A 72,089-nucleotide genomic window follows, 5' to 3' on the forward strand; every position below is an offset into this window, starting at 1 on the left:
AGTATCTTAAAAGGCTTCTGGGGGAAATAATGAAAAAATATGGTGGAAAAAAAATTGATAAGTTACATATTCTTTAGGATTTTCTATCAACACAATCAAATCTGTAAATAATGACACTTTTTTCTTTCAAATCACTGCACCTTTTTTTCTTGCCTTACTGAATTAGTAAGAATCTCAATTACAATATTAAATAGAAAGCCTGATAGCAAGTATCTTTGTCTCATTCCTAGATGCCAATGGAAAGTTTTCACCATTAAGAAGGCTGATTTCTCTAGGAATTTTATACATACCTTTTTTTTTTTTTTAAGATTTTATTTGTTTGACAGAGAGAGACACAGCGAGAGAGGGAACACAAGCAGGGGGAGTGGGAGAGGGAGAAGCAGGCTCACCGCTGAGCAGGGAGCCCGATGCAGGGCTCAATCCCAGAACTCTGGGATCATGACCTGAGCCGAAGGCAGACGCTTAACGACTGAGCCACCCAGGCGCCCCTTATACATACCTTTCTTTATGTGACTGAGGAAGTTCCCATTTTTTGGTCTTTGCTGAAAGGATAAATTCTATGAAATGTCTTTTCTCCATCTATTCATGTGAAAATATATGATGATTCTACTTCACATTAGACACATTAACATAATGTGCTAAATTACACTGATTTTCAAATGTTAAACCTACTTGCACTCTGACAATATTCCGAATTTAGTCATGATATATTATCCTTTTCATATATTGCAGGATTTAATTTATTATTATTTTGTTTTGTATATTTGTTTTCATTAGTGAGAATGACGTATAAATTTCCTTTCTCTTGAATCTCCTTACAAAGTTTCAGTATCCATGTTTGCTTCACTTCTTAAATAGTGTGTTCTAGCATTTATCAATTCTCTTGAGGCTTTGTATGAGTGGGTTTTTTCCCTTAAATCATTGGTAGAATGAAGTCATGTGAGTCTGAACTACTAGAAAGGCCTATAATAATGGATTCAATTTCATTACTAGGTATAGGACTCTTCACATGGCCTGTTATCCCCCAGCAAAGTTGATTTATTGTATATTACTAGGAATTTGTTTCATATAAATTTTCAAATGTATTGGTATAAGCTGTGTATGAAATCCTTTCATTATCTTTTTAATGTATGCAGGATTCAGAGTGACCCAATTTTCATTCCTAGCTTGTTTTCTTTCTCTCTCTCTGTTCATCTGATGAAAATGGAAAAGTGTGGCATGTTTATATAAGAAAATATAAATGTAGCATTTTGACACAAAAATGAATAATAAATGATGTGGGAAGCAAAGGCAAAAGAAAAAAAATTTTTTTTACTGCCACTGACAAGACCTTGAAACAGGTAGAGTGATCTACCTCTAGGTGCTCAGCTGCCTCGATGTTGACACTTTGCTAAGGGCAAAAGTCAATCTTAGTCCAACGCCCCAGGATCCAGTAAATCTTATTTAACATATAAAAATTTCTTTGGAAACTTCCTTTATCTCTACCCCCCAAGATATATGTTGGCATCATCCCTCAAGCATATGGCTCACTGACATACATCTGAAGGGTCTCATGACTAAGGTTTTATTAGACAATAACAAATGACCTTTTCCTAATAATAGCCAGCCTCCTCAAGGTTCTGGAAACCTTGCTTCCAAAATTCCTTAGAGACTTATGCTATCCCTACCCCCCTCCCAACTTGAAAGTACACAATCAGTCGGGGCGCCTGGGTGGCTCAGTTGGTTGAGTGGCTGCCTTCGGCTCAGGTCATGGTCCTGGAGTCCCAGGATCGAGTCCCGCATCGGGCTCCCTGCTCAGCAGGGAGTCTGCTTCTCCCTCTGACCCTATCCCCTCTCATGTGCTCTCTCTCTCTCAAATAAATAAAATCTTAAAAAAAAAAAGTATACAATCAGTCACTCTTCATAACCCCAGTGCAGCTCTTTCTGCCCATGGGTCCCTATCCTTTAATAAAACCACCTTTTTACACTGAAGATATCTCAAGAATTCTTTCTTGGCCATCAGCTCCAAACCCCAACATTTCGTACATCAATAAATAACCTAGAACTACATGCAACAACATGCAATTGGTGAATCACACAAACAATGTTGGGCAAGAGAAGTCAGGCACAAGAATATATACTGTGTAATTCCATTGATATAAATTAAAAGATTGCCGGGGCACCTGGGTGGCTCAGTGTGTTAAGCGTCTGCCTTCGGCTCGGGTTGTGATCCCAGGGTCCTGGGATCAAGCCCTGCATCGGGCTCCTTGCTTCGCAGGAAGCCTGTTTCTTCCTCTCCTACTCACCCTGCTTGTGTTCCTGCTCTCGCTATCTCTCTCTCTGTCAAATAAATAAATAAAATAAAATAAAAAAATAAAATAAAAAGATTGCCAAATCAATCTTTGCTGTTAGAAATTTGGATAGTGATCATTCTTGGAGAATGAGAAAGAAAACAGAAGAGAGCATGAAGACATACTTTGGGATGCTGGTAATGTTCTGTTTCTTGATCTGGATACTAGTTAAATAAATGGATGTGTTCAGTTTCTGAAAAATCCATCCAGCGGTTCTTAGGCTATATGTGCTCTTAGGTATGTATATTACACTCAAAGAAGTTACTATTACAAAATCAGAAGGGCTTCTGCTTTTTTGCTCCAAAATGGAAAAAGCTTGTAAGCGATCACTACTGTCCTCACAGCAAGAAAAAAAGCTAATAAGCAAACTGAAAATTAGTAATTCTTTTTATTGCCCTCAGAGAATTGAGGTTACAGGGCAAACAAATGGTCTGAGAACTGGAGAAAGAATCACAGATAACCTGAAGGAGAAGCTGCTAGAGGCAGGGACTGGTAGGAATTGATGAACTGCTGGAAACAGAGTGTGGACCAGCTTGAGAGTTAAAAACTCCTACAGGCCCCCACTTTCTTGAGTTTGACCTCTAAGCACATCACCACTTTCTCAGAATGAAGATCAGAAGAAAGTCTCCTCATGCTTCTAGCAGGGGGAGGGGAAAATAACCATTTTGAAATATTTTATTTTTATTTTTTAATTTTTTTTTCATTGAAATATTTTAGATAGTCTGTTGTCCACCTGCCCTCAAGGGAAACTAATTTACCAGAGAATAACCAATGTGGAGGAAGGGAAATACCCAGCCCCCTCTAGCCCTCCTGTGTCACCTAAGTGGTTTAGGGAGGAAAGGACCTGAGAAGAACTTGTGCAGGTCACAGGTCAGGGTCTCAGGCAAAGTGAGAGACTAGGACCAAAAATTCTTCCCCACCCCTACACTTCCTCTATATCAACAGGATTCTTGTATAAAAACAGGGTTAGAGCTGAAAAAAGAAAAATCCGCGATCATATCAATTGATCAGAAAATTATTTAACAAGGGGCGCCTGGGTGGCTCAGATGGTTGGGCGTCTCCTTCGGCTCAGGTCATGATCCCGGGCCGCATTGGGCTCCCTGCTACGCGGGAGGCCTGCTTCTCCTTCACCCTCTGCCTCTCTCCCTGCTCGTGCTCTATCTCTGTGTCTCAAGTGAATAAATAAAATCTTAAAAAAAAAAAAAGAAAATTATTTAATAAAATTCAACAGTCTTTCATCATAAAAACATTAAACAACAAAATCCTTGCTAGTTATTTTGTGGATATCGACAGAATGATACTAAAGTTTGTATGGAGAGGCAAAAGACGAGAATACCCAATACAATATTGAAGAAGAACTAAATCGGGGGTCTGACACATAATTATCCAGTCAAATCTTAATATTTATATAACATTTCTCTCTTTGGTTATGCTTGGAAAAGCTATTCCTAAACCAATATTACCAAACATATACAAGATTATCACCAGATCACTTTTACATTTAATGACTCAGTCAGCGTTGCATATATCCTAATGTAAAGTATTAAATTACTTCATTCCTACTCACCATTACTAAATGTAGCTAACACGGTGTATTGAGAAAACCAGTCCATTCTCGGCAGTACCAAAAGTTACTTTCCTGTATGTTATCACCAGGCTGCAGCTACCTTAGGGAACACTGCGCCAGAGTCCCCGCCATGGCCCAGGGGCCGCACCAGTGACCCTACCTTGCGGCTCTGCACCCACACGCCTGAGGCTTCGGCAGCCGCCAGTTCCGGGCTGCCCTTCCCTGCCTTCTAGCCTGATCTGGACCACCAGGACGCGCGCACCGCGCCCTCTCCTGTTTCCCCTCCACCGTTACAAGTCCTCCCGTGCCGCACTCAGAGCGACGACTCCCGGGGTGCCCGCGCAGGGACGTCCCGGCGGCCAACTCGCGCTCTAGCGAGACTTCTGGGATTTGGGCTACTTTTCCCACAAGCCACCGCGGCGACGGACATTCAGGTTCGAACTACATTTCCCAGAGGGCAGCGGTCACAGCGGATCTTTGGCTTCCCTTCCATTTTCGCGCGGTTCTCGTGCTGCGCACGGTGAGTTGAACTCATCTCAGGATGTAAACGGCACGGGGTGCGGACAGGCTGGACTCGGGGCATCCAAGTTAATCCGGGGTTGGGGAGGAAGTCTTTAAAGCGTGGAAGCCGGTAGTAGGGGCGGCCAGTTGTTACCGTGATCTCAGGCCTGCGGTTCAAGCACCATAGAGGAGGGTGGTGTGTGTCTATAGGGACAGGTGGGGAGGGCGGTGGCGCGCGCGGCGAGATGTGCCTCCGTTACAGTGGGTACGCTTGTGGAGTGAGAGTGAGACAGGTGTGTAGCTGTGCGCGTGTGATGTGCATTTGGTTGCGTGTCTTTTACCTGGATGGCGATTGTTGTGGCTCTATTGTGTCATTGTCCCATGGCTCTAGGTTCCCTGCTGCTTCCTTCGTCTTCTCTCCTCTCAGCTACCTGTGGCTGCCACCGAGGAACGGTCGTAAGAAGGAAGTTCGAGGTTGGGAACGCCTTGGAAATTCTTTGCTTGGGAGCTCTAAGGGGCAGCCACGTGTCTCAGAACCACGGCGTTCTCAGAGATCTGACCGCAGGAACTTGCTGTAAACCTTACACAGATTACACGCTGTCCCACTTCCATCTGTTTGTGTGTGTGTGAGCAGGGCAGGGGTGGACGTAGAGAATGTTGTACAACGAAGTCATTCTGTGCTCCAAGAAAAACCTGGCGTCCTATCGCTCCCTACCTGGTCCTGCCATTCCCCCAAAGAAGGACCCTGATGAGGAGGAAAGAATTGTTATATCCAAAAAAAAATCAGTGTTTGGGCTAGTTTTTCTTTCATAAAATTCCTGGTTTTAGGGCATGCTTTCCTTTGTCAGAAATGTCCTAATCGTGATCTGGTTTCTTCCCAGTGGATGTTGGGTACTACTGAGGTAAACCTCGTTAACATTTTCATGTTAATTGGGTTATCATTCACATCCTCCTGTGTATTCTCTTATTGTAGACCAAAAAGATTCAGAGTTTTTGGTCTAGAATCAAGGACAATTTTCCTGTTTTTGATGATGTGAAAAATTAATGTTCAGGGTTATGGAAATGTTTAAGGATTAACCCATATGGTTGAATATTATGCAGCTGCTAAGATTATGTTTATACAGGGGCATCTGGGTGGCTCAGTCGGTTAAGCGCCCCACTCTTGGTTTTGGCTCATTATCTGGAGGGTGGTAAGATGGAGCCCCTAGTACAGCTCCCGGCTCAGGGGGGAGTCTGCTTGGGATTCTCTTCTTCTCCCTCTGTTCCTCCCCCATTCATGCACATGCTCTTTCTCTCTAAAATAAATCTTTAAAAAAAAAGATTATGTTTATAGAGTTAGACTTAAGAAGAAAATGTATACTCTATAATGTTAAGCAATATTCATATTTATCAACAGTAATACCCTGGAAAATTTTTAATTAAATATGAATCCCACTTAAGAAGGTATTACTGTGAGAAGTTTTCCAAGGAGTGCATCATAAATATTTTAATTGTTTATTGAGGAAGGGTAGTGGTGTAGCTGCATTTATCAAGCATCTATTGTCTATCAAACACTCTTCTACCTTTATTACATTCTATGATGCAGTCTGCAAGTGCCACTTACCTGTATTGTGTTCCTTTTCAGTAGAATCTTGGTAATCAAAGTGTTGGGGAGATATAAATTTATACATAAATTCCTTACCATCACAGTGCTTTCTTAGGTCAGCATAATTTGACAGTAAGGTGACAGTGGTGGCTACTGTCAGAATAACATCACTCCCTTGTAAAATCACAAGTCGCATTATCTGAATCTCCCTAGTGGCCTCTGATGCATTTATTCCCATTCAGTGTTCACCTTACTTACTAAAAAAAACATAAAAGTAGCAATCATGTCATTTGAGTCTTTTTATCAACCCAAATACTAAGATTGCATGATTAGGCATATCAAGCACTAAGTAAGAGTCTGATTGTTTTATCCCAAATTCTACTCCTAGGAATTTATATTAAATACACAAAAATATAACAGTAGGTAATAGGTTAATTAATTCAGTTCTACTATATGATGGCATATATACCATTATTAATCGTGATGATACTGGTCCAGGCTAATAAATATACATAATGTAGGAATGGCATCCTGTTGAATTTTTTTTTTTTAAGATTTTTATTTATTTATTCATGAGAGACAGAGAGAGAGAGAGAAGCAGAGGGAGAAGCAGGCTCCCAAAGAGCAGGGAGCCCGATGTGGGACTCGATCCCAGGACTCTGGGATCATGACCTGAGCCGAAGGCAGATGCTTAACCATCTGAGCCACCCAGGCGCCCCTGTTGAATTTTTTTTTTTTTAACGCCCAGCGTGGAGCCTGTTGTGGGGCTTCATCTCACAACCCTGAGATTGTGACCTGAGCTGAAATCAAGAGTCAGACACTTAGCCAACTGAGCCACCCAGGTGCCCCAACATTTTAATCATTTTTAAGTATACAGTTAACTAGCATTAAGGATATTCACATTGTTCTGCAACCATCACCACCAATCATCTTCAGAATTTCTTCATCTTCCCCAACTGAAACTCTACCCATTAAACACTTCCCATCCCCCTTCTACCCTCCACCCCAGTCCCTGGCATCCACTTTCTGTCTCTATGAATTTGATTATTCTAAGAATCTCATATAAGAGGAATCATACAGGGGCGCCTGGGTGGCTCAGTTGGTTAAGCGACTGCCTTCGGCTCAGGTCATGATCCTGGAGTCCCGGGATCGAGTCCCGCATCGGGCTCCCCGCTCAGCGGGGAGTCCGCTTCTCCCCCAACCCTCCCCCCTCTCATGTACTCTCCCTCTCCCTCATTCTCACTCTCTCAAATAAATAAATAAATCTTAAAAAAAAAAAAGAGGAATCATACAATATTTGTCCTTTTGTGACTAGGTTATTTCACTTAGCATGATGTCTTCAAGATTCATCCACGTTGTAACTTGTATAAAATAACCCTGATTTTTATGGCTGCATAATATTCCCTTGTGTGCATATACCACATTTTCTTTATCAGCTTATGGACATTTGGGTTTCTTGCACTTTTTGGCTGTTATAAATACAAACACTTGTGTAAAAGTTGTTTTGGATTTTTTTTTTTTTTGGTGAATGTGTATTTTCTATTCTTGGGGTATATACCTAAGGGTGGAGTTGCTGGATCACATGGTAACTCCTACATTACCTGTTTTATTCTCATGATGTTGATGTAAGTGAAACTAATAGAATAATTCAGCAGCTTTCCCGGAGGATATGACTAACAGCGTGGGAAATAGCTCTGTGAAGAAAACTCAACATCAATATATGTTAAGACTATTCTCAGGGACTTTACCCATTTTTTAGGCAGTAATCCAGCAGTGAGCATACATAAAAATCAGAGAGTGTTGTATTACTGGTAGCTGAAGAAAACAAAAACCATTTAGCAAAACAATCCAAATTTAATGTACTTCTCCAAGACCAAGTAAATACTGTTTAAAAAAATGAACTTTGCACGTTTTGGAAAACAACTTCCACTTAAAACATAGCAAAGGTTCATATGCATATATATTTTAATTTTAGACATGGCCATTGAATCAGTAACTTCATATACTGAAATTCTCATCAAGATCAAAAGAAAAATATGTGCCATATATACAAGGGAATATTATTCAGCCATTCAAAAGAAGATTTTGCTATTTGCAACAACATGGGTGGACATTACCCTAAATGAAATGTTAGAGAAAGACAAGTAGCAATACTGTATGATCACACTTACATGAGGAATCTAATACTCCACCCCCTCAAAAAAAAAAAAAACAAAAAACAACTCAGATACAGAGAAAAGATTGGTGGTTGCCAGAGGTGGGGGGAGTGAAATGCATGAAGGTGGGCAAAAATTTCAAACTTTCAGTTCTAAATGAGTCATGGGTATGTAATGCCCAGCATGGTGACTATAGTTAATAATACTGTTGTAATCATAATACTTTATTGTGTATTTGAAAGTTGCTAAGAAAGTAGGGGCTTCTCATCACAAGAAAAAAATGTATGTATGATGATGGATATTAACTAGACTTAACTGTAGTGATCATTTTGCAATATATACAAATACCGAATCATGCTATATACCTGAAACTAATATAATGTTGTATGTCAATTATATCTCAAAGAAATATGTAAGTTTTAGGGTCAAGTCTAATGCAACAATATATTATCTCTAAAAACTGGTTATTGAGGCATGACCTTCTTGAGGTTGCTTTAGGTATTTTCCATCAGCTTTGCTTTCTAAGTTCCTTGATCCCTGGTGAAATTTTGAGATTTTATGACTCAGATTGCATAACAATATTCTGGAACACACACACACACACACACACACACACACACATACACACACTTTGGCTAAGATTAGCCATGTGAGCTTCACCTTTCTTTATTCATCAGTACAATGAAATGCCTATGTCAAAGGAAATCTTCTCTTCAAATGTCTATGTCATTGAAACAGCAAAGAAACCTGTCTCTTGTGTGTAGGCAATTATTACTTTCCAAGAAAAAAATCAAGAGAAAAAGAAAAGCACTGTATGAGTGTATAGCTTTCTGGACTTTTTTGTCTACTGGAGCCTGATGATTTGTCAGCCTTTCAATATTGAGATATACATATATTTTACAAATAGTATAGTGTAACTGTGATTTCATAATCTGATTTTTCTGACAGTATTTCTGGAGTATTTTCCATGTCTTCATTATTTTCCCTTCACATTTTGTATGTAACGTATTTCGTGATATATTCAGCAGTCAGTTTTTCTGGAATCAGAATGTTGAACCCTGCCTGACCAATTTTATGGCTTTTTTAACCTGTACACCCTTTCTTCTTTTTTATTTAATTTTTTAAACGATTTATCATTTGAGAGAGAGAGAGTACGGGGAGGGGCAGGGGGAGAAGGAGACCAGCAAGACTCCCCACTGAGCAGGGAGCTGGCTGCGAGGCTCCATCCCAGGACCCTGAGCTGACACCCAACTGACTGAGCCACGCAGGTGCCCCTAACCTGTACACCCTTTCTAACCTGTTCATCCTCACTGATCCCAAAGCCAGGAAGTAAGGTGTGGTTTGGATGGTGCAGGTCATTTTCAATCCTGAAAGCTGTGAATGAAGGGAGGAGAATGTGTTCAGGGCAGGACTGAGCAGCCCAGTCTCAGGTGCCGAACAGCTTCCCCAAATTGGAGGACTGGCCAGAGAGCTGTCTGATGAAGTATCTGCATTTCCTGGGGATTAGGGGAAGAGTTTCAATTTATCTAAAATCCTTTTGTAATTGGGTGTGTTTGTATGTTAGGAGGTATTAAGTAAAATGGAATGGAGAAACAAAACATTTAATTTCTTACGTAGTAACACTAAAGCATGCTTGCTCTCACAGGGTCTCTTTTTCCTTCCCAGTTCTGGATTCTCTTGTTTTTCTCTAGTAGAGAAACCCCAAGGAAGACTGATCAGTTTTTGCAGATATCAAACCATGACATATGTAAGTTGATGTTCCCTTCTTGTTGAAATAAATGTTTTCATTACATTTCATTTCATTCTTGTGATATAAATGTTTTCATTAATTATCCTGGACACTTACTACCGGGAAACACTCCAATCAATTATTGGTTCCCTATACTAGTGAACAATCGTTGCAGATAACCTCATGTTCTCCTTCTGTGACCAGTCTCTTCCAACCTGTGTTTATGTATATATTGGCTAGAATATGCATTATCTCTTATGTGCCCAACTTATTTTAAGAGCAGTGATGGAAGAATGAAAAAATAAAGTCCTGTAAAGAAATGATTTGAGCTTCCCATGTCAGGATTATAGCTGATGAATTAGAGATGAGGATCCCATTTGCCAAACATGGAAAGATTCTGACATTCTCATAGACATGAGTTTTCTAGGTACAGGTGATAAAGCCTGGTAATAAATGGTCTCTGTCTTAATGTAGATTGAGATTAATGCTTTGTGAGGCTTTTAAAATTGAATAGACATGTGATTTAGAACTTGCAAATATATGGATCATGGGTTTTAGTAAGGAATTTCTTTTTTTTAATATAATACTTTTTTTTTTTACTTAAGATTTTATTTATTTGAGAGAAAAAGAGAGCTCAAGTGGATGGGGGGTAGGGAGGGGTAGAGGGAAAGAGAGAGGGAGAAGCAGACTCCCTGCTGAGCAGAGAGCCCGACTTGGGCCTCCATCCCAGGACCCTGAGATCATGACCTGAGCCGAAATCCAGAGTCAGATGCTTAACCCACTGAGCCACCCAGGCACCCTTTATTTGATTTTTTAAATTGAGATATAATTGACATATAACATTACAAATGGTTCCCCACTTAATTTTTCAACTTTATGATGGCATGAAAGCAATACCCATACAGTCATTCTGTTTTTCAATTTCAGCACAGTATTCAATAAATTACATGAGATATTCAACACTTTATTATAATGTAGGCTTTGTGTTAGATGATTTTGCCCAAATCTAGGCTTATGTAAGTGTCCTGAGTATGATTAAGTTAGGCTGAGCTAACAGTGATGTTCAGTAGGTTAGGTGTATTAAATGCATTTTTGATTTATGAGATTTTCAGCTTATGATGGGTTTATCAGGATGTAATGCCATCATAAGTCAAGGAACATCTGTATATTAGTTTCAGGTATACAGTATAATTTGATATTTGTCTACATTGTGAAATGATCACTACAATAAGTCTGGTTAACATCCACCACTGTACATAGGTACAGGTGGATTCATTGTAAAATGTGTATATATCCATGAAACCATCACTACAATCAAAATAATGAACAGATCCATCACCCCGCAAAAACCTCAGTAATCCTTCCCTCCCAACCCCCCGACCCCTCCCACTCTGCTTCCAGGCAGTTACTGATCTGCTGTCTGTTAACATAAATTAGTTTACTCTTTCTAGATTTGTATACAGATAGAATCAAACAGTATATACTCTGTTTTGTTTCTTGTATTCAGCATAATTATTTTGAGATTCATCCATGTTGTTGCATATATCAGTTCAATCCAAAATATAGTTGAATAGTATTCCACTATATGGATGTATCATAATGTATTCACCCTTTCTCCTGTTGACATTTTGGTTGTTCCAGTTTGTGTTATTATAATTAAAGTTGCTAAGAACATTCCTGTGAAAGTCTTTGGGTGCGTCTAAGTTTTTATTTCTCTTAGGTAAATGCCGGAAAATCAAACTTCAGGTGAGTTTCTGTGTTCACAAAACTTTTATTTGGACATGAGAACATTTGATTTTCTTTGCCTGAAGTATATACTTCAGGTTGAGACCGTCTTTACACCTTCCATCCCCAGTTAATGGATAGAAGTCATTGAGATAAATCCTTCATGTGGCTCTGATTTTCTGTCTTCTCCAGGTAATAGTCATATATTCAATTGGCAAATCATTTGAATTATACAGTTGGTCCTTGTTTGTTTGTTTTTTTAAATTTTTTTTTTTAAGATTTTATTTATTTGCGAGAGAGAGAATGAGAGACAGAGAGCATGAGAGGGAGGAGGGTCAGAGGGAGAAGCAGACTCCCCGTTCAGCAGGGAGCCCGATGTGGGACTCGATCCCGGGACTCCAGGATCATGACCTGAGCCGAAGGCAGTTGCTTAACCAACTGAGCCACCCAGGCGCCCAGTTGGTCTTTGTTTTATTTATTTATTTTTTTATCAGAGAGAGCGAGCACAAGAGTGGGGTGAGGAGCAGAGGGAGAAGCAGACTCCCCACTGTGCAGGGAGTCCGATGTGGAGCTCGATCCCAGAACTCTGGGATCATGACCTGAACCAAAGGCAGACGTTTAACTGGCTGAGCCACCCAGGTACCCCATTTGGTCTTTATTTTAGATGGTGATTAAGCAAGGCAGCATGGGTTTATGTGGAATTACACACCACATATTTCTGATATTCTACAGAGGCCTAATAGTCAACAAATGACAAAGGCATCTGCTTTGTGAAGCTTTTGGAAGTGGGATTGCAACTGGGTATTTGAGGATAGAGATCCATGTCAACAAGGGGAGGAATATGTTCAGGTGATCTCTAAGTTATAACCAGTAGTACTAGTCAGGTGTTATTTGTGGCCTGGCAGCCTGAGTTTTTTTCAGGTATATCATTGGGTGGATTGTGAGAGGCAGTGTGGTGTGATATTGAAGCGGATGGGCCCTGGATATCCGAGATTTGGTTTGAGTCTTGGCTCTGCCACTTCCTAGCTGTATGAGCTTGGTGTATTCACACAGCCTCTGTGTTCCACAGTGCTCAGATGTACTTTATAATAGTACATATTTCATAGGGATATAACAAGGTTATATGATGACAACAGAGCCTGGAACATAGGAGTCTTCAATAAATATTAACTGTTGTGATTCTAGGTGATTCCCCTTCAGGGTCCAATAGTAATGGAAATACGAAGGTAACTCATGGTTATTTGCAAGGTAAGAAAATTATCCAGAGGCTCAACTGCTTAAAAACAGGGGTTCTTAATCTTCCGTTCTTTGATTGCTCTTGTGAGCTTCCAGAGGCCCATAGATCATTTGAAACAGTATTCAGAAGTGTGTATTTACTGATTCTCAAAGGTGAATATGACCAAAAACATTCAGAAATGTTGGTTTGGAAACAAAATGGTAATAATGGATACAATCTTGTATAAAGTGTTCAAGATGACAGAAATAGTTGAGTAAATCCCACCACATACTACATACATACATGAGATAAAATAACATGCAGCTAGTGAAATTATGCTTATAAAGATTCTTCATGGGGCACCTGGGTGCTCTTGGTTAAGCATCCGACTCTTGGTTTCAGCTCAGATCATGATCTCAGGGTCGTGGGATGGAGCTCCATGTCAGGCTCCGCACTCACTGGGGAGTCTGCTTGAGATTCTCTCTCTCTCCCTCTCCTTCTGCTCTTCTCCCCCACACACTCACATGTGCTCCCTCTCTCAAATAAATAAATAAATCTTTAAAAGATTCTTCATAAGAAGGAAAAATACATAATGTAATGTGAACCAATATTCATAAACATGAAAAGTATTATTCAAAAGCACTTTAAAATTAGATATGAATCTCATTTAACACTATAGGGTTATATAAAATATTTTACAAGGTTTGTATCCAAAATGGTATTTTAATTATATATGTGTAAAGGAGACATCTGTATCTACATTTGTTGAGAATCTACTGTATACAAAACTGTTTTCTGTCTGCTTTTTACACATGCTTTCAATCTGCTGATTCCACTTACCTGAATTATGTTCATTCATAGAAAAATCTTGATAGTGAAACTTTTTTTATTATGTTCAGTTAGCCACTATATAGTACATCATTAGTTTTTGATGTAGTGTTCAGTGATTCATTATTTATGTATAACGCCCAGTGCTGATCACAACACGTGCCCTCCTTAATACCCATCACCCTGTTACCCTCTCCCCCCACCCTCTCCTCTGAAACCCTCAGTTTGTTTCCTGGGGTCCATAGTCTCTCATGGTTCATCTCCCTCGCTGATTTCTCCCCCTTCAGATTTCCCTCCCTTCCCCTCTGGTCCTCCGTGCTATTGCTTATGTCCCACATATGAGTGAAACCATATGATAATTGTCTTTCTCTGCTTGACTTACTTCACTTAGCATAATCCCCTCCAGTTCCATCCATGTCAGTGCAAATGGTGGGTATCCATCCTTTCTGATGGCTGAATAGTATTCCATTGTATATATGGACCACATCTTTATCCATTCATCAGTTGAAGGGCATCTTGGCTTCTTCCACAGTTTGGCTATTGCGGACATTGCTGCTATGAACATTGGGGTGCATGTGGCCCTTCTTTACACTACATCTGTATCTTTGGGGTAAATACCTACTAGTGCAATTGCTGGGTCATAGGGTAGCTCTATTTTTAACATCTTGCAGAACCTCCACACTGTTTTCCAGAGTGGCTGTAACAGCTTGCATTCCCACTTTTGAATTATACTGAGGATATTACTCAAGGATTGTCCAAGAAATGGTAGGTGAAATTTATTTCAACAACATTGTTTTTCCAATTCAGAGTTAGAGTTTACAGTTTATGAGTGGAAAGATCTCCCTATAATTTTTTAAAAAATATTTTGTATAATATTGGTGCCATATTTCCAGGTAGGAATTATATCTGACCATTGCAGGAAAATCCAGTAACCTAAAGAATTAATGAACAAGAAAGATAAAATTAGCCATAGTCTGTTGTCATCATGTCCTTCTTCCTCCCTGCCCCCCCCACTGCCATTAATCACCAATTATATTTTGATACAGATTTTTCCAGTTTTTATCTGTAAGCATATATTTTTGGTCTTGATTCTGTAATATAAAATAACCTTATTTGATCACATAAGGTGACAAAAGAATTTCCAACTCTTAATTTGTAAAAGAAATCTTGAGTTTCATTATTGTCTCTATGCATGTAAAGAGAAGGCCCTTAATCCCCTCCTTACTTGAAAAACCTTTCTGAGTATTTTCACCTCTTAGGAGCATAGATTTGTCAGTTAAAATCAATTACCAGAAAATGGTAACATTTCTGCTAACATAGCGTTTTTTCTAAAGATTTTATTTATTTATTAGAGAGAGAGCACAAGCAAGGGGAGCTGCAGGCAGAGGGAGAGGGAGAAGCAGGCTCCCTGATCAGCGGAGCCCAATGTGGGGTTAGATCCCAGGACCCTGGGATCATGACCTGAGCCAAAGGCAGGCACTTAACTGACTGAGCAACCTAGGCACCCCAACATAGCATTTTAAAATCAATTTTTTAGGGGCACCTGGCTGGCTCTTAGTTTTGGCTCACTTCTTGATATCAGGGTCATGAGATTGAGCCCTGCGTCAGGCTCTACGCTCAGCTCAGAGTCAGCTTTAGATTTCCTCTCCCTCTCCCTGTGCCCCTCCTGCTCATGCTCTCTCTCTCTCTCTCAAATAAATAAATCTTTGAAAAAAATAAAATCGATTTTTTAAAATGAGATTAAATGTCATTTCAGAGAATATAGAAAAGATCTGATGTCTGAGTTATTCCAAGTATCTGTTGTATAAACATTTCCAATGATAGATTTATTGTTAACAGAAACATGGAATAGGTGGTAAAAGTTATGAATAATCAGATAAATCTCCACCTTGTTCCAAAAAACAGTATTTAGACACTCACTAAATTCTTAATTTGGCACCTGATCATCAGATTCTCTGAACTCCTTTAGGATGTTGAAATGATTTTTCTGAACTGCCTGTGGCAGGGGATGGGCATATTTTCTCCTAAAGTGTTGGAAAATCATTTTTGTAAATTATTTGTTTGTTGAGGAGAATTACATGCTTAAAGCCAGGCTTTGACATTGTTTTTAATTAGCATTATAAGAATGCAGGCCTAAGGAACTTAAATTTTATTGTAAGAAAAAACAGAACTAGCAGAATTGTGTTTTCTTTTAAAACAGTAAATTAAGGAACTTGGAAGGCTCTCCACTTCATTTTTTTTAAGATTTTATTTATTTATTTGAGAGAAAGAGACAGAGGAGAAGAAGGGGGAGGGTCAGAGGGAGAAGCAGACTCCCTGCTGAGCGGGGAACCTGATGCGGGGCTTGATCCTGGGACTCTAGGATCGTGATCTGAGCCAAAAGCAGACAGATGCTTAACCCACTGAGCCACCCAGGTGCCCTGAAGTTTCTCCTCTTTAAATAATAGTAACTAACTTAAGCAATTATTTTATTAAGTATTTTATATAGATTACATAATCTTCAGACTTTTATGTGCTATTTTATATTCTTTCCCAGTTTACCAACGAGACTTCAAGGGACTGGCATGTTCGTAAACATCAGAGTTTCAATCTGAAATTCATGTCCAAAAGGTCTGACAACAGTCTATATTCATTATAGCAAGAGACCACCTCCCAAATATTATTTTTAAAAGCTACCTGCGTCACTCAGTAATTCATCACAAGTATCTTTTCTTCACTTGTTTGTGTGAACCAATATCATAATTATTAATAATAGCATAGTGTGCCAGAATGTATTACAACATAATTCTTTTTTTTTAAAGACTGATTGATTGATTGATTTGAGAGAGAGAACACCGGTGGGGGGCGGGGGGAGTACAGAGGAGAGAGAGAACTCTCAAAGAGACTCCCCACTGAATGCAGAGCCCATCTCTAGGGCTCAAGGCAGGGCTCGATCTCACGACCCTGAGATCATGACCGGAGTGGAAATCAAGAGTCTGCTGCTTAACAGACTGAGCCACCCAGGTGCCCCCAACATAATTCTTTTACCATGTTGCCTACTGTTAACATGTTTTCAGTTTCTTGTTATAGAAAAATTCTCTGAAAAACATTCTGCATATAATTTTTATACCTCTTTTTATTTCCTTAAATTTTTAATAGTGGACTTTCATATAAGAAATTAGACATTTTAAGAGCCTACAATATTGTCTGACCCTGTGATACTAGCATTTGAGTTGATTAAATGACTAAACATATGTAGCCCTTCCTTCCCCCCCTTTTTTCTTTTAAAGAGAGCGAATGTACTGAGTGGAGTTGGGGGGGGCGTGCATAGGAGTAAAGAATCTTAAGCAGGCTCTACACTCGGCACAGAGCCTGTGACACAGGGCTCGATCTCACGACCTGGAGATCATGACCTGAGCTGAAATCTAGAGTCAGACGCTTAACCTAATAAGCCACCTTGGTGCCCTTTTATATGTTACATTTAAATGCCAATAATCCAACGGGATATAAACTACGATTAAGAATAAGTATAGATCAAAAAAAAAAAAAAGAATGAGTGTAGATCAGTGTATAGTAAAGACCACTAAAGAGAGTTAGATGACCTACCTTGGGAATTCATGGGAAAGTGACATTGGTTGGATTCTGGCCATTACTATAAAGTGCGAACAAGTTATACTGAGCCCATGGAATCTCTCTGGAGATAAGTGGGATTTATTGTGTAAACTTTTGCTTTCTAATTTTTTCCCTCAACTGATGTTTAGATGCAAAATGAGACTAATAGGATAAGTTGATTGGGCAGTTGTCTGGAAGACATTGTGGCTAAATGTCAAGAAAAAACCTCCTTGGGGTCAAGAAGACTTTAGAGTACTCAGAGCTTTATTCCAAGCTCAAGAGAGTGTTTTAAAATTAAATGAAGTCTCGGGTCGCCTGGGTGGCTCAGTTGGTTAAGCATCTGCCTTCGGCTCAGGTCATAATCCCAGGGTCCTGGAATCGAGCCCCGCATCGGGCTCCCTGCTCCGCGGGGAGCCTGCTTCTCCCTCTCCTACTCCCCCTGCTTGTGTTCCCTCTCTCGCTGTGTCTCTCTGTCAAATAAATAAATAAATAAATAAATAAATAAAATCTTTAAAAATTTAATTTAATTTAAATTAAATGAAGTCTGTACTTTTTGGAGAATAGCTTCTAACACATACATTTGTGTATATATATATTTTTAAGTCAATGTATGACCACTGTTAAAATAATTATGAAGTATATTTAAAACAAAAAGAAAACCAAGATTACGCCTATAAAAAAAAGGGATGGTAACATAGGATTGTGTAATGTAATAAAATGGATAAATTACCAAACCTTTCCATCAGTTGATATCCTATTCCCTGTCCCGCAGTGTCTGTCTCTTTTTTAATGATCTAATCATGTTGTACTACTATTTTTTATCTTATTTTTCTATTGGTAGTATATCTGTAATATCGTCCATGTCCTCAAATATATTTTCCTTTTTAGCATCTAATGGCTGCTTTGTATTCTGTTGCCTGAATATTTAGTATTTAAGTAGTCAGCTTGGCTGGACTCAAAACACAGAATGTAGGCCTAAGCAATTCCTTCTTTGTGTTCATTTCCCATATATTGACCAACTTCAACGGACCATGAGGCCATAAAAACACCTCTGGTTTGGATGGTGAGGGCTCTTTCAGCCTTGGAAGATGGGAGTGAAGGCAGGTGGATCCACTCATGGAAAGACTGAACAACCCAATCTCAGGACTAGATCAGCCTTCCCAACATGGGAGCTTGTCCAGGAGATCTCCTGCTCCTGTGTTTGGATCTGGCTTCAATGCCAGAAGTGATTTATTCTACAACGACCTTTGTGTAGTCTGGTGTCCTGGGACTTGGGAGAGACCTTAGATCCATCTTCCATTTTTCCCTAAATTGTGTGTGCAATAGTGGGGGCTAATTTTAGAAGAATGGAGGAACAAAAAGATTGTACTAAATTAAGTCATATTGGGAACACTAAAACTTTTTTTTCTTCTCTCAGCTCTGGAGTCTCTGGAATTTGAATTGTTTTCAATGGAGGAGCACCAAGGAGCACTGATCAGGTCTTACATTTCTAAAACCATGACCTGTGTAAGTTGGTTATTCCTGTCTTCTTGCAATATTATGATTTTAGTCTATGTGGGTTTTTTGCTTAATTAACCCAAAGCTTCCTACTTAAGAGGGCCTCTTTCAAGTTATCTGCTCTACAGTTTGTCCTAAAATTAAAAAAAGTGATAGAAAATAGCTCAGTTTCCTCCTAATGAGTGTAAATCATCCGATTTACTCAATCCACTTCTATGCTTATTCAATCAAAGGCTATGATGGAGCAGTAAAGGAGTGAAGTCCCGTGAAGGAAATATTTGAGTTTCCTTTATAGGTCTCTGGTTTGATGAGTTAGAGATGTTGGTCCCATTTAATTACCACAGGTAGACATTCAAATTCTCCACAGACCTGAATTTTCTAGGCAGATGAGATGGATATTGGTATCAGTTGGTCTTAGTCTTAGTATATGATGGTATCTCATGTTCTTGAGCATTGTAGAATGATAGGAAACATTTGGGTCATGCATCTTTCTAAGGAATTATTGAGAGACAAATATATCTATTTTGTGGTTGAATGTGATCTGATGAATTTGGGTGACATCTATTTGATTATGGCTCATCCTTCATCAGTGTACAGTTAGAAATAAAAATGTTGAGTAACTGATGAAAGATGACAATGAATGAGAATTTATCCTAAGGAGTGTAAATGTGTTAATTTCTAGAATTGATGAAGACCTTTGAAATTTTGTCCAACTAAGTATATAAATGTCAGGAATGGATTAAGTCTGAGATATCTATAATACAATGTATTGTGACACAGCCAGAATTTATTTGTCAAAACAAAGAAAAATGTTTATGATGTGTTCTGACAAAGGATGAACTCAATGCCTATAGAAATGTCAACTTTTTTCACAAGCTTTTACTTAATACAGAAATTTTTATATTCAGTATCGGAGGCAAATCCCATCTTTGTTTAACTCTGAAGGAAAAATAATTTAGAACCTCACGTTTTTTTGAGAATTTATACATCATGCAACTAGCTGACTACATGATTGTGCATTATACTTTATTGAATAGGAAAAAAACTTTAATCTTATCCATTCCCCAGTAGGTCTGAGTTTTTGTGATGGCCCACAACCTACAAAGATTTGTCTGTAACAATAGGATTCTTCAGGAATATGTAGACATTTGGCTTTGATTTTCTAGTCCATTTGTACTATATCATTCCCTTTCTTTAATTCACTCCTGTAGTCTCCTGTCTTTACCATCTTGAAAATGTGTTTCCAATTTCACACTACATGGGTTTGCAGTTTCAGGAATTAGTGACATTCAGGGATGTGGCCATAGACTTCTCTCGGCAGGAGTGGGAATACCTGGACCCTATTCAGAGGGACTTGTACAGGGATGTGATGTTGGAGAACTATAGAAACTTGGTCTCATTGGGTAAGTTCATTTGCCATGAGAAATTTAGAATGTGCTCTGTGGTATGTTGACTTTCAACACAGGGAATTTCAAAGCTCTTTCAAGATGTAAGCTGAATTTCTTTTTCTTGTTCCCAGAGGGAGGTTTGAGGTCTGTCAGTTTGTCAGTGCCTCTACCACCAACCATAGTCATTTCCTCTTCTGGTGATGCTCACATTTCCCTCGCCCTTCCTGTCATTGCCTCCCTTCCTTACTTCCCAAGGGGCTGGACAAAAGTTCCTTATATTTATTCCATATATAGCTATTGTCCAAGAAGCCTCGTTTCCCATTGTGTTCAGGCTGAATATTGCTATGTATTTGCTGGGTCATCCTCTGATCCACCTGCAGGGCAATAGTTAGATGAAGATTTGTGATTGGCTGTAGCTGTGAGAAGAGCTCTATAACTTCTATAGTGTGGACTGGATAAACAATATTCATTTAAAACTGAAGGGTACACATTTCATTTTCTGCAACCAGTTTTATATGATTTATGGTTGAAAGTTACAATTCATGAGCATGATATTTATAATTGAATGAATATTTTATAAGTGAATCAGGTTGCTTCTTGTTTTCCTCTTAAGGAAATAAGATAATTTTAATTGGCATTATGTCCCAATTATGATACTTTTCCTGAGAAGCAGGGGGGAGAGGAATATCTATACATGCATACAAATTTAATCATCAAATAACCATGCAATAATAGTATTATCATACCGATTTTACTTGCCAACATTGGGGAGCAGTGTGTTGAAATGATTTCCTCAAAGTCACAAGGTTGGTAGACATTAGAGGAGAAAGAATTTGTGCACACGCCCTTAGCTCCAATGAGTGTCCTCAAACATTGTTAACCTTTTCAATCACTTTGTTCAATTTTCTCTTAAGAGGAAGAGTCTATAGTGAGTTTAAATTAAAATAAAATTTCATCATACCTGCCTGGTTCCTTAAATCATCTCATCCTTCTATTATCTGAAGTCTGTATCTGTAACATTTAACCTTGATTTCATGACAAATTTAAGCAAAGCTAAAGATTTTGTGAGTTCTGTTTTTATTTCTGTACCATGTGGCTTTTTTTTTTCTTGTAAGCAGGACATTCCATTTCTAAGCCAGATGTGGTTGACTTATTGGAGCAAGGAAAAGAGCCCTGGATGATTTTGAGGGAAGAAACACAAGGACAGTATACAGGTAAGGAGGGCAAGGAAGGCAAAGAGAAGCCATCAGGGCTGGTAGCAGCCTATGTGGTAAGGGGGAGGAGTACATCTCTGTGGTATTGGTAAAGCCCTCCAAGGTACCAAGACTCGGTGGTGCCAAGAGCATGGGCTTGTGACGTGGGGAGGAAATCAAGGTCTCAACATGAGCTGTAGAAGAAACTTCAACTTTACACCATTTGCCATTCATCTTATTTCCTTATATTTCAAACCCATTTTCAGTGACAGGGAATCTCATGTTTCATTCATGCAATATTTTATCTATATATTGGATTCAGCTGTTCTCTATGTCCCCTTTTGCACACACACACATATATCAATGCAGTGATAGTGAACAGTGATAGTGAACAAGGCTTATAAGGTCCCTGCTCTTGTGGAATTTACATTGTACTAGATTGAGGATAACAGTAAACAGCTAAATAGATAAATAATATTGGGCAATGGAATGATGGAAAGTAAGCAGAAAGTGGGCCATTTTAGATAAGGTAGTTGCGGATGACTTTTCTGAGGTGGTAACATTTGAGAGGATACCTGACATAAGGGCCTAGGACATGTGTTTGGGAAGAATGTTCCAACCTAAACGCATAGCTTGGAAGGCTCAGGAGTGGCTGGGGCAGTGGGAGAAAGGGATGAGGAGACTGGAAGGAAGGGGGCCAGGGAGAGCTTTGTGAGTTTGAGGAGCACCATTGTAGACCAGAATAGAAGGCCTCAGGAGAGAGTAATAAGTAACGCAGCCACAACTGTTAGGAGGAATCAGCTCATATGAGGTTTTATTAGATTTGAATGATTAGGAATAATAAGTATTAGTATCAATTGTGTTATCTGTTTTAAAATTTTTAATTTTAAACCATTTTTTTAAAAATGTTAGTCAAATCCAGAGAGCCGCTTTAAGCACATGTCCAGCGCAATGAGTTAAATGCGGTAAACACCAATGTTATGAATTAAAACTTCTTTCTTCTTATTTTGAAATAATTTCAAGTCACAGAAAGGTTGTAATAATAATGCAAAAATGTATTTTATACCTTTCAACCAGTCTTTCCAAATGAGGAAAGCTTTCTAGTCCACACTGAAGCCCTTCACAAGTCCACACCCAATCACAATCTTCTCCCCCTGCTAAGTGCAACCACTCTTCTGATTTTAATAGAAATCAGTTCCTTCCCTTTTTTCTCCCTCCAATGTCTTTATGTGCTTTTAAAATCTTCTTTAATCTCTAAGTTTCCTCTTCATCTCTTTTGTTCCTAACCATTTATTTGCTGAAGGAACATCTTCCATTCTGTTTTGCTGATGCCATTTTGAGATTTACTTAAACATGTTCTCTGACTTCTCTGTATCCTCTAAAGATTTTATTTATTTGACAGAGAGAGAGACAGCGAGAGAGGGAACACAAGCAGGGGGAGTAGGAGAGGGAGAAGCAGGCTTCCCATGGAGCAGGGAGCCCAATGCGGGGCTCAATCCCAGGACCCTGGGATCATGACCTGAGCGGAAGGCAGTCGTTTAACGACTGAGCCACCCAGGCGCCCCTCTCTGTATCCTCTAAATAAGTAGTGGGATCAAGAAGCATAATGAGATTTAGATTATCTATATATAATATATCATATAATATATAAATATATTAAGTTTATAAATATATACATAAATATATTTTTAGAATTTAAATATATATTATATAATATATATTTTGGCAAGACAACTTTCTGGACAGTCTTGTATACATAATATGTTGTCAGTATCGAATGCTGGCTCCCTACATATCAGACAGAATCGAGTTTATTGCTTACTGTTGTAAAGGCAAACACCACCAAAAAGAGCTTTGGTAGTATTTCAAAGGAGGAAATGCAAGGATGGATGTTATTGACAATTGAAAGTTTGGTTTAAGGCCAGTCTTTCAGTGTGATTAGGATTGGGTGAAGATCAAGATACAACAGTGGAAAATTCATGGAAATTAGGTAAGAATTTTGAGGCTTGGGGGGCATCTGGGTGGCTCAGTTGGTTAAACATCTGCCTTTGGTTCAGGGTCCTGGGATTGAGCCCCACATTGGGCTCCCTGCTCTCCTTCTCCCTTTGCCACTGCCCCCTGCTTGTGCTTTCTCTCTCTCTCCCTCTGCCAAATAAATAAAATCTTTAAAAATAGGGACGCCTGGGTGGCTCAGTCGGTTAAGCGTCTGCCTTTGGCTCAGGTCCTGGGGTCAAGTCTCACATCGGGCTCCTTGCTCATCGGGGAGCCTGCTTCTCCCGCTGCCTGCCACTCCCCCTGCTTGTGCTCTCTCTCTCTCTCTCTCTTTCTCTGTCAAATAAATATTTAAAAAAAAAAATACTCTTCAATAAAAACTCAATAACAATGTATTTTTATACTTTTGTGAAAAATTGTTTCATATGTTTAAGAGCCAGTTCTCTCTATTTCATGAGTATTGGGATTGTGTGTCTCCCCCATTTTTCTATCTGGCTTTTAATCATTTGTCCCTCAATTTTTTTTAAGATTTTATTTATTTATTTGAGAGAGAGCGAGTAAGTGAGAGAGAGCACAAGCAGGGTGAAGGGCAGAGGGAGAAGCAGACTCCCCGCTGAGCAGGGAGCCCTATGGGGGGCTCGATCCCAGGACACTGGGATCATGACCTGAGCCGAAGGCAGCCACTTAACCGGTTGACTGTGCCACCCAGGCGCCCCTGTCCCTCAATTTTGAAGAGTGTTTTTATAGGAGTGCCTGGGTGGCTGTCGTTAAGCGTCTGGCTTCAGCTCAGGTCATGATCCCGGAGTCCTGGGATCGAGCCCTGCATCTGGCTCCCTGCTCCACGGGAAGCCTGCTTCTCCCTTTCCCATTTCCCCTGCTTGTGTTCCCTCTCTCGCTGTCTCTCTCTCTCTGTCAAATAAATAAATAAGTAAATTCTTTGGGGGGAAAAAAAGTGTTTTTATATATTAGGAGTATTAGCCTTTTGTCTGAAGTGTATGTTGTAAATATTTTCTCCCAGTTTCTCAATTTTTTTTTTGTTATTTTGATTATGGCAGTTTATTTATTTTTTAATGTAGTCAAATTCATCATTCTTATTATCTCTGAATTTTGTGTCTTGGTTAGAAGCTATCTCAAGGTTAAAGATAAATACACATCTTTTCTTCTATCACATGTATGATTTTATATTTTACATTTAAATCCCTAATCCATTTGGAGTTTATTCTTTTTTTTTTTTTTTTTTAAGATTTTATTTATTTGACAGAGAAAGACATAGCGAGAGAGGGAACACAAGCAGGGGGAGTGGGAGAGGGAGAAGCAGGCTTCTGCCGAGCAGGGAGCCCGATGCGGGGCTCGATCCCAGGACCCTGGGATCATCACCTGAGCCGAAGGCAGACGCTTAACAACTGAGCCACCCAGGCGCCCCCCATTTGGGGTTTATTCTTATGTATAAAGTAAGGTATGGATCTAATGAAATCTTTTCCCACATGGCTACCCCAGTTGTCCCAACACCATTCATTTAAACATCCATCTTTGCTCCCTTCATTTGAAATGCCACCTTCGGGGCACCTGGGTGGCTCAGTCTTTAGGCGTCTGCCTTCGGCTCAGGTCATGATCCCAGGGTCCTGGGATCGAGCCCCGCATCGGGCTCCCTGCTCAGCGGGAAGCCTGCTTCTCCCTCTCCCACTCCCCCTGCTTGTGTTCCTTCTCTCACTGTGTCTCTCTGTCAAATAAATAAAATCTTTAAAAAAAAAATGAAGTGCCACCTTCATCATATAATACATTTCCATATATTCTTTGGTCTATTTCTGGGCTTTCTGTTCTGTTCTGTTCTATTTGTGGATCCATGCACCACTACCACATTGCTTTTATTATAGTTATATTGTAGCGCATTTTAATGTTTGTTAGGGCTAGTCACCCTTTTAGATTTTCAGTGTTTTTCTGCCTATTTTTGAATGTTTGTTTTTCCATGTGAACTTGATTATTAACTTTTCTAACTCCATGGAAAGTTTATTAGTATTTTATTTGAATTGCACTAAATTTACAGATTAATTTAGGAAGAACTGAGATCTTTATAATGTTTATTAATTTTCCCTAAATACTTAATCATGTTCTTTACTGTTATAAATTACATTTTCTCTACCGTTTTGTCCTTTACCTAGTTATGGTTTTCCAATAGAAAGACTCTTAATTTTTTCAACAGGTTTATTGATATATAATTTACATAACATAAAATCATTCTTTTTTTTTTTAAGATTTTATTCATTTATTTGACACAAAGAGAGAGAGAGGCAGAGAGCAAGTACAAGCAGGGGGAGCAGCAGACAGAGGGAGAAGGAGAAGCAGGCTCCCCACTGAGCAAGGAGCCTGACGTGGGGCTCAATTCCAGGACCCCGGGACCATGACCCGAGCCGAAGGCAGATGCCCAACCAACTGAGCCACCCAGGCACCCCTAAATCATTCTTTTTTTTTTTTAAGATTTTATTTATTTATTTGAGAGAGAGACACAACGGGAGAGGGAACACAAGCAGGGGGAGAGGGAGAAGCAGGGTTCCTGCTGAGCAGGGAGCCCGATGCAGGGCTTGTTCCCAGGACCCCAGGATCACGACCTGAGCCGAAGCAGACGCTTAACGTCTGAGCCACCCAAGCGCCCTAAAATCATTCTTTTAAATTGAACAAATCAGGGGCACCTGGGTGGCTGTCAGTTGAGCATCCATCTGACTCTTGATATTGGCTCAAGTCATCACTTCTCAGCCTTTTGGCTAAGATCAAGTGATATTGGTTTAAGTCATGATCTCAGCATAGTGATATGGAGCCCTGCATAGGGCTCCACGCTCAGCAGGGAGTCAGCTCGAGATTCTTTCCCTCTGCCCCTCCCCCTGCTCATTCATGCTCTCTCTCTCTCAAATAAATAAATGAATAAATCTGAAAAAATAAAGGGAACAAGTCAGTGTTTTTTAATATAATCACAATTTTGTGCAACCATCACCAGTATGTAATTCCATCACCCCAAAAAGAAATCTGATACCATTAGCAGTCATTCTCTATACCCTACTCTCAGCCTCTGGTAACCACTAGTCTACCTTCTGTAGATTTGACTATCAGGAGTATTTTATATACATAGAATTATACAACATGTAGCCTTTTGTGAATGGCTTCTTTCATAGTGGTTTTGAGATTCATCAATATAATATCAACTTCATTCTTTTATTCTGGCTGAATAATATTCTATTCCACTATGATTTCTTTTGTTGTTTTTATTTTGGTATCATACTTAGGAAATCATTGTGTAATCCAAGGTCTCAAAAATTTACTGCTGTGTATTTTTCTAAGAAGTTACTAATTTTAGCTCTGACATTTAGGCCTTTGATCATTTTGAGTTAATTTTCATGTGTGTTATAAAGTGTAAGGTTCCAACTTCATTCTTTTGTACACGAATATCCACTTGTTCCTTCACTGCTGCTAAAAAGACCCCATTGAATTTTGTTGGCTCCCTTTTCAGTAATGAATTAATCATAAATGGAGATTTTATTTCTGGACTCTGAATTCTATTCCATTGATCTCTGTATCTGTCTTTATGCCAGCACCATACTATCTTGATTTATTGTAGCATTGTAAGTTTTGAAATCAGGAAGTGTGAGAACTGTTACTTTGTTCTTCTCTATTTTTTTTCCTTCGAGATTATTTTGGCTGTTTGGAGTCTCCTATATTTCCATATGATCATTTTCAGCAACAAAGGCAGTTGACATTTTGATATGGATTGCATTGCGTCTATTGATTAGTTTGCGGAACATTACAATCTTAACAGCATTGTCTTTCGTGAACCTGAGAGGTCTCTCCTTTTATTTAGGTATTTAATTTCTTTCCACAATATTTTGAAATTGTCAGTGTATAGATCTTAGGCTTCTTTTGTTCAATTTATTCCTACATATTTTATTCTTTTTGATATAATTGTAAATGCATTTCTTTCTTAATTTTGGTTTTAGATTGGTACCCTTGATTTTAGTAAGTTGCCATTATATCCTGGTATACTATTACATCATCTATGATATAGTGATAATCTTATTTCTTTTTTTTTGATAATTTTATTTCTTTACCTCCTTTTCTACCTCTGATTTGTAAATTGAATGGCTAATATCTTTAGTACAGTCTTAACCAACTGAGCCACCCAGGCGCCCTAGTACAGTCTTGAATAGTTGCAGAGACAGTTGGCTTCCTTGATTTGTTCTTGATCTCGGCAGAAATGCCTATAGTGTTTCCTCACCTAATAAACCAGCTTTAGAACTAAGGATGTGTGTGTGTGTTTTATGTTGTAGAAGTATCCCTGAGCTCCTGTTTGCTTGGATTCTTCTTTGCTAATATTTTATATGTTTTCTCTTGATATTCAGAAGTTATTTTGGCCCATATTTTCTTTTAATGTCACTTATCAGGTTTAGATATTAATATTTTTTCATAAAAATTACAAGAGAGGGGCGCCTGGGTGGCTCAGTCGTTAAGCATCTGCCTTCGTCTCAGGTCATGATCCCAGAGTCCTGGGATCGAGCCCCGCATCAGGCTCCCCGCTCTGCGGGAAGCCTGCTTCTCCCTCTCCCACACCCCCTGCTTGTGTTCCCTCTCTCACTGTGTCTCTCTCTGTCAAATAAATAAAATCTTTAAAAAAAAAATTACATGAGAATTAGAAAGTTTTCCTTCATCTTTAATGATCTGGAACAAGTTATGGAGCATTAGCTCTATGGGTAAAAGCAGTTATGGCCTTCTGTGACTTCTCCCCTAATATTTCCTTCAAAAAGGACAAAGGAATGAAAAAGTAGTAAATCTAAACAAAATCCACATCCTAGTATATCTTGAAGGCAAGATACCAAAAGTTCCCGATATCTGTAAGAAAACCCCCACACTTGCCCAGGAAAGGTGGTTGGTTCTTCTTGCTCTTTAATAGTAAAATTAGGGTAGGGACGTCTGGGTGGCTCAGTCGGTCAAGCATCTGCCTTCAGCCTGGGTCATGATCCCAGGGTTCTGCGATCGAGTCCCGCACTGGGCTCCTTGCTCAGTGGGGAGCCTCCTTCTCCCTCTGCCTGCAGCTCCCCCTGCTTGTGCTCTCTCTCTCTGACAAATAAATAAAATCTTTTAAAAAAAATAGTAAAATTAGGGGTGCCTAGCTGGCTCAATTGGTAGAGCACGCAACTCTTGATCTCAGGGTCATGAGTTCAAGCCCCATGTTGGGCATGGAGCCTACTTAAAAAAAAAAAAAAGTAAAATTCAATACTATTGAAAGAGCCTCACAATGAAAATGACATTTACAAAAATCACCAACTGATAAGATTTTGCCATATCTTCTTTATTTCTCTCTATACCACATTTATAGAGGTATTTGAAGGCATGTCTTAGGTATTATGACTTGACCCATGAATCATTCACCAAACATCTCCTAAGAATAAGGGTGTGTTTTCTTATTTTTTAAAAAGTTTATGTATGTATGTATGTATGTATGTGTGTGTGTGTGTATGTAATTTCTTCACCCAGTGGGGCTCAAACTCACAACCCAGAATCAAGAGTTGCATGCTCTTCGACTGAGCCAGCCATGCTCCCAAAGGGTATGTTTTTGGGGTACCTTGGTGGTGCAGTCCATTGAGTGTCAGACTCTTGATTTCAGCTCAGGTAATGGTCTCGGGGTCCTGAGATCAAGCTCCAAGTTGGGCTCTGCGCTCAGTGCAGAGTCTGATTATCCCTCTCCCTCCCCCGCTTGCTCTTGCTCTCTCTCAAATAAATAAAATCTTTTTTTATAGAAGTGTTTTTGTAAAGGTTTATATAAATATTTTTCATAGAGAGGAGGTTCCGTTTTACATAATTGCTAAGATTTTTCTCAGGAATTAGTCTTTCTACATTTATTGACAATCATATGATTTTTTTCTCCGTTGTTCTCTTTCTGTGTCGAATTCTATTGACTGACTGAATTCTGGAGTCTAGTTCTGGTCATGGTGTGTTGATATATTATCCCTTTTCAATATTGTTAGATTGGAATTTTTAATATTTTATTTAGGTTTCATGAATGAGATTAGCCTGTAATCTTCCTTTTTTATTATCCTTTTTAAGGTTGGCTTTAACAGTTACATTAGCTTTATGAATATGTTGAGGAGAATGTATGCTTTCTCCCCCCCTTTTGGAATGTTTGAAGAAATATGACAGAAAAACCATCTGGGCCTTCAGTTACCATTGTAGTTTTGGGGTTTTTTTGGAGACGGCGGGGGGGGGGGTGCAGGGAGGGGCAGAGGGAGAGTGAGAAAGAGAATCTCAAGCAGGCTCCACACCTAGCGTGTGAGCCCCACACAGAGCTCAGTCTCACAACCCTGAGATCATGACCTGAGCTGAAATAAGAGTCACTTTTTTTTTTTAAAGATTTTATTTATGTATTTGACAGAGAGAGACACAGCGAGAGAGGGAACATAAGCAGGGGGAGTTTTGGAGAGGGAGAAGCAGGCTTCCTGCGGAGCAGGGAGCCCGATGCAGGGCTTGATCCCAGGACCCTGGGATCATGACCTGAGCCGAAGGCAGATGCTTAATGACTGAGCCACCTAGGCGCCCAGTCACTTTTTTTTTTTTTAAGATTTTATTGATTTATTTCAGGGAGAAAAAGAGAGAGAACACGAGCAGGGGGAGGGGGTGGAGGGACAAGCAGACTCCCCACTGAGTGGGGAGCCCAAGTGGGGCTCAATCCCAGACCCCAAGATTGTGACCTGAGCTGAAGTCAGACACTTAACCGACTGAGCCACCCAGGCACCCCTGTACTTTTTTTTTAAACTTACTTGGTTTGGGGTGCCTGGCTGGCTCAGTCAGTAGAGCATGTGACTCTTGATCTCAGGGTCATGGATTTGAGCCCTACGTTGGGGATAGAGATTACTTAAAAAACAAAATTTTTTAAATAATAAAACTTATTCAGATTATGTAACGCTAGAATTTTGAAGTTTTCTGTCTGTTGATTTTGTAGAGGCTGTTTTGTAGAGATGTATGTGTTTCATCCCGGTTATTAACAAATGGTGTTTTTTCATGATGTCATTTTACTGTATTTGTGAGGTGTAGATGGCTCAAAAGTGAGGTCCCTGTTAGCTGGAATTCCTGCATTGAATATTGTTGCTGTCTCCTTTTACGTTTATTAGTTTTGAGAGAATCACATTAGTAACATTGCTTTAAAATGCAATATTTGGCATTGTGGATCTTCTGTGTTATTTGTGGGCACTGTTTTTTAAAAGTACTTTTATCTTTCTAATCTGTTTTCATTTTGTTGCTCTTTTTCTAGCTTCTTGCAATAAATGTTTAGATCATCAATTTTCAGGTTTTCTTTTCTCATGTACTTAAATCTGTTACATAAATTTTTTCTACTTTACATTAGATATAAATGGATGCAGATGTTATAATTTGGTTCAAAATAATTTCTCTATGGAAATTTAGAAAATACTGCCTTAGATTCACTATTTTCTTTCTTTCTCCCAGCCTTTTGTCTTTAAAAATTACCAAGCCAGGGATGGGTTAGCCTGGTGATGGGTATTGAGGAGGGCACATTCTGCATGGAGCACTGGGTGTTATGAACAAACAATGAATCATGGAACAGTACACCAAAACAAATTATGTAATATATGGTGATTAACATAATAAAAAATTTAAATAAAAATTACCAAGCCAAATGATAATATTAAAAATATATATGTAGTTAATTACCCTTCACATAGATTTAACTTTGGTTATTAACATTTTGCCTTTTTCTCTCTATATATGCACCTTCCTTCTTGGCTCACTTGATGGTAAGTAGCAGTTAATCATTAAATTTCACCTCTCAAACACTTCTGTGTGCCTTTCCTAAGAATAAAGGCTTTCTTCTATATAGTCACACTATTTGTTTTTTTTTTAAGATTTTCTTTATTTGACAGAGAGAGCACAGCAGAGGGAGAGGGAGAAGCAGGCTCCCCACTGAGCAGGGAGCCTGATGCGGGACACGATCCCAGGACCCTGAGATCATGACCTGAGCCGAAGGCAGCCGCTTAACCAACTGAGCCACCCAGGCGCCCCTATAGTCACACTATTATTATCATAGCAATTCAGCCTTACCATCTAATATAGAATCCATATTTAAATTTTTGAACTTTTTCCAAAAAATGCCATTTGTAAAATTTATTTCCAGGATCCATTCCAGATTCATACACTGCACTTCATTTGGGTGTTAGGCTTTTTATCTTACTGTTATCCTACCTTTTTTTCACTTTCATTTGGTTATTTTGTAGCATACAGTTTCGTTTTCTTATGGAATGTCTGCGTTGTTTGAAGTTTTCTTCTTGTAATTAGAATAAGGTTAAACATTTTTGCCCAGAATACTACAGAGGTGGTGTGTAATTATTTTTTTGGTAACCTTTATTTTAGATTGATTCTAGATTTATGGAAAATTACTAAGATAGTAGGGAGACTTCCTGTCTATACCTCTCGTGATTTCTACCATTTAACATCTTACATCATTAAGATGCATTTGTCGAAACTAAGAAAATAACATTGGGATTAACTAAACTCTCGGCTTCTTGTATATTTCACAGGTTTTTCCATTAATGCCATTTTTCTGTTCCAGGATCCTTCCATTCAGGGTAGCACATTGCATTAATTTGTCATGTCTCCCAGTGTCTCCTGGTTTGTGACAGTTTTTCCATTTTTCCTTGTCTTTCTGGAATTTCCCTGCCAGGTATCCTTCAGAATACCCCCTAATATGGGTCTGTTGTTTTTCTCATGATTAGACTGGAGATAGGGGTTTTTTAGAAAGACTGCAACAGAAGTGAAATGTCCTTTTCATCACATCATATGAGGGGTACATGATATCCATGTGACGTCACTGGTGATGTTAACTTTTCTCCACTCCGAAGTTACTATTTTTCCTTTTCCATATTCCACTCTTTATTTTTATTTTTTTAAGATTTTATTTATTTATTTGACAGAGAGAGACACAGTGAGAGAAGGAACACAAGCAGGGGGAGTGGGAGAGGGAGAAGCAGGCTTCCCGCTGAGCAGGGAGCCCGATGCGGGGCTCGATCCCAGGACCCTGGGATCATGACCTGAGCCGAAGGCAGACGCTTAATGACTGGGCCACCCAGGTGCCCCTCATACTCCATTCTTTAGAAGCAGCTCACTAAGTGTAGCTCACCCTGAATTCTGGGTAGGGGTGCAAGATTGGGAATTAAGCTTCTGTAGGGTAGAAAATCTATATATTTTACCTGGAATTCTGTATAAAAGATTTGTCTCTTCCCCCTTTATTTCAGTGTAGACTCATTCATGCTTATTTTATACTTGGAGTTCTTAATTACATGTTAGGTTCTTTATTTTGCTTTGGACACTGATAGCTCTTTTGGATTGGTTCCTGTGTCCATTAACATCCCTATCATTTTGGTTTTTGAGGATTTCTTTCCTGATACGATTTTCAGATTCATTTTGTTTTTTTCCCCTTCCCTGGTCCTAGAATCAGCCATTTCTCCTAAGAGCCCTGGTTTCCTTTTATTGGAAAATAGTATTTAGAAACCAAGATCGGGGTGCTAGGGATACTCATTGCTGTTGGTGTGCCACTGCCTCTATGCCCTCTACACCACCTAACCAGGCAATAAATGTGTGTATGCATGTATACGGACATATAGCTGTCATTGTTTTATTATCTGTCTGTCTGTATCTGCATTAAGCTAAACATGAGCTCATACTGATGTCTCCAGCTCCCATCCAGTATTTCGGGGTGCATTCTAGCCATCTTGTCCTGTTTATCTGTTACTTTTTTTTCTCAGACAGTGAGAAAACTGGCTCCCACCATCCATCGTCCATCCCCATGAGAAACAAATTTACTAACTTGGTAGTGCTCATGTGCAGTTCCTTTGTCTTTAATTTTCAGTCAAAACATTGTTTTTTAAAGTTTGTAATTATTCTATCATAGGGTACAGTTTGTGTAGTGTATTGATCAGCTACAAGTACTTTTTAATTTCCCAACATATGTTGATAATCTAGTTGGTTTTGTAATATTGATTTCTAGCATAACTTGTGATCGGGCAGCATAATCTGTATGATTTTGATCCTTTGAAATATGTTGAGACTTGCTTTGCAGCCCAGTTTGTGGTCTTTTTTTTTTTTTAAAAGATTTTGTTTATTTGAGAGAGAGAGAATAAGAAAGAGAGAGAGCACATGGGGGGGAGGGTCAGAGGGAGAAGCAGACTCCTTGCCGAGCAGGCAGCCCGATGCGGGACTCGATCCAGGGACTCTGGGATCATGACCTGAGTTGAAGGCAGTCGCTTAACCAACTGAGCCACCCAGGCGCCCTGTGGTCTATTTTTATAAGTAATTTGTCTGTGACTGAAAAGGAACTGAATTCTGCAATATTTGGCTTATAGCCACAAAGTTCTAGATCCTTTATTAAATGTTTATTAAACATTTAATATTTATTTTTTTATTAAATGTTCCACTCAGACTTTGGACTGTGTTGGTATTTGGTTTATTTCATGCTGTGTTAATAGATGAACACAAAATTAATAACCCTTATTAAACAGTCTTCCATGTGCTTTGTAGAAAATTAGAGAATAGAGACAGGTAAAATTTTTTCTAAATATTAAAACGTCTTGGGGTGCCTGGGTGGCTCAGTTGTTAAGTGTCTGCCTTCCACTCAGGTCATGATCCCAGAGTCCTGGGATCGAGCCCCTCTTCGGGCTCCCTGCTCAGCAGGAAGCCTGCTTCTCCCTCTCCCACTCCCCCTGCTTGTGTTCCTTTTCTCGCTGTGTCTCTCTCTGTCAAATAAATAAATAAAATCTTTAAAATAAATAAATAAATATTAAAATATCTTATTTCTACCACTATAACACCTTAGTGGATATAATACATGCATGCCTATACATGTTTTTCTTTTTACCAAAGGGACACCATAGTCTTACTGTTTTATAACCTGATTTCTTTATCAGTGATTTTTCTGCTTACTATTTCTATGACATTTTTATTTTATTGCATCTTCAAAACCCAAATTCTATTCATATTACTCCATTTGGCCCAATATGATTTGTTCAGATCAATATCCCAATGCAAGACTGTGCATTCCATCTGGTTATTATACACTGAAATCCCTCTTACTTTAACACATTCCCTTTATTTATGATACTAACACTTTGAAGAGACAAGGCCACTTAAATTGAAAATTTGCCATCTTTTAAACTTGTCTCAGCACTGTCCATGATACAATTTGTTTATTCTCTACTCCTTGTATTTTTGTAGATTGGAAATTATTTTCTGTCCTGAGAGATTCACATTAAATATTTTTGGCTGAAATACATCACATAGGTGATTATGTGTATTCTATCAAGAGACACATGTAGGGCGCCTGGGTGGCTCCGTTGATTAAGTGACTGCCTTCGGCTCAGGTCATGATCCTGGAGTCCCGGGATCGAGTCCCGCATTGGGCTCCCTGCTCAGCAGGGAGTCTGCTTCTCCCTCTGACCCTCTCCCCTCTCATGCTCTCTTGCTATCTCATTCTCTCTCTCAAATAAATAAAATCTTTAAAAAAAAGAGAGACACATGTATTGAATTGCACTGTTAGTTTTGGAATTTTAAAACTCGATTAAGCAACAGTTTGATTCCTCCATTATCTATCTTTCATTTACTTAATATGTTTAATCTACATAATCATTTTTTCTGCTTTTTTTTCACAATATTGGCCAAACACAAGTTAATACTCAGAAGCATGTGTTTTTTAACAAAAACATAAATCTTTTAAATTTTCCTTATGTGTTTGGCCCAAGATTTGTGAGATTTATCTTGTATCTTCCCTGTCCCGTTCTTGGAATTAAACATTTCTTTAAGGATTCCCTGATCATAATAATAGGTATTTAGAGATGACAATGTAAATGATCAGGGTGCTTATTGCCACTAGCCTTTTTGACATTTTTTCTATTTCCTGAAAACCTGTTTCAGATTTTTGTCCTTTGTAGGATTGATTTTGATCAATATTTTCTTAGGTTTGTCTTCACTTTTATATCTTAATGTTTTGTTTGTTCTCCCCTTTTTTCTTGATTAGTTTAGCTAGTGTATCATCATACGTTGATTTTTTTCCTCCAAGAGATAGCTTTTTGGTTTTTTGTTTTGTTTTTTGGGTTTTTTTGTTTTCTTGGAGATTGGGGGTGGGGGAAAAGGGAGCAGGAGAGAGAATTTTAGGCAGTCTCCACGCCCAGCTCCGAGCCCAACACAGGGCTTGATCTTACAACCCTCTGATCATGACCTGAGCCGAAATCAAGAGTTGGACGCTAACCATCTGAGCCACCCAGGCTGCCCTCGAGAGATATCTTTTTGAATTTATGTGTTGGTTTCCTTTTTCTAAACTCATTACATTCTGGGTTTTTTATCTTTATACTTTCTGCTTTCCTTTAGCTTACTTTGATGTTTTTCTAAACATTTTCATAAATTGTTTACTTAATTTGTGTTGAGGTGACAACTTTTCTCTGGGCATTATGGTTAAATATTTTACCTTCTGAAAGGTAGTATTTTCATTTTTGTCTGGTTATATTTCTTTAGTTTCACTGTTTATTTCCTCAGTATAATAAAGATGCCGACTCTATTTTTGATTTTTGACTGCTGACAGCTTTCAAGCCCTACGTCTCTACCCCACTGTTGGGCAAGCAAATAAAAAGCCTGAGAGCTCCCTACTTTGGTGCCTGTGGAAAGTTCAAACCATGCAAACCTCATGCCCAGGAAACCTCAGCCCTGCCCTACACCCTAACTACCAAAAAAAACCCCAAGTCATTCTCTTCCAAATCTCTCAAGTCCTCTTCAGCCCTATTTGGGAACCACTCTGCTCTTTCTAGGAAGCCTTGTTATACAAGTAATCTTTTCACATCTTCCTGATGTATATGTGTCATCATTAGTCTTGACGTCCAAGTCAAAGTTTGTGTGGGTATCCGTCCTGCCTCTTCTGGTGCATTTAATTAGCAGAGAGCCTTTAATTTTTTAGATGAAGTGCTTTTTGTTTTCTGATGTTGCAGTTATTTTCAGTGTTATTTTTTGAGGTCAGAGAATGTATCATGTCACCTGTTATACACATCCTACAATTGAGTCATATACTCTTTGCCCTTGACTCACACCTCCCCTCATTCTGCAGTGATACTCCTGAGTCTTTTCCTGAATCTGGATTGCCATCTTCCACCTTATATCTGATATTTCCTTTTAACAGTCCCAGGCACTCTGGTATCCCAGGACTTTACTCCACATTTTAATTTCTTGATTCTCTCCAGCATCTCCAAATGGAAGGAATTTCTTACTTCATTCAAGTATATATCTGTGATTGTCTGAAAAGGCATCACAATACTGGGAAGTACAAGGATGGCTGGCCTTGAAAATAAAGAAAAGGAAGAAAGGATATGAAAAAGGATATGAACCAACACAGATTTAGCATATTTAGATGGAGAAGGAATAATAAAACTCAACTGAAGATAAGTAAGAACAATTATTTAGCACCTTGATATATCAGAACCTTGTAATTCAGTGATGAAAAAAAGGACTGGGCGCCTGGGTGGCTCAGTCAGTTAAGCATCTGCCTTCGGCTCAGGTCATGATCCCAGGGTCCTGGGATCGAGTCCCACGTCAGGCTTCCTGCTCAGCGGGGAGTCTGCTTCTCCCTCTGCCTCTGCCTGCCACTCTGCCTACTTGTGCTCTTTCTATCTCTCTGTCAAATAAATAAATAAAATCTTTTTTTAAAAAAAAAAAGGATTGTGTCTGCTTTTGGGGAAGTTTAGGGAAATGTAAGTAGAATATCATATAAGGAAACTAATGATATCATAATTGGAAACAAAGGGATGGTGGAAGGAATGAAGTGCTAGAACATAAAAAGAGAGACATGGATATACTTAGATAGAGTAAGCAGGTGCAGCCTTTCTAAGGGATAGGACATTTATCCTGAGACTAAAGGATGAGAAGAATCAGCTTACAAAGTGCCCAGGTCCAAGGAGTCTTGTCATACAAAACAGTCTTTGGAAAGCATCAAGTGATAGAGAAGATTGTACCATATCCTAAGTGCTGAAAGGAGAGAACATGAAAGGGGGCACCTCGGTGGCTCAGATGGTTAAGCGTCTGCCTTTGGCTCAGGTCATGATCTGGGGTCCCGGGATCAAATCCCACATCGGGCTCCCTGCTCAGCAGGGAACCTGCTTCTCCCTCTCCCTCTGCTGTTCCCCCTGCTTGTGCTCTCGCTCTCTCTGTCAAATAAAATCTTAAAAAGAGAGAGAGAATGTGAAAGGAGGTGGGGCAAAGGAGTCTGGACATTCCAAGAGTAAAGAGAAACGCTAGAGAAACTTAGGATAAATTCTTAACCTTTGATCTGCATTTAAATCAGTGGTAGAAAGATTCAAAATAAAGATGCCAAGGTTTTTTCCCTCTCAGTTCTTAGTTGGTCTCTGACAGAACCAGGATATCAGATTTATAACAAGCTTGCCAAAGATTCCGGCCCATACCTAAATTTCAGTAACTTCACTATCTCACATAATTTCACATACATCTCTGAACTCTTGGCCTTTCAAAAATTTCATAACCATATTTTACAATTCAATAAGCCCTTCACTTATTACAATTGTTGGTTCGTATTTCTTTCGTACAAGTTCCATGTTCTCTAGTATAAGAAATACAAATATTTTTTTGTTTTCTTTTGTTTCAGATTTGGATTTACATTGTGAGGTGATCAGCTATGTAGAAATGCCCACTTATGAGAAAGATATATCTTCTACACAACATCAGAGCACATACAACAGCGAGAAACTCTATGAATGTAAGAAATGTCAGAAGAAATTTAGTAGTGGCTATCAATTTTTTCTACATCACAGGTTTCATATTGGTGGAAGGCCTTATGAATGCAAGGACTGTGGGAAGAACTTTCGTAGTGGCTATCAACTTACCCTACATCAGAGATTTCATACTGGTGAGAAACCCTATGAATGTACAGAATGCGGGAAGAACTTTAAAAGTGGTTATCAACTTACTGTACATCAGAGATTTCATACTGGTGAGAAAACCTATGAATGTAGTGAATGTGGGAAGGCCTTTATTTATGCCTCACACATTGTGCAGCATGAGAGAATCCACACTGGTGGGAGGCCTTATGAATGTCAGGAATGTGGGAAGGCCTTTAGTCAAGCTGGACACCTTAGAATTCATCAAAGAATTCATACCGGTGAGAAACCCTATAAATGTCAAGAATGTGGGAAGGCTTTTAGTAGGCGCTCAAACCTTGTTGAACATGGGCAAATCCATACTGATGAGAAACCTTATGTATGTGAGAAATGTGGGAAGGCCTTTAAAAGATGTCACCAACTTACTGTACATCAGAGTGTTCATACTGGTAAAAAACCATATGAATGTAAAGAATGTGGGAAGGGCTATACCACTGCTTCATACCTTATTCTACATCAGAGAATTCATAAAGGTGGGAAACCATATGAATGTAAGGAATGTAAGAAAACCTTTACCTTGTATAGAAATCTGACTCGACATCAGCGTATTCACACTGGTGAGAAACTTTTTGAATGTAGGCAGTGTGGGAAGGTCTATACTACTGGCTCAAAACTTTTTCAACATCAGAAAACTCACACTGGTGAGAAGCCCTATGAATGTAAGGAATGTGGAAAGGCTTTTAGCTTATATGGATACCTTCATCAACATCAGAAAATTCATACTGGTGTGAAACACTTTGAATGTAAGGAGTGTAAAAAAACCTTTACTTTGTATAGAAATCTTATTCGACATCAGAGTATTCATACTGGTAAGAAACTTTTTGAATGTAAAGAATGTGGGAAGGCCTATAGTACTGCCTCAAACCTTGTTCAACATCAGAAAACTCATACTGGGGAGAAACCCTATGAATGTAAAGAGTGTGGAAAGACCTTTAGCTTGCATGGATATCTTAGTCAACATCAGAAAATCCATACTGGTGTGAAACCCTATGAGTGTAAGATATGTAGGAAAACCTTTACTTTCTATAGAAACCTTACCCTACACCAGAGTATTCATACTGACGAGAAACCTTTTAAATGTAAGGAATGTGGGAAGACCTTTAGACGTAGTTCACACCTTACCGCACATCAGAGTATTCATGCTGATAAGAAACCCTATGAATGTAAGAAATGTGGGAAGTCCTTTAAAATGTATGGATATCTTACGCAACATCAGAAAATTCATACTGGTGGGAAACCCTATGACTGTAAGGAATGTGGGAAGGCCTTTAGTCGTGCTTCAAACCTTGTTCAACATGAGAGAATTCATACTGGTGAAAAACCCTATGTGTGTAAGAAGTGTGGGAAAGCCTTCAGATATGGTTCAGCCCTTAAAGCACATGAGGGAATGCATACAGATATGAAATTCTAAGAACATAGGAATGTGACAGTGCCTTTAGGCACGGCCTAGGCTTTTTTAACACCAGGTGAGAGAATTCATAATGTAGTTCTTACCACTTTATAAAGATCTCAGTGTCACTCCCGTTTTAATGGAATGTTTGACTTTAAACAATAGCAAATTAAACCCAGAGTAGCCAAAGCAATCTTGAAAAAGAAGAATAAAACTGGAAGTATCACGATCCCAGACTTCAAGATATACTACAAAGCTGTAGTAATCAAAGCAGTGTGGTACTGGCATAAAAATAGGCACATGGACCAATGTTACAGAATACAGAGCCCAGAAATAAACCCACAACTATATGGTCAATTAATCTTCAACAGAGGAGGCAAAAACATGCAATGGGAAAAAGTCTCTTCAACAAATGATGTTGGGAAAACAGGACCATTTTCTTACACCAGACACTAAAAATAAACTCAAAATGGATTAAAGACTTAAATGTTAGACCCAAAACTGTAAAAATCCTAGGGGAAAGCACAGGCAGTAATTTCTCTGACATGGGCCATAGCAACATTTTTTTAGATAGGTCCCCTGAGGGAAGGGAAACAAAAGCAAAAATAAACTACTGGGACTACATCAAAATAAAAACTTCTGCACAGCGAAGGAAACAACCTACAGAATTGGAGAATATATTTGCAAATGACAAATAAAGGGTTAGCATCCAAAAAATACAAAAAACTTACACAACTCAACACCAAAAAAACAATCCAATTTAAAAATGGGCAGAAGACGTGAACAAACATTTCTCCAAAGAAGACATAAGATGGCCAAAAGACACATAAAAAGATGCTCAACATCACTCAGCATCAGGAAAATGCAAATCAAAACCACAATGAGATATCACCTCACACCTGTCAGAATGGCTAAAATCAACAACACAAGAAACAGTGTTGGCAAGGATGTGGAGAAAAAGGAACCTCTTGCACTGTTGGCGGGAATGCAGACTGGTGCAGCCACTAAAAAAAAAAAAAACCAGTATGGAGGTTCCTGAAAAAATTAAAAATAGAACTATCACAGGATCCAGTAATTCCACTACTGGATATTTACCAAAAGGATACAACAACACTAATTTGAAAAGATGTATGCACCCTATATTTATTGTATTATTATTTACAATAGCCAAATTATGGAAGCAGCCCAAGTGCCCATCAATAAATGAATGGATAAAGATGTGAAATATTTATATATGTATATATTTGCCATAAAAAAGAATGAAACCTTGCCGTTTGCAATGACGTGGATTGATCTAGAGGGTATAATGCTAAGTGAAATAAGTCAGGCAGAGAAAGACAAATACCATATGATTTCACTCATACGTGGAATTTAAGAAACAAATGAACAAAGAAAAAAAGGCTCTTAACTATAGAAAACGAACTGATGGTTACCACTCTGGGGGTTGGGGGGATGGGGGAAATAGGTGAAGGGGATTAAAAGAACACTTATGATGAGCACTGAGTAATGTATAGAATTGTTGAATCACTATATTGTACACCTGAAGCTAATATAACACTGTATGTTGACTGTATTGGAATTAAATTTAAAAAAAAAATGACAAATTAAGACCAAAATACGGGAATCTCAATTTTTTCATGCCTACAACGTGCATGGAATTTTCAGTTAAGTTTGTTAATTTAGGGGTGCCTGGGTGGCTCAGTCAGTTAAGCGTCTGCCTTCGGCTCAGGTCATGATCCCAGGGTCCTGGGATTGAGCCCCACATCAGGCTCTCTGCTTAGCGGGAAGTCTCGAGACTTCCCGCTGAGCAGAGAGGACTTCTCCCTCTCCCTCTGCCGCTCCCCGTGCTTGTGCACTCTCACTCTCTCTCTCTGTCAGATAAATAAAATCTTAAAAATTTTGTTAATTTAATGAATGGCTAAACGCCTTCCATAATAATGGCTGTGTTACAAATTACCTCAAATCTTAATGGCTCATCATTAAAACAGCTCTCACAGTTTCTGTGGGTCAGAAATTCAGGAGTGACTTGGCTGAGTGCTTCTGGATTGGGTTTTTCATGAGATTTCAGTCATCTGAAGGATCGGGTCCAGGTGGTTCACTCACATTGGCTTCTGGCACAGAGAAGGAGTGTGTCAGGAGAAAGCCATCCTCATCCACAGTGGACCTGATTTACATGAGGAAATCCTGGACTTGAAGTTGATGCTGTAAATGGGTGAGGCTCCTGGCGCTTCTTTAGTATATTTTGCATGTGGTAAGAATGTAAACAATTTATACTCGGGTCCCTGGGTGGCTCAGTCGTTAAGCGTCTGCCTTCAGCTTGGGTCATGATCCCAGGGCGCTGGGATTGAGCCCCGCATCGGGCTCCCTGCCCTGCCGGAAGCCTGCTTCTCCCTCTCCCACTCCCCCTGCTTGTGTTCCCTCTCTCTGTCAAATAAATAATATCTTTAAAAACAAAACAAAAAAGCCAACAAAAAAACACAATATACTCAGAGGACCAGTGGTTGTGTTTTAAGAAATATATCCACAAATTCTTTGAAACTGCACCCTTCAAAACTGAAGCCTCTCTCTTGCTGCATTCCAGGCCACCTGAAAATCTGAGTAAGTATGTCTGCTTCTCACAGTTTCTGTGGATCAGGAATTTGGGAACAGATATGCGAAGGAGTTCTGGCGCCAGGTATCTCATGGATTGAAGATCTCAGAGATTGATGGGGGTTGGAGGATCTGCTTTCGAAGATGGCTTCGTTTTGTGCTGATAAGTTCATCCTGGCAAGTTATTTCCTCTCCAGCGGGACCTCTCCATGTGCTGCTTGAGTGTCCTTGTGACAGGATAATTGGCTTTTATCAGAAGTGATCCTATAATCTAGCCTTGGCAATCACTTCTGCCTCATCCTCCTGATTAGCAGTAAGTAGGTCAAGTCCAGCCCACATTCACCAGTCATCCTTTCATATTAATCTTGTCTGCTCCAAAATTACGTTAACTTTCTTTTGTAAGTATTTAACTGGTATAATTTTTATCATCTTTTTCATTGCCACTTCTCTTTCTCCTTAAGCTTTAGATGTGACCCTTTTAACACCTACACCCAGATTTTTTTTAATTTATTTTTTTAAAGATTATATTTTTTAAGTAATCTCCACACCCCAAGTGGGGCTTGAACTCACAACCCCAAGATCAAGAGTAGCACGCTCCACCTACTGAGCCAGCCAGGTGCCCCTATTTTAATTTTTTTTAATTAATTTTTTTTGATGTAGTGTTCCATGATTCATTGTTTGCGTATAACACCCAGTGCTCCATTCAATATGTGCCCTCTTTAATACCTATCACCAGGCTAACCCATTCCCCAACCGTTCATTTTTTTTAATAGGAGAAAAAAACCCCAAAGTTTTATTTTGTGCAGTGGAGGCTCAATAATGAAATTGAAACCTCCTTAATTTTTAAATTGATGTTTAATGGAATTAGTTCATTTAATTTACCAATGATTATTGACAAACATGAATCATTTTTAGTTGCCTAATGTTCTTTCTGTTTTTCTCTCAATTTCTTGTTCTCTTTCACATTTACCTATTCTTTCTTGATCCTTTTTTTTTTATCACTTTGGAAAATTTTCACTCTTGTTTGATTCTGTAGGCTGTTAATAGAGAAATACAACAAGCATTTTAACTTAAAGTCCAAATTTAATTAATACCTACAGTTTTCCACACACCTGACATTTGTTAGAATTCTTCAATTTCAGGGGCACCTGGGTGGCCCAGGTGGTTAAGCTGGACTCATGATTTTGGCTCAGGTCATGATCTCAGTGTCCTGAGATGAGCCCCAAGTGGGGCTCCTCACTGGGTGTGGAGCCTACTTAAGATTCTCCCTTACCCCCTGCCCCTCTCATCCTGTACCCGAGTGTGTGTTCTCTCTCTCTAAAAAAAAAAAAAAAAAGCTTCAATTTCAACCTGGCACCTCTACCTACTGCCAGGTGGCGGCTATCGGCGTAAAAGGCACCCTATCAATGATTGTAAGGCCCTTTTGGCTCTCCCTCCAGATGTCACCCTAACCCGGATCTGGGCAAGCCTCTGCAGGCAAGAGGAAAAGGCAAGGATGATGGCTTCAGGTAAGCAGTAGATGCTGCCATCAGCTTGGTGTTGGACCAGATCAGATCGTGTCTGAACCACCTGGAAGAGAACCTCTTACCTCCATGTCTGTCTCCAGGAGCTGCCTGAGTCCAACTGGCAGACATGCCTTGAGTTCCAGCCCAGCTCAGGGAGGCCCCTAGGCTCTGCTAGCCCCCAACCAAGCCCCAACCCTTCCTCTCTGGGCTAGGTTTTGGCCCTGGGCACTCAGCACCTGACTTAGATACCTTTTCAAGGTCTGGCCTACAGGTCCTCTGGTAGGTCTGCCTGCCTGGGCCACCCTTCTGGTACTCCCCTTGGCATGCCTGGCCAGCCCCCACCACATGGCATCCCCTCCTGGGGCCAGGTATGAGCCTGCAACCCACCCACCTTGCCTGCCTGTCTAATTCCTGGGCACTCCCCACTCTGCCCAGGCCTTGAGTGTCTACATTAAGCATATCTCAAACACCAATGAATTAAAAAAAAAAAAAAGTTTCCACTTCAATCCTCCCTTAAAAGTTGCTATTATGTAGTTCCTTGATAATTTTTCCTTTAATTTTTTTCAGGTTTTTGTTTTTTTAAGATTTTTATTTATTCATTTGAGAGAGAAAACATGAGCGGAGGGGAGAGGGAGAAGGAGAAACAGACTCCCCACTGAGCAGGGAGCCTGACTCGGGGCTCCATCCCAGGACCTGACATCATGACCTGAGCTGAGGGCAGACGCTTAACCGACTGAGCCACCCAGGTGCCCCCCTTTTATTTTTAATTGAACAAATTAGACATTATATTAGCTCACACAGTAAATGGTAAGATATATAGAGGTTATACAGTAGGAATAGTTAGCACATTTTATAAATATTTTATTGTCTTTAATTTTGTTTTCTATTTTCTGTTGAATTATTTTCTGCCTTCATCTTTATTTCCTTCTTTCTGCCGTTTTTTTTTTTTTTAAACTAATCTCTATACCCAACATGTGGCTCCAACTCACCACCCTCAGATCAAGAGTCACATACTCTGCCTACCCAGCCAGTCAGGCACCTCTGCTTTATTTTTAGTTTGCCCTTCTTTTATTGAAATCTTTCTTTTTTCCCCTTTGTCCCCCCATTTTCAGAAGCAAGTCAATCTGTGTAGCCCATCCTTAAGAAAGTTACACATTCCAGAACTTTTAAGGTCAATTATAACATTTTTTTAAAAATTGTGATTAAAAGGGGATGCATTGGGCTCCCTGCTCAGTAGGTAATATTTTTCTGATATATAAAGAAGAGTCCAGTGATGCTAATGAAGAGAATGTGGTAGCCTATGGAAAAGTATAAAGAAAATGAAGAGAAAGAGGCTGCTGAGAACGGTTTTAGAAATGGTAGATGTATAGGATTACTCAGGAGATTCATGAGCAATAAATCTAAGAACTGATTTAATGGAGGAGAGAAGTGATTGAAGGAAACCAGAATAGGTCACCTCCAAATAGGCCTCTTTGACATAAAAGTTACTTTGAGCTGAAGGCAATTAAGAAGCTACAAACCCAGGGATACCTGGGTGGCTCAGTTCGTTAAGCGTCTGCCTGCAGCTCAGGTCATGATCCCAGGGTCCTGGGATCGAGTCTGGCATCGGGCTCCTTGCTCAGCGACGAGCCTTCTCCCTCTGCCTGCCACTCCTGCTGCTTGTGCTCTCTCTCCAATAAATAAATAAAGTCTTAAAAAAAAAAAAGCTACAAACGCAGAAAGAACTCCCCCTTTTCTGCCTAAGGGCAAAAAAAAACTATTTTGCAGGAGACTTTTCTCACCCCAGAGAGGGCATCAGAGGAATCTGCAAACAAACCCTACTCCATTTGTTTCCTCCAAACTTTCCCACACTTTGCTGCTCTTGAAAGCCTAAAACTGCTTTCTTTGTCCTGTCATTTCTCTATAAACTTATTCTTTGTTGAAGATGCTATATAATCTGGAATTCTAAGCCACCAATTTGAGTTATTTTTGTTTTAGAGTTCTCCTAGGTGATACCTGCTGCCCACCATGTTTCTGCTGTTAATCTTGTCTTTTATCACGGGGGTCTCAGCCAGCTGCTCAAAAAGGAAGAAGGAAAATTATTTTTCCTCCCCTACATGATCAAGAAGTTCTTAGGTTGTGGCTTCACTATGTTTTTTTGACTTTATTGGTATTTGTGAATGATTAATTTTTTAGTCTTTGTTCCTTTTTCTTTTAGGGTATTGACCAATATTTTAAGTGAGAGAGACATTAAATTAATACCTGTTTGTCCATTTAACCTTTATAAATATTTCCCCCAAATTCATAGATGTTGTTTTTGTTTTTGCTTTATTTACTTATACTATTCAAATATTTTTTAATACTTATACATAACCATTAAAATTTACAAATAACGATTATGTGAAGGTTCTCTCTCTTTCTCTCCCCCTCTCTCTCTTTGGATGTCTCCCCTTGCTTATGTTTAGAAAACTTGTAGCCTAAACCAAAATAATAAAAATATTTACAAGATATTTCTTCAGATCTTTTTTTTTTTTTGCCACTTCTAATTATTCAGTTCATCTTTAATGTTTCTAAGGATGAAGACTGCAATGGCAGGCGAGAATTTTACCACTGAACCACCCATGCACCGAATGAAGAACCCAGTGGAATGAAGAATGTAACGTCACCTGTATACTATGTTAGTCATTTCCTTAACACTTCGTTGGACACGCTAGACCTTTTCCTATAGTATAAAAGTTAACATTTGCATACATTACTGAACAGGTTGTCTTTTATTTCAGGGGACACAACAGACGCAGCATCCTACGTTCAGACGCTCCACCCAAGCAAGCACACCATAGTCTTCGGGGCCACATCGTTGATTCTACAGGGCGGACCCTCACACACACTCCTGAGGCCTCCGAAGAGAAGAGCTCCGCAGTCCCCTTCTCAGAATTCCCGGGTCCGGGACCAGCCGGACTCGCCTTCACTCGGCAAGGACAGCCGCTGCACGCGCCCTTCGCCTCAGGTCCCGGCCTCCCGCAAGTCGGTGATGTGCGCTTGCGCACGCCCAGGCCGCGCGGCCACTCCCAGAAGTCTCCGGGGCTCGGGCGGGGGGCTGGCCGCTTTACTTCGGGACTTTTACGACCCTGCGTTCCGGGTCCCACGGTGCGGGTGGTGACTGGGACCTCGGGCTCTTTTTGCGTGTCTCTTGTTGGGCGCCGCGCGTGAGTGGCCTCAGTGTGAGGAAGACGTCCTTGTGGGTCGCCGCGGAAAAGGCCGTGCGGTCGTAGCGTGGAGGCCGCGTGGACGGCGAGTGGCGGTGAGAGTGGGAGCCGGGACCGCGGGTGCCGGTCCCCTCAGGCCTGTGGGTGCTCGAGCCGCAGAGGAGGGTGCTTGTGTCCCCGTGAGAAAGACGGCAAGGGTGTGTGTTTGTGGGAGGCGAAGCTGGGGTGCAGAGGTAAGACTAGAAGAGGTGCGTGGTTGCCCTCGTGTGACGGAGATGTAAGGTGAGTGTCCTTCATCTGAGCTTCGGTTGTGGTGAGTGGCTCTGGGACCGGTGGCCCTGGGTTCGCGGCCGCTTCCTCCACCTTCCTGTCAGCCACGTATGACTGCCACCTGGCGGGAAATCATATACTGAGCCCTTCATAGAGGATTTTGGTAAGGTGTGTAGACCAGCTGTTAGGATGGGAATTTTAGATCATGAATTACCCCTGAGACAGGCTTCTAGGAACGTGTGTGGATAGAGGGACTCCAAGAATGGTATTCCTTCCTGGGACTGTCCTCCCTGGGAGTTTTCTGGGATTCATTTACATACTTGAGAATGTCAGCATTCACTTAGCGCTAAAGGAAGGAACCGCATGTGAACAATCTTTCTTCATTCTGGTTAATATGTATGAGGTTACAGCGGGATGTAGCCATGGAGGGTAGAACATAAATGCTCAGCACTGTAGTGACTCTGATTATTCCCTTTCAGGTTTCTGTAGTTAAGAAGAAATGAAAATATGAGGTTGTGACGTGTGTTTACAATTTAAGGGACTGAGCCAGAATTCAAGTGTCCAAGACCAGGATTTCTTAACAAGGGTCCTTTGTATTTATGGGTGTAGATAATTGCTGCATATATTTGGAAACTTTCATTTTCCAAGGGTGTATGTATTCAAAAAATTTACACCTCGTTTTATCTAGCATCAAAAATTGTTATGCATTGGTACAGCTTTGCGCAAAATTAGTGATCAAGATAATGGGAATGGTTGAGAAAGCCCATGACGTCAATGAGAGATTATTATGCAGATGATACAATTTCTGTTTATAAAAATTAGTCATTATAAGGAAAGAGACTGTTATCTAATGAAACCATCTTAATATTTGTGGAGATAGTATTCAAGAAAATTTTAGGGGTGCCTGGGTGGCTCAGTTGGTTAAGTGTCAGCCCAGGTCATGATCTCAGTGTCCTGGGATTGAGCCCCATGTCAGGCTCCCTGCTCAGCAGAGGGTCTGCTTCTTCCTCTCCCTCTGCCCCACCCCCTGCTGTTATGCGTGCGTGCTCTCTCTCTCTCAAATAAATAAATAAAATCTAGAAAAAAGAAAAATTTAAATTATATATGAAGTTCACTTTTAAAAATAGAATTTTGTAAAACCCTTTTGGGAGGATTGTATCCAAAATGATATTTTAATTGGTTATTCAGAGAAGAATGGAAGGTATGTAGTCGTATTTATTGGACAGCTTCTCTGTACTCAAAAAACTTTTCTGCCTATTTTACATACATATATCCATTAACATGCAAAGGCCGTTTCCTTTCTGTTAACGGAAAAATCTTTATAGTGAAATGTATCTGATTATTTCCGTGTAGTACAACTAAAGGCTATTAAAGAACAGGTAAGTGGTAGTTGTTTCAATCACTGATTTCTCATGGTAGGCCTAATATGTACAGATTTTTTTAAATTTTTATTTTTTTAAGATTTTATTTGTCAGAGAGAGCACAAGCAGGGGGAGGGGCAGGCAGAGGGAGAAGCAGGCTTCCCGCTGAGCAAGGAGCCCGGTGCAGGACTCAATCCCAGGACCCTGGGATCATGACCTGAGCCAAAGGCAGACGCTTAGCGTACTGAGCCATCCAGGCATCCCAGTACAGACTTCTTTAAATGATGAAAATATAGCCTCTGCCATAACAGTGACTTAAAACATTTTAAATACTTTTGAATATCTTTATGTTGTATTTATTATAATAGAATTAATGCAGACATTGCAGAAGAAATTAATGTCCTAAGAAATTTAAGAACAACATCTCACTGCCTAAAAATAATCACTTTTTTTTTTTAAATATTTTATTTATTTATTCATGAGAGGCAGAGGGAGAGAGAGAGAGAGAGAGAAGCAGAGGGAGAAGCAGGCTCCCAAGGAGCAGGGAGCCCGATGCGGGACTCGATCCCACAACCCTGGGATCATGACCTGAGCTGAAGGCAGACGCTTAACCATCTGAGCCACCCAGGTGCCCCAAAAATAATCACTTTTAATATTTGGTGTATGTGTTTCCAATTTATGTGTGAACATTTCTGTGTGGCTTTGTTTTGGCAAAACATAATTGGTGAAATAAAAGAGTCAGAGTTCTACTCTTAGTTTGAAAAAGAAATCTAACCCATTCATGGGTTTTCTTGTACCTCTTTTTTTTAGGGAGGAGGAAATGCCAGGGATCTCCTTCTTTGAAGAACATTCAGTTTTCACCTTTTAGATTTTAGGAATGTTGCTCAAAATCTTATTTTTTTTTAGATTTTTTTTTAATTTATTTTTTAACAGAGAGAGAGACAGTGAGAGAGGGAACATAAACAGGGAGAGTGGGAGAGGGAGAAGGAGGCTTCCCGCTGAGCAGGGAGCCTGATATGGGACTCGATCCCCGGACCCTGGGTTCATGACCTGAGCCGAAGGCAGACGCTTAATGACTGAGCCACTCAGGTGCCTGCTCAAAATCTTATTTTGGCACCAAATTACTAAATAATACATCCTTTCATAATTAATAATTTAGGCAGTGGCATGTGCCTGTAGTTCTTGCTACTTGGGAGGCTGAGGCAGGAAGATCACTTGAGCCCAGGAGTTCTGTGCTGTAGTGCACTGTGCCCATCAGGTGTCTGCAGTAAGCTTGGCATTGATACAGGAAACTACTGTGTTGCCTGTGAGCTGGTCCAGGTCAGAATCAGAGCAAGTCAAAACTCCTGTGCTGATTATAATTAATAATTTACAGATTTAAGGTTACTTTCCAAGAAAATAGCACTAAATTCTAATTCTAGGTGTCTGGCAAGTACAAATAATATTTCCAAAGATAGTTTTTATAACAGAAAATAAGGATTGTAATATAAATCCTATTATGCAGAATAAGATTCATTTGTTAAGATTGCATTTTATCACATCCTGATTATAGGTGTAGATATAGATAATACATATATATATTGAATATATACCTTTTATCAGTCCCCAGCAGCCATAGAGAGCAAGAAGAACTCCATTCAGCATCATAAATATGCTTGTGTGTGTTTATATAGCTGCTGGGGAGTGAGGAAAGGGACATACTGTCTTCCTGTCTGTAATCTCTCTGTCTCTCTCATTACTAATGATTTTATCAAGAAGAATTATATTTTTTCAAAGATAGGAACTGGAATTTTTAAAAGTAAAGAGAGAGCCCAAGAAGCACAAATTTTCTATGAGAAAAACATAATGCAGCAGAATTAATTTCCATGTATAATAATGGATTAAGGGTCGTGTAATGACTTTCACTTTCAGTATGATAAATAATTTATATCAGCCATCTTATACTTTTTAATGTTTATATAGATTGTCTTGTTCTTCAAAACAGTCATGTGATAGGTAATACTCTTAACCTTTCTTTGCTGATTTTGTAATAAACAGGGGCACTGAGGTAATATTAACCCTCACAGCTTAAAGCTCGTTTTCAATTCCTATAAGTCTGACAATAGAGCCTGTGTTCTTAATGTCAACAGAATATCACCTCCTACATTATGCATACCATTTAAAACCTGTCTTTTTCACTGAGTTAATATTGTTTTCCATCATTTCTTATGGATTATTAATGATGCCACAATACCATATTGCAGACCGTAATATGTTTAACCTGTTGGCTTCTGTGAGAAAGTTATGTTTTTAATTTTTGGTTATCAAAAATTATTCTCCGATGAACATCCTTGTGCACATGCCCTACATATTTCTATAGTTATTTCCTTTAAAAATTTCCTGGAAATGGAATTTTGTGGTTAAAAAAAATCAAACTTTTTAAAGTGCCTACAATATGCTAGACCTAGAAATTTTTGGCTTTGGAGTATTACAATCCTGGATAGCCATAGTTGGCTTCCTTTAAAATGCTTATTATCTAAAATGAGGTAAAATCTGAATAGAAATAATTGTAAGGCAGTGTGTGGCAAAGACCACTGGAGAGATTTAAGTGACCTATTTTGTGAATACAGGAAAGACACACCAGTATATCTACAGCAACAGTCAGGATATAAACAAAATATACCAATTTTATGGAATATCTATGGTAATAAGTGTATTTTGTGCTGTGACTTTTATACTCACAGTTTTCGTTCTAATTTTGTTAGATGTAAAGTAAAACTAATAGGATATCAATTCAGTTGCTGTCTGGGGGACATGGTGGCTTAGCTGACAGGTTTAGAAACCAAATAAACCCTTCTGTCAAGAAGACTTCAAATAAAGCTGTATGAGAGTATCATCAGTTCATACAAGATATTATACAGAGACTGCTTCCTATTTCTTCTAGACAGAACTCCATCATACCTGAGAAGAAATGATAGCATGAGTTCAGATAGTGGGATCCAAAGGAAACAGACAGAAGATAAGCTGTTCAGTAAAATAGACTAACTTTAGATAACAAAGGACTTTCTTGAATTCTCCTTTTTGGATATCTTCCTGTTAATAAATAAAGAAAAACACATGTATTTCAAGTTAATCTATGGTCATTGTTACAGTAATTATGAAGTACACTTTAAAAAGAAAAATCAAGAAAGGGGTGCCTTGGTGGCTCAGTCAGTTAAGCATCCGACTCTTGATTTCAGCTCAGGTCATAACCTTAGGGTCCTGAGATGAAGCCCCGAGTCAGGCTCTGTGCTCAGCAGGGAGTCTGCTTGATTTTCTCCCTCTTCCCCTTCCCACTGTGTGCTTGCTCTTTCTTTCTCTCTCAAATAAGTAAATCTTAATACATACATAACAAAAGAAAAATCAAGATCAAAATAAAAAGAAAAACACTGTTATTGGATGGTTCCGTAACCTTCCAGACGTTTTTATCTATTGATTTCAATTGTCCGTTTCTCTGCCAGTTTTTCTCTACACTGATTGATATATTCCTAGGGTGTTTTTTTTTTTTATTGGTCAATCTAATTATTCTTGACAGTATATCTGGAATATTTCTCATATCCTTAAATATTTTTCCCAACTTCACATTTGATACCTACTTTGTATTGTAGTACAATGATGGTTTGTCATATATTTAGTAAGATTTGCTAGACTTAACATACTGAACACTGATGTTCCATCTCCAATGTCTTAACCACCTTCACTCAGTTCCAAAGCCACAAAAGAGTTTCTCATTAAGATGACATAGGCTCTTTTCAGTCTCAGAAGATGAGAAGGAAGAGGATCAAAATAAGACTGCACTGCCCATTCTTGGGTCTGCATCTGTCTCACCAAAGTGATGCAGTGGCCAGAGAACTTCTGCTGACATTTGTAGGTCTGATTTTTTTTTTTAAAGATTTTATTTATTTATTTGAGAGAATGAGAGAGAGAGAGCACATGAGAGAGGGGAGGGTCAAAGGGAGAAGCAGACTCCCTGCCGAGCAGGGAGCCCGATGCGGGACTCGATCCCAGGACTCCAGGATCATGACCTGAGCCGAAGGCAGTCGCTTAACCAACTGAGCCACCCAGGCGCCCTGTAGGTCTGATTTTAATGCAGATATGCTTCTGTTCTATGACTTTGTTCATCAGAGACCCCTGGGATTTGGGGAAGGAAATGGCCTTATCTAGAATCCTAATCTCCCCAAATTATGTGTGATGGATAATAGGTTTGGAACCTGGAGTGGAAGATCCTAACATTAATTTATGTCCTGTTGGGAACACTAAAGCCACATTGGTCTCAAGGTCTTTCTCTTCTCCCAGCTCTGGCTTTCTGGATCTGTGCTTTTCTGTTAGAGGAATCGTGAGGACTGATCCGCTCTTGCAGGTCTAAAACCATGGCGCATGTAAGTTGGTGTTTCTCTCCTTCCTGAAATATGTGTGGTTTTTTTTAGATTGAGTATTTTCATTAATTTTTCTGAAGTTTACTACCAGCAGAAGTCCTGTCCAATAACCTTCTTCCCATCTTTTGTTCCAGTGAAATGTGGTACTAGATGACCCAGCATCCTCTCTATGTGACCTGTTGTAAACTAACTAGTGTTACGTTATTACTGCGAAATTATTCAGCCTGGCTTAAGTGTGCATTCTTTTATCAAGGGCAGTGATGGAGTAGTGGAGGAGATATGTCCTTTAAAGATTTATGTTATGTGAGGTTGTTCTATAGTGTGGACAGATGGATACAATGGTTGTATTCGACCATCCATGAGAAGACTTTGAAATTTTCCAGACTTGAGATTTACAGGTAGATAGGATAGAAATTTGGTATTGAATGACTTAAGTCTCAGTGTAGAGTAAAATCTCGTAATTTGTGTGAATTATTATATAATTGTGATTTGCAAACTGAGTCATAGACCTTGGGAGGAAATCTCTGAGAGATAAATATGAAGACTGTTCTGTTGTTGGATGAGACATACTGAATTTAGGTGATATCTGTAAATTCATCATCCTTCTTTAGTATTCTTTAACTCAATGTATTAGTTATCTATTGTTGTGTAACAAATTACCCCAACACTTAGCAGCTCAAAGCAGTAAACATTTATCTCACGGTTTCAGTGGTTTGGTAATCTGGGCATGGCTTAGCTTGCTCTCCTGTTTGGATCTCTTACAAGGCTATCAAGGTCTTGGTGAGGGCTGAAGTCATCTTAAGGCCAACATTGGGTGTATCTGCTTCCAAGCTCACTCACCTGGGCTTTGACAGGATCCAGTTGCTCAGGGGCTATTGACTGGAGGCCACTCTTGGTTAAGCAGGTGAGACATCAAAAGAGGGCAGGCAATGTGGAGATCACAGTCTTTTGTAATCTGTCAGAAGTAACATTTCATCACTTTAATCATATTCTGTTTATTAAAAGCAAGTCACTCAGTTCAGCTCATACACATGTGAAGGAGAGTACACAAGGGCATAAATACCAAAAGATGATCATTGGTAACCTAAGTAGAAGCTACCTACCATACTCAGCATAAGCTAGGTGTTCAGTGACAGATGGTAGATGGCAACAAGAAAACTATGTCATCATAAGTAGTAGGTGAACATAGAATCACAGAATTGGGGAAGACCTTACAAATATGATATATCCTACCTGTATAAATGATTAAATCCAACATATCCATAAATTATGTCATGTGCCAGAAAGTACATGGATTTGTCAAAACAAGAAAAAATATTTATGGTAAGATCCCACATAATGAAGTATTTAATGCTTGAGGGAATTCTTAATTTTATACAAACCTTATTTTCTAAAATTGTTTTTAGAAAATGTTTTGAAAAATATTTGATCAAATTTTCTCTTCTCTAAAAAGCAAAAATTTTCTTCAGCAACCCATGTTTACTGAGAGTTTATGTTATAGATAACAATCAAACATGGTTGAATTCACTATTTAATAGTCAGTGGTTATTATTTTATCTAGTCCCAAGTGATTCAAGTATTTAAGGAATATTTTGTCTATTCTGGCAGGCTTCTTCAAAAATATGTATATATTCTGCTTCAATCCCCTCCTGTGTTATAGATTTTTAGCCTACATACTTGCTATATTGCTTTCTTCATGCAGTGGAGTCTTTATCTCCTCTCCTTCTATCTTCAACAAAATATTTATCTAATTTCTCTAGTAATACATGGGTTTGCCATTTCAGAGATCTATGACATTCAGGGATGTGGCCATAGACTTCTCTCAGCAGGAGTGGGAATATCTTGACTCTCTTCAGAAGAACTTGTACCGGGATGTGATGATGGAGAACTATGATAACTTGGTCTCATTGGGTATGTTTATCAGCGTCTAATGATTTAGGATAATTTAGAGTCTGTTCTTTAAGATACGCATTTTTTTTCCACTGTGATTTTTAGGGCTGCTTTTAGGAAACTAGTTATATTTTTTTGTTATTTTTTCCCAAAGAAATGGTTTGAGCTTTGTCAGTTTGGAAATTGCCCCTCCATTAAATTGTTGGGGAAGGAGAATTTTCCTTTACCCTTCAGAATTCTTCTAGCTGGTCTAAGAATTAAACTGACATGAGACAGAGTAACAGGAGGAAAGAAAGTTTATGTGTACACAGAATCCTCAAATGAAGAAATCAGGCAGTTTTTATACTTTTTAGACAAGGAGACAACAAATCTGTGAAGAATTGACAGGACAAAGAAAACTTATGTTCGGAATTTCAATTAGTAGGTAATCTTAACCAGAATTTGGGCTGCAGTAGTAAATTAGTAAAAAGTAACAAGGGTAGTTAACACAGACTTCTCAGCTTTAAGTTCCCTATATTTGTTATAAGGATGTCTCTTTATATCCTGATACAGGGAGGGTACTTTCCATTAGGAGATTTATTTCCTGCTTTCTGAAGACAAAGTGGGGATCATAGTGTTCTTCTTGCATTTAACTTTTTATTTTTTTAAGTAGGTTCCATGCCCAGTGTGGGACTTGAACTCATGGCCCCGAGATAGAGAGTTTCATGCTCTACCAACTGAGCTAGCCAGTCGCCCCTGCATTGAACTTTTAATTTAAAATAATCAATAAAGGGGCACCTGGGTGGCTCAGTCGGTTAGGTGTCTTTGGCTCAGGTCATGATCTTAGAGTCCTGGGATCGAGCCCCACGTTGGACTCCCTGCTCAGCAGAGAGCCTGCTTCTCCCTCTCCTGCTCCCCCTGCTTGTGCGCTCTCTCTCTGTCAAATAAATAAATCTTTAAAAAAATAAAATAAAACAATATGCCGGAGTGCTGGGGTGGCTCAGTCAGTTGAGCACCTGACTCTTGGATTTGGCTCAGATCATGATCTCAGTGTCATGAGATCGAGCCCCGTGTCAGGCTCCATGCTCAATGGGGAGTCTGCTTGAGTTTCTCTCCCTCTCCTGCCCCTCCCCAACTTGCATGTGCTTGCTCGCTCGCTCTCTCTCAAATAAATAAATCTTAAAAAAAAAATGCTGGGGCGCCTGGGTGACTCAGTCATTAAGCATCTCTGCCTTTGGCTCAGGTCATGATCTCATGGTCCTGGGATCGAGCCCTGCATCAGGCTCCCTGCTCAGCAGGAAGCCTGCTTCTCCCTCTCCCACTCCCCCTGCTTGTGTTCCCTCTCTCACTGTCTCTCTCTCTGTCAAAAAATAAAATAAAATCTTTAAAAAAAAAAAGCCAAAGTAGCACATTTTGGGATGGTCTGCCCTTGGCCCCTACAACAGCTTTATCTTCTCTGTCCTTCAGTGATATTCATACCCCCTCTGGTCTTAAGTTGCCTCCCTTCCTTTATGAATAAGGTCTTGTTTAGAATTCTCTAGTGCTTATTATATAACCATTGTTAAGGGATTCATGTTTCCTATTTATTTATGCTCAGAATGTCTATACTCAATTTTATTATCTACTTGAAGGTTAATCAGCTTGACACAGGGTCCTGAATTGCTCTTATTGCCCTAAAAGAGCCTCTATAGTTTAAATAGCGGTGGATTAGATAAATGGAACTCATTGAAAACTGAGGCATACACATTTTAATTTTCATAAGAAATTCTGTTTTGTGATTGGAAGTTGTAATCTACGAACATTACATTAAAATGGAATGAATATCTTATAGCTAGCTCTTCTTGTGTACTCTTCGTAAAACAACACTATCAGTAAAAATGTTACTGTTCGTAGCATGTAATAGACAGTGCTCTGAGCACTTTACATATAGATATATATATATACATATATATATATATATCAACTTGTTTGATCCCCCTAACAGCCCTGTTCACATTTTTCAAGTGAGAATACTGAAGCACTGGGTTTAAGTGACTTTCCCAAGGTCAGACATAGCTGGAAGGTCAAAGACAAGAATTGAACCAAGGCTCCACATTCTGTATTTTAAACTATGGTATTATGCATACTCTCAAGAAAAAGAGGATTTATGCGTGTGTATTAAAAAACAAAAAAAACCCTTATTATACTTGATTCTTGTTCTTTAGGTCCTTTACTCTCTCTTCTCAAAAATCTTATTCAATGTCATTTTGACCTTTAGTTTATTATTATAATTTTAACCAAGCAACATTTTGTTCTACATCATGTGGCATTTTTTTTTCTTTGTAAGCAGGACATTCCATTTCTAAGCCCGATGTGATTACATTATTGGAGCAAGGAAAAGATCCCTGGATGGTTGTGAGGGAAGACACGAGAAGATGGTGTACAGGTAAGTGTGAGCAAGTCAAGCTATGGGAATATATCTGTTTAGGTAAAACCTAAGTGGTCAAGGAGGAGACACACACTTGAAATGTTGGTTGGAAAACTCCATTAACATTAGAGAAAATACTTGTGATCTAGAGGGGAAATATATGCTGTGCGTGAGCTCCCCAGTGAATTTCATCTTCACCTCATTAACTACTCCCTTTTGTTACTCTTCTCATATTTTCCTCCCAGTTCGGTAATGGGCACTTTCGTTCTTCCTCATGCACCGTGTTATCTGTATTTTGGACTCAGCTGCTCTCCAGGTCCTCTTGTGCACTTAGATGTGTATATGTGGTTTCACTGTCTAAAAATAAATACATTTCTATATCTGGCTAATACAATGGAGTTTATGGTATATTAGGGAAAACATAAAATAAACATATAAACAAGTAAGTAGGTAGATAACTTCAGATGATGAAATATAGTATAAAGGAAACTAAGGACAGGACAAATTTTGGTAAGGTAAGTGGTCAGGGGCATTTTCCTGAGGAGGTAAGATGTCAGGTCCCAGGCTATTTGAGTATAAGAGCAAGAACATTCCAAGAAGAGCAAACAACAAATGCAAAGGCCTGAAGGGGAACATGAGTGTTGTGTGTTCAGGAGCAGCAGGTAGATCAGAGCAGAGTTATTGAAGAGTGACTAACAAAACAAAGTCAGTATGTTATGGGGGATCAAACCATGTAAGGTGTTGTGATTCATTAAGAGTTGTCATTGTTTTCCAAGATTATTTGTAGAGCTATGATTTGGTTAAAATTTTTATATCCTTTATTTTCAAAAATTAAACTTTTTTATTAATTATGAGACTTATACAGAAATCTAGATAAAATAACCATTAAGTGATTAGTTATTCACTTTCTGTCATACACTTTTTATATATTTCTTAATTTTTATTTAAAAAAAATTTTAACCTAATATTAATCTATTGGGAGTTTTTTTCTTTATAGGTTAGTATTCTGAAATCATTTTTTCTTTATCTCTATTCCTGAACTCTATCACTTCATTTCTCAGTTTTTCTCACTCTGATTTATGTTGTTTTTTCATTTCACATAGCATTTTCTTAAAATCAGAACACTTAATATTAAGATGGCAATACTACCCCAAATCCCATCAGCTCATTTGTAGAAATTCACATTCTGATCATAAAATTCATATGGGTATGCAAGGGATTCAGAATAGTAAAAAAAAAATCTTGAAAAAGAAAAAAGTGGGATTCATATTTTCCAATTTCAAAACTTACTACATACCAAAACTTTTAAGGGATGCTTTAAAACACTACTAGGAAGGAGGTTTATAGCTCTAAGTGCGTATATTAGAAAGAAAATTCTCAAATCAACAACCTAACTTCATTACCTCAAGAAACTAGGTAAAAAAAGAATGAACTAACCTCAGAGATAGTAGAGGAAAGAAAATAATAAAGAATAGAGCAGCGATAAACACGGTAGAGAATAGAAAAACAATAGGAAAAAAATCAATGAAACCAAGAGTTGCCTTTAGAAAGATCAAAGTGAGAAAACATTAGCTAGATTGACTAAGAAAAAGAAAAAACTCAGCTAAAATCAGAAATGAAAGAAGAGACTGTAAACAACTGTATGCCAACAAACTGGGAAACCCAGTGAGATCCTGACCTAATAGAAAATCTAAACAGACGTACTAGTACAGAGATTGAATCAGTAATAAAAAATGAACAAACAACAACAAAAAAATGAACAGACACATGCAGAGATGCTCAACATCACTCATCATCAGGGAAATACAGAACTACACCTCTCAGTTTGCTAAAATTAACACAGGAAACAGCAGGTGTTGCCGAGGATGTGGAGAAAGGAGAACCCTCTTACACTGTTGGTGGGAATGCAAACTGGTGAAACCACTGTGGAAAATAGTATGGAGGTTCCTCAGAAAGTTAAAAATAGCACTACCCTGCAGTCCAGCAATTGCACTACTAGGTATTTACCCAGAGGATACAAACATACTAATTTGAAGGTATACATGCAACCTGGTATTTATAGCAGCATTATAAGCAATAGCCAAATTATGGGAAGAGCTCAAATGTCCATCAACTGATGAATGAATAAAGAAGATGTGGGTGTGTGTGTGGTGTGTGTATACAATGGAATATTACTCAGCCATCAAAAAGAAATCTTGCTATTTGCAACAACATGGAGCTAGAGAGTATTACAGTAAGTGAAATAAGTCAGAGAAAGACATATCATATGATTTCACTCATATGTGAAATTTAAGAAACGAAACAAACGAACATAGAAGAGAAAGGAAAGGAAAACCAAAAAAATAGACTCTTAACAATGGAGAACAAACTGATGGTTACTGGAGGGGAGTAGTTGGGGGGGATGGGTTAAATAAGTGATGGGTATTAAGAAGGGCACTTGTGATGTGCACTGGGTGTTGTATATAAATGTTGAATCACTAAAATCTGTACCTGAAACTAATATTACACTGTATATTAAATAAGTGGAATTTAAATAAAAACTTGGAAAGAAAAAAAAACCCTGCTAAACAAAGAATTAACACCAATTCCCCTCAAACTTTTCTAAAACATTGAAGAAGGAACACTCCCAAACTTACTCTGAGGCCAGCATTACCCTGATACCAGAGCCAGGCAAATCCAGTGCAAGAAGAAAACCACAGGTCAGTGTTCCTGATGCATATTAAGGCAAAAGTTCTCAACAAAAATACTAGCAAACGGAATTCAGCAGCACATGAGAAGGATTATACACCATGACAAAGTGGGATTTATTTCTGGAATGCAAAGATGATGCAATATATAAAAATCAAGCAATGCAATACACATTAACAGAATGAAGGGGAGAAAAGCCACACGATTATCTCAATGTAGAAAAAGCATTTAACAGAATGTAATACTTCTCATGATAAAACACTCAAGAAACCAGGAATAGAAGGAAACTGCCTCACCATAATAAAGGCCATCTATGTTAGTCCACAGCTAACCTCATGCTTAGTGGTAAAAGACTGAAAGCACTGGTTTTGCTGCATCCATAAGTTTAGTATATTCTGTTTTCATTTTTATTTATCAAGATATTTTCTAATATCCCTGTAATTTCTTTGTTGTCCCATTGGTTTTTTAAGTGTATGTTATTTAATTCCCACATGTTTGTGTATTTTCTAGTTTTCCTTCTGCTTCTGATTTCTAATTTTGTTCCTTTGTGATTGGAAAAGACACTCTCATTTCAGTCTTTTAAATTTTATTGATAGTTGACTTGGGTCTGTGTGGTCTATCTTGGAGAATGTTCCATGTGTACTTGAGAAGAACATGTATTCTGTTGTATGTAGAATACACATGTATGTCTCTTAGGTCCAGTTTGTTTAGACTGTTGTTCAAGTCCTTTGTTTCCTTATTGATCTTCTGTCTGGTTTTTCTATCCATTATTGAAAGTAGAGTATTGCTATTATATTTTAGCAAGTAATCAAAGCAATAAAACTTAGACTGTACATTCTGTCCTGCTGTTTGTGGGCAGTAGTTTAATTCTCAGTTTAGTTCTCTAAGGTTTTGCTTACAATGTTTTGTGTCCTCCTCATGCACCTATGATTCAGGTTTAGGCTAAGCTTTGAACTCGTTTGTATCCAAAACTAGGGAATCTCTTTTTCAGAATGTTCCCCCTCAAGAGTTCCTCCCTTTCTTTCCAATTAGGCAGTGTTCCTTGCCATGATTCTTGCAACAAGAAATATGTCCAGGCTTTTACAGCCCGTTTTTTGCCCCAGTTTAACAGTCCCTCCCTTGTGGCAAGATTGTGAGTGATAGAGAAAATAGCAAGAAACTCACCCTAGTGTAGTTTACTTTTTAAAGTTTTCACTCCTCTCCACAGTCCTCTGCTCTTATTTTAACTTGATTTTTTTTTTTTAAGTAGGCTCCACACCCAACGTGGGGCTTGAACTCACAACCCTGAGATTAAGAGTCACTTGCTCTATCTACTGAGCCAGCCAGTCACCCTTCCAGAGATCTCTTCTTTGGTTTACTCTAATTACTGACCTCAAGTGTTTGGGTTTTTTTATTTTGCCAAGCATTTTTAGTTGATATCAGTCAGAGAGGGAGACGACTATAAGGGATTTACACCACTATGATGGAACTAGAACTTCTTCAATTAAAGAGTTATTTAACAGTGAAATTATTTTTCATTTATTTTCCCTTGTATCATTGTGGACTCATTTTTTTATTGTTTATATTTATCACAGTCATTTTTATACTACTGTTTTCACAGTGTTGGTCAGTCACACTTCTGTAAGTCTTTGACATTTTCATTTTTTTCTTTCTTTCTTTTTGGCATAAAATTTCTAAGCTTACCTTTTTTGCCCTGTTCCAAACTGTTTAACCATGCTGGATCTATATAAATGACATTGATATTTAGAAATGATAATTTAGGAGTTAAAGAATACTCATTACAACTATCTTTTTTTACAACATTTTCTATTCTGTTGCATTTGGTCTGTTTAAGCTTTCTCTTCTTAGTGATTATTTTGAGCAATTTTGATGAATTTTTCTAGAAGTATTAGTGATGTATTCAAAGTATTCATAATATCAATAAAATTCATTTTAGTTTTGCATTTCCCCCAAGTCATTTTTTTTTAAGATTTTATTTATTTATTTGACAGAGAGAGAGACAGCGAGAGAGGGAACACAAGCAGGGGGAGTGGGAGAGGGAGAAGGAGGCTTCCTGCTGAGCAGGGAACCCGATGCGGGGCTCGATCCCAGGACCCTGAGATCATGACCTGAGCCAAAGGCAGACGCTTAACTGAGGCACCCAGGCGTCCCTCCCCTTATCATTTCTTTCTTATTTTTTTATTTTTACCACTTTTTGGTTGGTTTGGCTAATGTTGACTTTTTGATTTTTAAAGCACCAGCTCTTTAGTTTACTTGTTAAGACTATACTTTTCAACTCATTACATTGTGCTCTTAATTTGTTTTTGTTTTTGTTTTTCTTTCCTTTACTGTTTTTTTTTTTTAAGTTTTGGAATTGGCTCCTTTGAACTCATTTATTTCTTTTTAGTGGCAATAATTACTAAAGTCTTTGAATTCTCTGAATGCTCAAATTGAATGCCCCAAATTCAGGTATGTACTTATTTTCTCTGTTGTACCCTTTCAGTTTTTTATTTCCATACTTACCCAGTATTTATTCTGGAGAGGATATTTCCATTTCCTATCAAATGTATTTTGGTTTTCTGATATTGTAACTAATTCCTATTGTTGCTTGTTTTTGGAGAGAAAGTGTTTGTATTATCTCAGAGTCTAGCACATACCATACTCTACTCACAAGGTAGTATTTCTTGCCCCCAAGTGTCTTCCCACTTGTTCAGTACATATAAATTTAATCAAGATATTCTGTCATATTGGTTGTTATTCTACAGGCTACATCTGTTCATTCTTTTTCACATATTTCCTGAAACTCTTTTTCCAGATTCCTTTACTGTATAGTTCAATTTCACTTTTCCTCAAAGTACCCAAATGCTCAGAATTCCCCATGATTTTCATTAGGGTGTATACCTAGTTCCTGTCTGAAAATTCATTGACAGACTTCTAGGAGTTAATAGAATGGTCATTCTTGGTTAAAACGGAAAGTGAGAGAGGACCTGAGAAAAGATATGAAGGAATAAAACAGATGGAACATTTGTAGAATGTGTACTTAATAAGAAAAAGCTCAGTGAAGATAAATAAACAAGAACTCTCATTATTTTATTTAAAATGAGAACAAAGAAATGCACACATGGCTATGCATTGGAGGGAATGACCACAATATTTATATTTTAGGGGGAAATTTTAATTGCAGATTAAAAGATCCAGTATAAAAAATAGTTTTTAATATATTTATATTTTATATGGAAACTGTTACTGAAGAGAATACATTAAATTATAGTAACATGTAATGAGTTATGGAGACACTATCAGTAACTATGGCAAACTGTACAGCTGATTTTAGAGTTCTCTAAAATATTAGTCTCTAATGGGTCATATTTTCGATTTTTTAAATGTTTTTTAATTTTTAAAGAAATTTTACTATAAAACAGTCACTAATTTTGTCCAGGAAAACAAAATGTTTTTCTCCTTTCTTTTAGATTTGGAGTCAAGATATGAAATAATCAGCTGTGACAAAGTACACATTTATAAAAAACATTCGTCTTTTACCCTACATCAGAAAATTTATAATAGAGAGAAACCTTATGAATGTGACAGATGTGGGAAGGCCTTTAGTCGACATACAGACCTTACAGTACATCAGAGAATTCATACTGGTGAGAAACCCTATGAATGTGAGCAATGTGGAAAATCCTTTAATCGTGCATCCAACCTTCTGCAACATCAGAGAATTCATACTGGTGAAAAACCTTATAAATGTGAGGAATGTGGAATGACATTTAGTTGTAGGATAGACCTTAGAGTTCATCAGAGAATTCATACTGGTGAGAAACCCTATGAATGTGAAGAATGTGGGAAGGCCTTTAGTCGTGCCTCACATCTTACTCAACATGGGAGAGTTCATACTGGTGAGAAATCCTATGTATGTAATGAATGTGGGAAGGCCTTTAGTCAGGGTGGAAGACTTAGACTACATCATAGAATTCATACTGGTGAGAAACCCTATGAATGTAAGGAATGTGGGAAGGCTTTTAGTCAAGCCTCTCATCTTGTGCAACATGACAGAATTCATACAGGTGAAAAGCCCTATGAATGCCATGAGTGTGGGATGACCTTTAGCCGTGGTATAGATCTTAGAGTACATCATAGAATTCATACTGGGGAGAAACCCTACAAATGTAAGGAATGTGGGAAGGCCTTTAGTCGTGCCTCAAATCTTGTTCAACATGAGAGAATTCATACTGGGGAGAAGCCCTATGAATGTAAGGAATGTGGGATGACATTTAGTCGTGGTTATCAGCTCATTCCACATCAGAGATTGCATATTGGCATAAAACCCTACGAATGTAATGAATGTGGGAAGGCCTTTAGTCATGCTTCAGCACTTATTCAACATGAGAGAATTCATACTGGTGAGAAACCCTATAAGTGTAAAGAATGTGGGAAGGCCTTTATCCATGGTGGAAGCCTAAGAATGCATCACAGAATTCATACTGGTGAGAAACCCTATGAATGTAAAGAATGTGGGAAGGCCTTTAGTCGCACCTCAAACCTTGTTAGGCATGAGAGAGTTCATACAGGTGAGAAACCATATGAATGTAAGGAATGTTGGAAGGCCTTTAGTCATATTGAAAGCCTTAGAGTGCATCATAGAATTCATACTGGTGAGAAACCCCATGAATGTAAAGAGTGTGGGAAGGCTTTTAGTAGCAGCCATCAACTAATTGTACATCATAGATTTCATACTGGTGAGAAGCCCTATGAATGTAAGGAATGTGGGAAGGCTTTTAGTGTGTATGGACGACTTACTCGACACCAGAGTATTCACAGTGGTGAGAAGCCTTTTGAATGTAATACATGTGGGAAGTCTTTCAGGCTTAGTTCAAGTCTTAAAGTACATCAGAGAATTCATACTGGAGAGAAGCCTTATGAATATAAGGACTGTGGAAAGGCATATATATGCAGTGGAGAATGTATAGTACATCAACTTTATAACACTGAGAAACTGTGAATGAAAGGAATGTGGGAATGATTTTAGATATGATTCAGTTCTTAAAAGGCATTAAATAATTTATACTGGTGATAACTCCTCAAAATGTAAATAATGTTTGGAATTTTTTCATTATGATTCAAATGTTCATATTAAGAAATTTATAATGTATTTTTATATAATATAGGGAAGACTTTATTAGCATTTCTGTTTATGGATTGTCAGAATATTAATAATGGAGAAAAATTCAGAGAATGTGGAAATGCCCTTGTTTTTTATGCTTTATTTATAAAAGCTCTCCAGCCCTAGTTATTGTTAAATTTGAGGAAATTCATACCACAGAAAACCTCTGTTGACCTAACGAATATGCAAGAACCATAGTGATTGCCATTTGATCCTTTACAGCCTGTATGACATTTGGCAAGATATTATATCCCTGTGGGAGTCATTTGTAAATGGTGATGATCGTACTTGCATTATAGTGCTGTTTTGGGAATATAGAAAACTTGGAAAGCCACCTTAAACATAGTCTCTGTTCAGTAAGTATTAGATACTATTTTTTAGATACTATTTTTAATATCATTATTTGTATTGTTATTAGTGAACTATTAAGAGATCAAGTCAATATGAGTGTAATGAACTTAGAAAAGCTTTATTACTTATGTAATTACTTATGCCTTTTTGAATTTTAAGTAATTTTTTTCTGGGCAAAATCTAGTAGAATATGAAAGTCATGAGGATTTAAAACATGAGTTTTATTGGAGGACTGACACATTCGTTTACATACTGTGGATGCTTTCATACTTCTCTGGCAGAGCTGAATAGTTGCAATGGATGCTGTATGGCCCACAAAGCCTAAAATATTTACTGTCTGGTTCTTTTTTTTTTTTTAATGTTCAGTTAACCACTGTATAGTACATAATTAGTTTTTGATATAGTGTTCAGTGATTCATTAGTTAAGTATAACACCCAGTGCTCATAAGAGCACATGCCCTCCTCAATACCCATCACCCTATTACCCCCTCCCCCCACCCTCCTCCCCTCTGAATCCCTCAGATTGTTTCCCGGGGTCCACAGTCTCTCATGGTTCATCTCCTTCTCAAAGGCCTTCTCTGGTTCTCCCCCTTTGGCTTTCCCTCCCTTCCCCTGTGGTCCTCCGTGCTATTGCTTATGTTCCACATATGAGTGAAACCATATAATTGTCTTTCTCTGCTTGACTTACTTAACTTAGCATAATCTCCTCTGGTTCTTTACAAAAAAATTTGCCAGTTCCTGTTTTAGAGTAATATCCCCACCATTTTTTCAATACTTTGGATTTTTGTAGAGTACAAGAAAGTTGTCTTACTGAATGGCCCCACCTTCTGGGTTTTTAAAATTATTTCCTTGTGGGTCATTTATCCTTTCTTCTATCTGTAATAGTTCTAGTAAATTCAAAGTTAAAATAAGAGGTTTCACTGAGTCAGTGTTGTGAACATTAAAAAGCATACAATGTTGAGTTTTCCCCACTATTAATGATGCTGGATGTTAACACGGGTTATAGTGGTGACTGCTAGATCGCTCCATTGTAGAGATTCATTTTATAGTTATTAATTTGTATGGTAATATTTTATCACCTCCTTTTACAAATTGATCATCTCATGTACAAGTTCTGAATTAAACAGAAAATTGAGTCAGGTCCTATTCTGAAAGGAATGATAATGAAATGCTTATTCACCAGAACTTTGGTATGTTATCAGTGTTATACTCATTGGAAATTTAATACTCTTCAATACATGGAGAAAACTAAAAATGAAGACTAGAACTTTCTGTTCTCAGCTTTATCTCCAGATTGTATCAATTGTTTGCTACTTAGTGGCATTGATAAAATAATAAGAATTCTACAAAGCTATAAATTAAAAATGACATAAATTCTAAGCCAATATAAAAAAGCAGTTAATAAAACTAAAATTCTAGAGCTTATTGATTATTAATCAAAATCATATTCTAACAGCTTTGGTTTTTTTCTGGGAAAAGCAATGAATACATCTAGAAGTAGAGTTTAGTGATTTAGAAATGAAACGGAAATCTTGAAACAATGTTTTTTAACTTTAAATTTTTTTGTTAGAAGTATCTTTTTTTTGAAATGTGTTTTTGTTTTTTTTTTTAGATATTATTTATTTATTTGACAGAGGAGAGCACAAGCAGGGGGAGTAGCAGGCAGAGGAAGAAGCAGGCTCCCCACTGAGCAGGGAGCCTGATACGGGGCTCGATCCCAGAGCCCTGGGACTAAGACCCGAGCTGAAGGCAGATGCTTAACTGACTGAGCCACCCAGGCATCCCTGTTAGAAGTATATTAACATCAAATAGGCTTTGGTAAATCTGCTGAAGGTAAAAATAAGAATGATTATATTATAGTATCATTAGTAAGAAGGGATATAATCATAAATATGGAAGAAGAATTTTAAATTATAAGACAATACTTCAGTTTATTCCAGCATATTGAGAAATCTAGAGAGAATGTATTATGTTCCTAGGAAAAATGTAATTTATCAAAATCACCCTAAGTTGATATCAGACCCTTTTTAATTAATTAATTTATTTAAAGATTTTATTTATTTGACAGAGAGCGAGAGAGGGAACACAAACAGGGAGAGAGGGAGAACCAGGCCTCCCGCTGAGCAGGGAGCCTGATGCGGGGCTCAATCCCAGGACCCTGGGATCATGACCTGAGCTGAAGGCAGACGCTTAACAACTGAACCACCCAGGCACCCCTAATTTAAATTTTGAAAATGAAAAGAAAATAACGTTTTTCTTTTAAAAGCAGCACTATGGGGGTGCCTGGGTGGCTCAGTCAGTTAAGCATCTGCCTTTAGCTCAGGTCATGATCCTGGGACCGAGCCCCACATCTGGCTGTCTGCTCAGCAGGGAGCCTGCTTCTCCCACTCCCTCTGCCACTCTGCCTACTTGTGTGCGCACACACTCTCTTTGTCAAATAAATAATCTGAAAATAAAAATAAATAAAAACAGCACTATGGCACATACTCAGGTAAGAGTTAAGGAATTATTCCTAACAGAGTCTTTCTAGCTCATTGCTACATGCATTACATAATTATAACATCTCTAATAGAATAGGTCCTAAAAATCAAGCAAAATGAGTTTTCCATGTGAAATTAAGCATAGAAAATCTAAATACATTACATACCAATTGAAACAAAGGATCTACCAAAAGAAATATGAAACTAAAAAGCATTAATTTAGAATATCTAAGAGTTAACTTGTGGTTTCATTATAAATCTTGATGAATGACAAAACAATTGATCTGGTATTTTCAAGATTAGAAAAAAGCAACAAATGACAGGTTGTGGGCCAACCACCTATTTTTCTAAGTAAAGCTTTATTCAAACAGCCGTACTTGTTCATTTACATATTATCTAAAGGTGCTCTCTCATTTGAATAGTAGAATTGACTAGTTGTAACATAGACCGTATGCCCCATAAGCTGAAAATATTTACTATTTGCTCTTAACTACTGGTCTTTTAAGAAACTGGCTGACCTGTGATCTAGGTTCATTAGTTTTTCTAATCTTTATTTAACTTTAGGAATGAGTTGAATTATAGATAATTGATTTCTTCAATACTAAATGGAAACTTACCCCCACTGCCACATTTTACCATTTTCTAAATCAGGATGCTATTTACAATTGATAACTACTTTCATTTCCTTCCAGCCAGTTAAATGTCTTAAGTTAGTCATTTAAAATAACTTCCTCTGTATTTTCTGGCATTGTCAAGAAAGTGCCAGCGTCAAATCATACTAGTTTTGATGAAATACTCTGTTTTTCCACAATTAGTGTTCAATTCTATAAAAGAATCAATACCTTCCAAATAAGAATGATTGTGGAAAATCACACCCAGTGTCAACTAACCATCTATGATGTCACTGTGATTGTCCCTTATAATGAACACTTCTGTGTCCATTTATTGCAGATGGGGAATCCAGTATCCTATTCAGTCATTCATCATCTGACAGTTAACACCATTGTCCCATACAAGTTTAGGTTTGAGAATTAAATATAACACAAGACAATAATTTGAGTTCTATAGTAAAATATGTCATTGCAATAGGGCAGCATGGTACTTTTCCAGGTTACTATATATGCATGTTGAATATAGAGACATATCTCTACCCAGCGTTTTGAAAATTATGCCCCCAGGCACACCATTAGTACTTAATAGTACTTTTTAAAAAGTTACTCTGCTTAAATAAGTTAATGAAATACTGAATACTAAATCTCTACCTTTGAACAATGAAAAGCTTATTATCAACCAAACATGATTAGAGATCTGTGGTAAAGAACATTTTAAAATGTTACCAGTGGGGTGCCTGGGTGGTGCAGTCGGTTAATTTTCTGACTCTTGGGTCCTGAGACCAAGCCCTGCATCCGGCTGGCTCTCTCTCTCCCTCTGTCCCTCCCCCACACTTGCGCTCGAGTGTGCCCTCTCTCTCTCTCGAATAAATAATCTTAAATGTTACCAGGGAATCCCCATTCCTGATGCCTATGAACATTTCCAGGAAATGTTGCCAAATCCAAAGGGAGTGACTCTAAGGTTGGAATTATCAGTCATTATTTCATGTTATTAGTGATGATTGGATGGCAGACAGCTCACATTATGAACCACAATTATCTTTGTTTTTCTGAATGTACAGCTCTATTTTTCTACAAACTGAAATATCTTTTAGCCCAATCTTTATGTACATATACCTCAATGAATTTAAATCTTGCCTTTTGACCATGATACAATTGTTGACAATTTTTCATCGTGGGAAAAAAAAAAGTGAATAGCTTTGCTCCTATATACTGGTGTTACTAGTTTTACCAAGGCATAGGTTGCATACATTTTCAGCCTTGGTATGTATTGCTAACTTCTTTATTTTTGACGTCTGACATCTGACAACTCAGTCAAAGGTGAAGTATGCCTTATGTTTCTCCTTCTAGTATGTGGTTTAGTTTTTAGGGTTCTTTTTAAGATTATTTATTTTAGAGAGGGAGAGAGAACATGGGGGGTGAGAGGAGCAGAAGTAGAGGGAGAGGATCTTAAGCAGAATCCCCCACTGAGTGCAGAGCCTGAGGCCAGGCTCAATCACAGGACCCTGAAGTCATGACCTGAGCTGATATCCAGAGTCTGACGCTTACCAACTGAGCAACCCAGGTACCCCAGTTTTTAGTTTTTCTAATTACTAGTGAGTTGAATATTTTCCACATATTTTTATTGGCCAGCCATGCTACTTATTGTGATTTTTCTAGTTCTTCTACCCATTTATTTATTTTTTTTCTCCTGATGCCTTAAAAAGTACTCAGTATCCAAATCCTTTGCTTTTTTCCCAGACTTATGTTGATTTATTATGTTTTTTACTGTGTTCAGTACCCCTCATACAAATATTTTAAATTTTGATATAGTAAGTTTTTGGTCCTACCAAATATTCTTATTTCTATTCATAATTTTATTAGACTATTTACTTTTCTAAATAATCAGTTACCTGAAAGTCAAAATGAAAATTCCTTTTCTTAATATTTATATGGATTATTTACTTTCATTGAAATAGCTTTGCCTTTGCTTAAAGCCAGTTTCTACTCTTTTAATCTATCAGCATTTCATTAAACATTCAGCATTTCTCTAAATAATTGCTCTATTTATATTGCTAATAAACCAAATCTTAAAGATTTAACAAATGAAGTGTCTTTAATTATATAGTGATCAGTTGCAAATGTAAGTTCTCTTAACATCTGCTGAAAATCATAAATTTAATGTTTTTAAAAATCACCCCAACTCTGTAAATGTGGAGACAACATTCACAAAAGATTGAAATATTCATAAAACTTAGTGAATTTACAGTAATTTGTTTTCAAACATATTGCCATAGATTTGATTATTTTTTCTCTATTCTTACGTATTTTTATTTATATTCTAATACCTTCCCAGTTTTTCTTCCTTGGTGTTTTTTCCCATTGTGAAAAGTTTTTTTTGTTTGTTTGTTTGTTTTTTTAAGATTTTATTTGACAGAGACACAGCGAGAGAGGGAACACAAGCAGGGGGAGTGGGAGAGGGAGAAGCAGGCTCCCCACGCAGCAAGGAGCCCGATGTGGGGCTCGATCCCAGGACCCTGGGATCATGACCTGAGCTGAAGGCAGACACTTAACGACTGAGCCACCAGGCGCCCCAGGGAAAAGTTTTATAGTTTATAGTTTGAGCATTCTTACCTGACAAGGTAGAAGGATCTGAATGATCACCTAGTTGTTTCTTGGTCAGATTATTGGGACTGGTCAGAGTCAATGTGATCCTGAACTCCTTTAGGTCTTTTTTCTTTTTTCATCTGATAACACATTTTCAAACCATGGTAAAGTACACATAATATAAAATTTATGTTAAGGCAGTAAAATTTACTGTCTTAACATAAATTTTTAAGTGTACAGTTCAGTGGTATTAAGTACATTCATATTGTTGTACAGTCATCACCACCGTCTATCTCTAGAACTCATCATCTTGCAAAACTGAAATTCTATAACCATTAAACAATAACTCCTTATTCCCACCTCCTCCTAACCCATGGCAGCCATCATTCTACTTTCTGTCTCTAAGATTTGAACAGTTCTTGGTAAATAGAATCATACACCATTTGTATTTTTGTGAGTAGTTTATTTCTAGCATCCCTGCTTTCCTTTGGTTACTGTTTGCATGGAGTATTTTTTCCCCAGCCTTTCACTTTCAACTTGTTTGTGTCTCTGGTGAGTCTAAAGTAAGTCTCTTGTTCAATAATTTTTTTATCCATTCTTCCAAACTGTCTTTGATTGTAGAGTTTACTCCATTTATATTTAAAGTAATAACTAATAAAGGACTTATTTATGTCATTTTGCTATTTGTTTTCTATTTGCCTTATAGTTTGTCCCTCATTTTCTGCATTATTGTCTTCTTTTGTGTTTAGTTACTATTTTGCAATGAAGTGTTTTAATTTCCTTGTCACTTATTTTTGTTTGTATTCTAAAGCTATTTTCTCTGTGATTACTATGGGGATAACACTTAACATAATAACATTGTAACATTCCAATTTGAACTTATACCAGCTTAAAGTTTGGGTCTCTTTTAATTATAAAGATTGGCTGATTAACTTGTAGGATATTTAAGGCATAATCAGTTCTTTCTTTTTTTTAAGATATTATTTA

At 38.4% G+C, this 72,089-nt stretch overlaps 2 protein-coding genes across 3 annotated transcripts; both read left to right on the forward strand.

Annotated features, from left to right (window-relative positions):
• Positions 1-18,655: 18,655 nt before the first annotated feature.
• On the forward strand, positions 18,656-41,099 carry ZNF573 (zinc finger protein 573). The gene is made up of 4 exons (XM_028090692.2): positions 18,656-18,734; positions 19,996-20,128; positions 21,232-21,327; positions 37,982-41,099. The coding sequence occupies exons 1-4, from the start codon at positions 18,678-18,680 to the stop codon at positions 39,682-39,684; spliced, it is 1,989 nt and encodes a 662-aa protein (XP_027946493.1). The 5' UTR covers positions 18,656-18,677; the 3' UTR covers positions 39,685-41,099.
• Positions 41,100-46,860: 5,761 nt separating this feature from the next.
• LOC114198972 (uncharacterized) lies at positions 46,861-64,922 on the forward strand. 2 transcript variants are annotated; one of them, XM_028090693.1, is made up of 5 exons: positions 46,861-47,037; positions 52,888-52,970; positions 54,752-54,878; positions 57,166-57,261; positions 63,381-64,922. In XM_028090693.1, exons 2-5 carry the CDS (start codon positions 52,962-52,964, stop codon positions 64,910-64,912), a joined length of 1,764 nt encoding a protein of 587 aa, XP_027946494.1. In that variant the 5' UTR covers positions 46,861-47,037; positions 52,888-52,961; the 3' UTR covers positions 64,913-64,922. The 2 variants fall into 2 exon arrangements, with proteins under 2 accessions (XP_027946494.1, XP_087884567.1); XM_088028441.1 differs by lacking the exon at positions 46,861-47,037 and having other exon boundaries at positions 52,673-52,970.
• The last annotated feature ends 7,167 nt before the right edge of the window (positions 64,923-72,089 follow it).

The sequence above is a fragment of the Eumetopias jubatus genome, unplaced genomic scaffold (assembly GCF_037043125.1).
Source record: "Eumetopias jubatus isolate StellerSeaLion01/CBP00866 unplaced genomic scaffold, mEumJub1_p1.0 scaffold_10, whole genome shotgun sequence".
Taxonomy (NCBI): domain Eukaryota; kingdom Metazoa; phylum Chordata; class Mammalia; order Carnivora; family Otariidae; genus Eumetopias; species Eumetopias jubatus.

Bases quoted from the DNA above. Each gene is read 5' to 3' on its own strand.
- ZNF573 (XM_028090692.2), top strand. From the start codon at position 18,678: ATGGAGGAGCACCAAGGAGCACTGATCAGGTCTTACATTTCTAAAACC. The intron at 18,735-19,995 runs GTAAGTTGGTTA...ATGGGTTTGCAG, and splicing joins TTTCTAAAACCATGACCTGT to TTTCAGGAATTAGTGACATT. The intron at 20,129-21,231 runs GTAAGTTCATTT...TCTTGTAAGCAG, and splicing joins TAGAAACTTGGTCTCATTGG to GACATTCCATTTCTAAGCCA.
- LOC114198972 (XM_028090693.1), top strand. The intron at 54,879-57,165 runs GTATGTTTATCA...CTTTGTAAGCAG, and splicing joins TGATAACTTGGTCTCATTGG to GACATTCCATTTCTAAGCCC. The intron at 57,262-63,380 runs GTAAGTGTGAGC...CCTTTCTTTTAG, and splicing joins CACGAGAAGATGGTGTACAG to ATTTGGAGTCAAGATATGAA.